The sequence below is a fragment of the Narcine bancroftii genome, chromosome 2 (genome assembly GCF_036971445.1).
Source record: "Narcine bancroftii isolate sNarBan1 chromosome 2, sNarBan1.hap1, whole genome shotgun sequence".
In the NCBI taxonomy this organism is placed as follows: domain Eukaryota; kingdom Metazoa; phylum Chordata; class Chondrichthyes; order Torpediniformes; family Narcinidae; genus Narcine; species Narcine bancroftii.
In genome coordinates, this window is record NC_091470.1 from 94982675 (window position 1) to 95054763 (window position 72089).

Genomic DNA, 72089 nt, shown 5'->3' on the forward strand with positions numbered 1-72089 from the left:
AAAGGTTGCTTCCCCACTTTTCCCGTCCTTGTTCAATGTCACACTTGGCAGTAATACCTTTGCTAAAAGTTGGGGAATTAAAAGTGTATTTAGATGATATTTTGGGACTGGCTTTTTTGTTGTTATTTCTCAATGTCTTTTATCTATTGTTGCAGAAAGAGTGAACCAATAATAACCAGTTCCTATTTGCCATGTAGGTTCGACAATGCTTCTGTCAGCAAATGGATAGATGAGTGTGTTTTCTTGTTGCATTCTTCCACTTCTGAAAGAAGTTGTTATCTGAAACATTAGAGCTGTTTCAAATTTGTTTTCTCTGCAAACTGGTCTTCAAGAACTTGTTAGAAGTGAATTTTGGACAGGGATAGAGATGGGCAGAGAAAGGTGGGCCCTTGAATTGTGGAAAGGTTGGTTGGGCAGAGTTGGAATGCTGATTAGGATACTTTGGCTCATTTCATAATGCTATATTCCTCTCTCTTGTCCAGGTTGTATAGATAAATCTTCCTCTCACCCTTGTTTGGCCATGGGACAAAATCAATTGTGATTTTATCTTTAATTCAGCAAAATTATCCTTTTTACAGTGTTGAAAAAAATAACTTCAAGCAGAAGTATCACCAACAAAAATGGATAAGCCTACAGTTCTCTGGGGTAAGGGATGTGTGATTAAACTTCATTGTGTCTTTGGTTGTATCTTTTGTAGAGAAAAAAATCTTCATGGTGTACATTACATGATGTGCCCACTAATGTCTCTGCTACTTAAGATCCACCATGGTGTGTCTCTCCACCTCCATAAGTTTTTGCTTTTGTTCTTTGTCCTCGTATGGGAGCTTCTTTCAATGCTGGAAATGATTTCATTAACTTCATCCTGTTTTTTAATGGGAATTATTTTCATGATGTGTAGCCATGGAGGTAATGTTAATACATAGCCACTTCAGTAAATATCTATGTGATGATGGCCAAATATCAATTCATGTTGTAGGGATAAATTTGGTTGTCTGATCATATTGGCCCTCAAGCCTTTGCCTTGAGCTTGTTCTTGGCCTTTTACCAATGATGTTTTACAAAGATTGGTCACAGTTTCCAATCTTCTACATGGAATAAAAGGGCTCCCAGTGAGTCAACAAGGTAAGGGACTGGGAAAGATGTCTTATCCGTGGAATATTGGCACATTTTTATTGTGGCGGTGTTGATATCTTTGAGCTTTTCAAAGATGCTATGGCTCTCTATTCCTCGATCTGCTTTATTTCCCATTTGAGTCCTCAATCTATCTTTCTTTTGAGTCTTTGCATGCTATATTAACTAAGGATGGATTGTTTGAAGAGTTGTTAAATAATTAAGTAACAAAACTCTTGAATTTGCCCACAGGTTGCGAATTGAATGCCCAGCAGAAGACCCAAATGTTTGACATTTCAGATGATGCTGAACATCATTTGGTCTTGAAGATGGTAATGAAGGGCTTTTTTTATTTCCATTGAAAGGTTGTAGATCGTTTTGTATTAGTGGCTTTCAAGACAATGTGGTTCTTCCAAAGATGTTGGTTCTTGTGGTGGGGGGTGTAAATGGGCAGCATTAATAATCTGTACAAGTTCCAATATAGTTCAATAGCATCCCTTGCAGTTCTGGATTGTTGAAAGCACACGTGCAGACAATGGCCAATTTCACATAACAAAACTCCCATATTAATGTGTTGCATGTCACCAAATCTATTTCCGAGACATTGAGACACTATGCAAGGGGGAAATATTGATCTGGATATCCTGCTCTGTGGAGAAATATTGTGATGGGGTCTTTTCAACCTGCCTTTGTGCAGTAGTGTTTAACATCTTGTATCTAATGCTGCCTTCTGACAGTTCAGTTCAAGCACTGTCTGCCATAACAATGGGGAAGGAGGAAGGGTATTTCTATAAAGCAGAGGGAGATGGTAATGTGTTCCAATACAATTGAACTTGCTTCTAGCCAGAGTATTTTCAGATAAACCTATTGTGAAGTCTGCTTTCTCACTGCTGAGTTTCTGCCTGTAGTTTAATTCACTGCTTCTTCACCTTGTAAACCTCAGATATGTTTAGGAGTTGGTGCAAAGGATGAATTGAACATTGTGGAAATAATTCCCAAAGATGAGAGTCAACCAGTCCCCATTGCTGCTCTGAAACTTTCTGTCCTGCCAATGGTTGGTTTGTCTTGTTACTAAGATTATATTTCGCACCTCATGACTACTGCACTTCCTGCAATCACTAATCCTGCTCTCTCCACTAGACCATGATTTGTGGCTTTGAGCTGACTCCACCAATTACCTTCAATCTAAAGAGTGGATCTGGTCCTGTCTATATAACAGGAGCAAATGTAGTCTGTAAGTACAAGAATTGTTTAACCTTCACCTAGTTCTTTTTGAAAATTGGTGACCACCACTACCTGGTCATGACCAACATTTTGAGTTTAAAATTAGTGGGTTTGAGGGAATGTCCTGCTCACAGAATGTCCTGGTGGGTGCATAAATCTGAGGTACAGATGAGTTCAATAGTATCTCTTTCTCTTCTCCCCTCCCCCCACACTCCTCGAGGTATCAAAAGCCCTAGGGTTTCGATTTGAGGTGAGAGAAAGAAGTTTTGAATCTGATGGGCATGTTTCGTTTGGGAATTGATATCTGGAATAACTTGCCAAAGGACTCTCTTTAAAAGAATATAGTCCTAATCTAGGCAAATGGGATTACTGAAGATGGGCAAAACATTGATGTGGCTGTGATGGGCCAAAGTGATTGTCTGTGTGCTGGTTGTGCCAGACTCCATGACTATATTCTACCTGGAGCATGGGTCATCTGTTGACAGCAGATCACCAGCTACATTTGGTATAAAGTGTGTTTTGTTTTTGTCTTTAATTTTCAGTGGATGACATGTGGGAGGAGGAGGAGGAGGATGATAATGAGGAGGAGGAGGAGGAGGAGGAGGAAGAAGAAGAAGAAGAGGGAACCCCACTCAAACAAACAAAGAGACCTGCATCCACCAAGAGCACAGGAATTTCAAAGGTAGCTGGAATCTGGTGTTCTGGTAGGATTTTGAGAAAAGCCTTTCTCATTCCTTCTTTGATCACAAATAAGATGATTTTCTAACAATTTCTTCCAGAAAAAGCGATTGGATACAGAAAAAGCAGTGTAAGTGATTTGGTTATTTAGTTGTTGTTTTTCTGAGCATTTAATTGGTGTTGATTTCATTGTTTTTTGTGTATATTCCAGAGATGTGATGGGTGATGGATTGCCAGGTAAAAAGGTAGGTTGCATCTCCATCTACTACCAAACATTAATCTACATATAACCATTTTTATGAAGTGGAAGTGCAGGCTGTAACACCAAGTTTCTGTATCACCAGCTGTTTGCTTGATTGTCTCCAAGGATCTTTGGAGCCAGAACTGATTGTTTTGGCTTGCAACACAATTGACCTGTCTGAAGTTTCTGTGCAACATTGTGAAAACCATTGACTGTTTTGTCAGTATTTGAAACCTTGTGTTCTCAGCCTAACTTGATGCAAGGTGCACTTCACCATTTGGAGAAAATGGTCTTTTAATTATTTCAAATTATCCAAGAGAAGCAACATTATACGTGAATCTGCATAGTGCTCTCGTTGTGGTCTCTTTGTTGGAGAGACTGGACACAGACTCGAAGATCACTTTGTTGAGCACCTTGGCTCTGTCACACAGTGGCCACCCATTTTAATTCCCCATCCCAATCCCTTGCTGACCTGTCTGTCCATGGCCTTTTCCACTGGCAGAATGAAACCACTACAAATTGGAGGAACAACACCTCTTCCACCTGGGCACCCTCCAACAGGATGGCATTGATATCAACTTCTCCAGTTTCATTTCAACCTCCCCTTCTTACCCCATCACCTTTTCCCCAGCTTTCTCCTCTTTCACAGAGCTAAAATCCTTTCTTTCCCCTATACAATTAACACCTTTGGGCCCCTCCCAGACTTTCTACAGTCTTTATGCAGATGCCTTCCTGTTTTTTGTTTGTACCTTGAAGAACTATGATTTGAAATGTGGCTAATATTTTTACCTCCCATGGATGCTGTGAGACTGGCTGAGTTGCTCCAGAATTTTGGTGCTTTTTACTGCAATCAGTATCTGTAGACTTTTGTTTCATGACAATTATTTCAATTTAATTCTGAAGTGGAATTATTTAGTTTAGTACAGGAAATAGGACTGAGAAGCAGGTGTATTAATAATAAGACTAAATAGCATATAGTTTTGAATTTTTAGTCTGACAAAAGGAAGGGCGCATCAATAGGAATTGCTCATCACTTGAATTTGGTGTCTCCCTGTGCCACAAGAGGGCAGTCTATAGCTAATCCATTGCTGAGGGTCAGAGGAAAGAAACTTGTCTTCCAAATGCTTGAGTTTTTTTTGTGTAGAGAATCTTGCTATAGCTTCCCAATGTACAAAAGGCCTAATCCCTGTAGTACAAAAGCAGTTGGTGCCTGATTTATATATTTTTTAAACATTTTTCTATTCCATATCTTAACAACTTCACAATCCATGCCAATCCCATTTGTTGTATATATGAAAAAAAATTATCACCTCTACATGGGGCTATCAGTGGAGTAGGTAGTGTTGAGGACAGGGAAGCTGTAGAAGGACTTTAGTGTTTTACTCCAAGTTGCAGGAGAACTTGGGCAGTTTAGGAGAAATGGGCAGGAAAGTGGCAAATGAAATACAAGATTAGAAAGTTTATGATCATGCACTTTGATAGAATAAATAAATAGGAAAATTACTGGTAGTTTTAAATGGGGAGAAAATTGAAAATAACCCAGATGTAAAGGGACCTGGGAGTCCTTGTACAGGATAGTCTGAAGGTAAATATAGGTTAAGTTGTCAGTGAAGAAGGCAAATGCAATGCTGGCGTGCATTTCAAGAATAATAGAATACAAGGGCAGGAATGTGATGTTGAGGCTTTATAAGGCACTGGTGAGACCTCATTTAGAGTTTTGGGCTCCTCCTTTTAAAAAGGATCTGCTGCTGTTGGAGAGGATTCAGAGGAGGTTCACAAGGATGATTCTTGAAATGAAAGGGTTATCATATGAATAGTGTTTGATAGCTCTTGGCCTGTATTCATTGTTATTTCGGAGAATGAGGGGAAGATCTAATTGAAACAGTTTGAATGTTGAAAGGTGTAGAGAGAGTAGATGTAGAAATGGTGTTTCTCATAGAGGGAGAGTCTTGGACAAGAGGGTACAACTTCATGATTTTCGTGCTTCTGCTTAAAATAAAGTAGCATAGGAATTTTGTCAACCAGTAGGTGGCAAATCTCTGGAATTTGTTGCCACAGGTGGTTGTGGAGGTGAGGTCATTGGGTGTATTTAAGGCAGAGATAGGTTATTTTTTAAAAAATAATTTTTTGAAGTTTTTAAGGCATATTCAAAATTCATTGTAGAATATAAACCATATTTCATGTTGACTTTAAAACCCAAGTCTATTCTACCCACCTATCTCCCCCTACCCCCTTCCCCCAAAGAACCCTAAAAAATGAAAGCAAGAAAATAAAGTAAAATTTTAGGACTACTATTCAAATAACTTTAAAATTTAAGGGATATCAATGAAGTCATTACCCTTCTCTCAAAGATAGGGTCCACTACTAACAACACTTCACAAAAAACATTATGAATAGAAAAAAATCTTAGGACTAGTTTCAAAACAAAAGGGATCTTTTCCTTTTTTTAACCAGATCTATAATGTGAATTTCAAAAATGTAGAAAAGTAACCTCTACTTAGAATTTACACACAAAAAGATCTTGTTATACTTTTTACCTTTCCTTCTATCCCCAACACCATATTCTTTTCAAAAGCCATTTTCACTTCTCAAACATAGGATCCAATATCACTCTTCCCAAGAAAAATGTATAAATGAAATGGAGAAACCCTCCCTTTAGCGTTTTAAATTCTGCCACCTCCTCTATTTTACAGGCACTGGGAAAACCCACTAACAAACACACATGTATGGATTTTCGAGGCCAGCCTCTTAAACTCCCAGGCAAAACAATTTCAGAAAATTTTATTTTTTCCCCAAAAGGATTAATATTAAACAAATATAAATACACAAGAAGTAGTATCATATTTCAGATTTAAAGAATCCGGTTGAAAGAAGTTCTTTCAATTTCCTTCCAAGTTGATAATTTGTTCACAAAATTCTTTGTTTCATTATCAGTAATAAAAACTTATTTTGTCCATTTGGCACCATGATTTTCAAATTGGCTGGTTGACACAGTGCAAATTTGTAACCTTTTCAGTGGATTAAATTCCCTTCTATGCAATATTAGTGCAACACTTGAATCAGAACAAAAAAAAATTCACCTTTAACTTCCAGTGGTTTTCCTTCTCTCTCCTTAACTGTTTTTGCTGCAGCTCGATGTTTTATTCACTATCATTAAATTTCAATTTCAATTAATATAGAGCGAGGTTTTTGATCCATTCCTGGATGTGGATAAGGAGATCTATATACTTTCTCAACTTCTATCTTTGCTCTGACATTTTGTACTCCCAGGAGATTTGGTAACCATTCTTGAAAGAAGTGGATGGGATTTATTCACCCCCTCCACTCCCTCTGAGTCCCACTATTTTAACATTATTACGTCCACTAAAATTTTCTAAAGAATCCATCTTTTCCAATATTTTTTCTGTTGCCCATTCATTTAATTCTTTCTCCATAGTTTCATCCATTTTTTTTTTCACTTCCATTACTCCTTCACTTAAAATCCCTATTTCTGTTTCGAGCCTGGTCACCCCTTTTAAAATATGATCCAGTTTCTTGTTAGTATTCTGATCTTTCAATAAAAGTATTTTCATTATATCTTCATTAGTATATTTTTCTTTAGTTTGTACTTAAACCAGTGAGCCATGATTTTTTTTTAAAAAGTTAAACATTTACCAGTTCATCCTCTTCTGTACTTTGATCAGTCTCCAAAGCACCATTTTGGGAGAGAGATCCTCCTCCTTGCTTCTTCCAGTTCTCCTTCACTGTGCACATTCCCAGTCTCTTTTTCCATATCGTCACTTGGCTCCAACTCCGAAGGCATTCCACTATTCCTCAGGCATGGATTGTCTGCATGGGAGGCAGAACAAGCTACAACCTCTGGCTTCTTGGTGTAAGTAGGCCCTTTTCTGTGTTTTTAAAAAAAAAACTTCTCATTGAGAGCTCAGTTGCCCATAATTGTTGATTTTTCTTTGACATTTTCACCTTAAATGTGTATTCTTCCTTATTTAAATTACTGTAAATTTTTTTTTTCCTTATTATAATTATCTGTGAGCTTTGGGAGGCTGCCTCCTTCTTCCTCTACATCATATGACATCCTCAGAGATAGGTTCTTGATTAGACTTGGCATCAAAGGTTATGGTGAGAGTGCCAGGCAGTGGGTTTGAACGGGAAAATGGATGAGCTCTTGATTTAAATAGTGAGGTGGACTCAATAGGCTGAATGGCCTATTTCTATTCCTGTGTCTTGTGGCCTTCAAAAAACAATCTCTACACCACATCCACTGTTCTTTCATTGTAACAGTTACTGCACGAAACTTGTTTGTTAAATTTACCTTGACTTTCCTAATCATGTTGTTTTCTTAAGTATCCTGTTATAATTAATAGATACTGGCATTTCCCAACTAATGTGTGAACTAACTTCTCAATACTGGGATTAGATGTGCAGCCCTTTGTGTAGGAACCATTATGCAATTCAGAATTTTGAAAATGAGCACCGACACTTCTATTTCCAAGCCTTTCCATTGGTCATCTCTAAGCCTTTACATGTAGGAACACTTGGGATGAAAACAAGCATAGTGAACTTAGATTTTTTTGTCTTCTAGGGAAAAGATTCTAGTAAAGATAAAGCAGCAGAAAACTAACTGGCTGTTGGAAGGACAAATAATTGAAAAGGTAAGGACACTCTAATTAATCTTAAAGATAAACTAGGATAGGTTTGATGGGATAGCTATTTAAACATGGTGCAAAATGCAGCAGGGTAATGCTAATTTTTTCCCTAAACTGTATTAGGGGTACAGAATGCTAAGTTTATCATCTGACTTGTATAACCTCCAGCTGAGGTTTAAATACTAAGTGGACTATAGTGTGAAACCACTTGCTAATGGGAGCTGGTAACTTTCCATGCCTTTCTGTTTACTGTATTTGAATGATCTTGTCATTGGAGTTCTCCAAATCAGTCCAATTCAACTACCACAATCAGCCCAGAGGGGTTGCCTTGCACTTCATTCAGCTCAGCATGACAGTACATCAGAGTAGATGAGTATAGATCCTTGATTTCCTTCCTATTATCAGTCAGCAAGTTGTGGAAGATTGGATGGTACTTTCTCCACAAACCTTGCACATCTCCTGATTGACTTGGAGAATGAAGATGGCGCAGCACTGAGTTCTTCACATGTTTCGGATTGGTCAAGGGAAAACTCTGATCTAAGATATTGTTCTGCATCATATAACGATTTGAAATCCGCTTTCTGGCTTTTTCATATTGAGCAGTGTTACAATTGTTTCAAATATTTGCACTTTCCCTCTGCAGGTGAGCCATGAATTTGAAAGGACATCACAACTTATTTTTGTAAAGATGATTAAAAAAACTTATTGAAATAAAATTTAGACTTTGCTAATTTTATGCCTAGTTGCTGTACAGTAAACAAGCATCCCCTATGGTTGTAGTGCAGCTGAAGTAAGTACTTAATCCCGCCTTTTAATTGGAACAAAGAATGTAGAATCTGTATAAGATAGGGCACAACCCTGATGGGTAACATTTCCACAACTGTATAATGGCCGTGCTTTTGAAGAACTCTGGCAAGTCTTGCCGTTGAATCTGGATTCTGACATTACACACATTGTGATATTTGCTGAGGCAGGTTTATCTTTTAATGATCAGGTAGGATATTGTTGGATGCCAGGAAGAAATTCCTGGGCCCCTGGCAGAGTAATATGTGCCCTTAAAGCCATGTTGGGTATGGAAGACTGAAGAGTGCTTAATGTGGTTTTATTTAAGGACTGAAAAGACAGTTTGGGAACTACAGGCCTACTCAGCCTAATATCAGTGGTAGGAGATTCTGAAAAGTGAGGACTGATTACAAATGTTTTATGACATGGGCTGTTGTCTACATGGACTTTTACAAAGCTGTTTACAAGGCCCTGCAATTATTCTGGGAAGTGGAGAGTGTTCCATAACTTGTAGATGGTGAAGAAGCTTTGGGAAGTTGCGAGGAGATACTTCAGGGTTGATCTGCTGCTGTTGTAACCACGTTGTGGATTTGTCTATAAAGTTCAGTTTCTTTTCTGTTCAACTCCATGACTCTGCATTGAGCATCTTGCTGTATGCTTGCAGGTTTTGAGCATCTGTTGGGAAGCTAGGGTTTGGAGAGACTGTGTGTAACGGATTGGTGTTAGCTTGCCTTGGTGCTGGTAGTCAGATGCTGTCCTGTGAGGGGCAGTGTTTCCTCATCTTGCTTAACAGCCACAAACCATGTAGAGGCTAAATCATTACAGGATTTTGTTAATGCTTTCTGAAGTTTAAGGATCAGATTTGATGCTTTGTTCAAGTTGTCTTCTCCCCTGATGGCCGTTTGGCTAATTAACTACTGACCACCCTGGTGTTCCATATTGTGGATAGTATTTTTGCCCTTGGTCCTGATGAGGGTTTTGACTCAAAACATTGACCATCCATTTGTCTTGCAAATTCTGCTGGACCATCTCGAGTTCCTGTGGCTGTTGCTGGAGTTTCCCATCATTGCATTTTCTTTGGTCTGCAAATGATCACATGATGCAGGTGCAGAGTTTGAAGTGATATCCAAAATGTATTAAACTTTCAATCAGTTCTCCAAAAGAAGCCTGACACATAATGCTGAGTATAACATGTCAGAGGAAACGAGGCTTTCATTGCCACTGCTTTGAAGATTGAAAGACTTGACTGAAGCGCAAGATCCTGAGAATATTGTGTGGGATATTTTCTCATGAGGAATCTAGAACTAGAAGCTGGTACAATTCTTAAGTAAACTATTTCAGAGCAGAAATTTTTCTTTGAATTGTGCTTCTTTGGATCAATTCCTCCAGAGGGTGTTAGAAACATTCTTTGAATATTTAAGGCAGGAGACTATGTTCCTGATAAGCAGGCAGTGTGTAAGGTTACGGGGTTGAGCAGGAATGTCGACAAGGTTATAATTCAATTCTGACCTTATACTCTTAGAAAATCTTGTTCACTGTAACCATCTCTTTGGCTGATGCTTCTTATTCAGTCATGATTCTCATCCTTCCATCCAAATTGCTCTAGTTTCTAGCCCAAGAATCTCCCAAGTTTTTTTCCACCATAGATGGTGTGGACCAAATGTGATGCCTTTACATATTGACTGTAACTGAAATTCTCTAACTGCCTAATGCAAGATTGGCTGAGGAAAGAAAGGTTGATCAAAGGTAGTTGATTCCAGCTAGGGGGTCTGTGTATAGACGCCTCCTGTGTGTGCCTACATCAATTTGAAGTTTGGAAGATGAATAGTTTTTTTTAAAGCAGATGAGATCCTGAATTTTTTCAACTAGGGTTGAAAATGAAATGGGAGACTGCAGATGCTAGAATCTGAAGCTACACATCCTCTGCTTGAGGAAATGAGTCAAGAAACAGCAACTTTCAGATGGGGGGGGTGTCAGTTTCAAGCTCAGACCTTGCCTATAAATGGCTTTGACCATTCTTTGTCCCTACCACTGCTTGACCTGCTGAGTACCTTCAACATGGTATGTCAAGCAATCAGCTACACTTTGTAAAACAGGTGGAACATCAATCTCAAAACCAGGTTGCACACGTTAGGAAGGATTAGTTTGCAGAGAGATAGGCTGGGGCATAGGTTTCAGATGAGGAATTTCAGCTGTAAGGTTAGACTAGAGTTGGAGTTGGTCTAGATGCAAATATTAAGCAATTGAAATGTTTACAAGATCATGGTTTGGATAGAGAAATAGAATCTAAGCCTTTCAGTGAATGGGTTGAGGAGCAGGCAACATGGACCCTAATCAATAAGGGGGAAAAACACAAGAGAATGTGAAATTTAAATTTTAAATGTAGACATGCAGCAGAATGACAGGCCCTTTCAGCCCATAAACCCATGCTGCCCAATTGCATCATGGGCCTGAAAAGTGAAACATACATTGCCTGGTCTGCGTATTTCCCCTCAGGTGTCTATCTTCTGAATCCACAGCAATGTTTTTCTTTCACAGTGGTCTGAGTCCATGCTTAGATCTACAGGTTTGAGTGACAAGAGAGCAACTATCTAGGGACACAGAATAAATATGGCAAAAAAAACCTGAAAGAACTACATTAATCTGCCACAGGAAGGAGCTGACCTGGAACATGTTCTCTAAAAAGGTGGAAGAAGCAAATTTAACAATTTTCAGAAGAAAATTCTATAACTATGGTTTATGGAGATATTTGTGGGTCTGGGGATGAGGGATATTAACTGGATAGCTCTTTCAAAGAGCTGACAGGTGAAATGGGCTGAAAGGCCTCTTTTTATTTCCTAATGATATCAAGGCTATTCAACTCATTGGGGACTATTGCATCACTCTCATTCCTGCACATTCCCTTGTAACCTATTCATTCTTGTACCCATCCAGTTCCTCTTAATTCTCTCACTAGCCTCTTGTACTTTAGATTAGCCAATTAACTGACCAAGCAGTACCTTGTGGAATGTTGGAGGAGACCCACATAGTCATGGGGAGAAGGTGCAAAGAGAACAGCTAGTGTTTGAGGTCACAATTAAACCTTGAGATTTGAGGCACTAACTGCATTAATTCCATGCAGAATGGGTGCTGTACTAATACTTTTTTTTGGTCTTGTGTAAAGGCACAAACAAGTGTAAAACAAAATACCTTGCATTTGTATACTTTATACTTCTGGAGTACAATTTCAAAAGTAATTCTCTAGTAAAGTATCACTATTGGGAGAACTTCAACACTATTGCCCACCTCAAATATCTAATACTTAAGGCAGTGTTTCTAAACACCTGAAGTTAATTGGGTGTGTACATTACAAGAGCACAGGTTCAACTAGTCTGCATCTCTTCATGATCTGTATGAATGGTCAACTGGATCAGAGGATTGGCAAGCACCAAATGTCAAACATCGACACCTGAAGGAGTGGGGGCCATTAATCAATCCTTCTGTTCCATGATCTCATTTGTCAGTAGTTTACATCATCTGGAACATGTGCAGTTCAAATATCTTCCATGCCAGGATTGGGGTACAAATAAGGAAAGACAAACTGATGATTTTTTTTGGGAAGTAACAGACAGAACCCTTCGAGTGGTCCTGAGAGACCTCTTACACTGAGCAAGACTGGTGTGTCAGCAACTCAATTCTCAGTTGGACAGCACCTGAAACATGCAGCATTCCCTTGTCTCCTTCAGTGCAATGAAGTGTGCAGAATAGGAATGCTGCCAGCTGGTACATTCCAGAGAGCGGGAGTAGATGAGGAATCTACACAAGCTCAATGTTGCCAACGCAAAGGCACAGGGACAAAGACTTGCCACCATCGGAGGACTGGGTCCTGTGTAACACTTGGAGAATACATCAATAAAAGAGGCCATGAGTGGAGTTGGTCCTTTAGAATGTATTGACTTGATGATACCTTTTGAATAAAACAAAATGCCTTGTTTTAAGTTTGTTTCCTGTTTATGAATAGTTTTGCTCTGATAAGTACAGTCCATCCATTACCTCAGTGCTGCCCTTCCCACAGAACTGCCTTTTTTAATAAATATACAAACTTTATTCAAACTACAATGTTACAAACACAAAACTCACATAGAGCTACAATTAAATTGAAAAAGTACCATAACATTGAAAGAAACTGAGAGGCAGAAATTACGACCATCTCTCTTTTATGCATCAAATTAAAAACTATTTTCGTCATCAACCACGCGCACGGTCCCCTCAGGGACCTATCATTCCCTGAACTCAGCCACCATGTGTTACTGCTCAAACACCACACCAGCCTGGTCATAACCCTCAAAGACCGTCAGGCAGTCAGCTCTCTCAACCCGTGAATGACCAGTTTTGCCAACCCGTAAGGAGATCCACTGAATGCCCAGCCCCCTTCCACACCAGGCGGCTGGAGATCAGGATGGTGGGGCTGAAGTGAAACCAGAATTTGAGGAACAGCCTTTTCAGGTAAGCGAAGAGGGGCCAAAACCTCCTGTTCCACTGTCTTCTCCTGGCTGCAGATGTGACTGGCAGCAGTGGTGTCGGTAAACCGACTCAGGGAACAGTTACACGGCACTGCTTGATGTAGCATTCTCCACCTTAGGCCCCTGATTATAAAGGGGAGGACTCCTGCATACAGGAACTTCCACTGGGTACCCCACTCCCCCCCCCCCCAACACTGGGCGGTAAAACAGACCATTGTGTCGTGTCTGGACGAGCGACGAGAGCAACAAAGTGAAAGTGTGCAGGAGCAGCCTGTACAGGAACGTTTGGCACATCCTGAAACGGCACAGTGTGATTCACTGCAAGGCGGCCCACATTGTGCCGGATCAACTTCAATACTGCCCCTCCCACAGTGTGACCCTCCCTCAGTACTGCCCCTCCCACAGTGTGACCCTCCCTCAGTACTGCTCCTCCCACAGTGACCCACAGTGTAACCTTTCCTGAGTACTGGCTCTCCCACAGTGACCCTCCCTCAGTACTGCCTCTCCCACAATGACCCTCCCACAGTACAGCCCCTCCCACAGTGACCCTCCTACAGTATTGCCCCTCCCAGAATATGAAACCCCCTCAATACTGCCACTCCCATAGTGTAACCATCCCTCAGTACTGCCCCTCTGACAAATGTGTACTATCTTTACTACAGCATTAGTGTCAGGCTTGAATTTTTTTTTGCTCTTGTCTGAGGAAAGTGAGTCAGACTTAATAAAGCTGACAAGATTTTTACATTGGAAGAACTTTAAGACATATTGCACATCTGAATGGTTCTGTAGAATCAAGTATTCTCCCTTTTATCTCTGAACAACTGAATAGAATGTGTTCCCAATAATGACTGTTGTGGAAGGAGAGAAGTCAAAGCTTCCCTTGTACGTTGAGTGCAGGGAATCCTGGGTGGGGTGGTGGGAGAAACTGAGCCGAGTTTATTTGGAAGCTGCTGCGATGATGAGAGAGGTGCCAGTGGGGAGGCAGAAACTTTTGACAGCAGGGAATCTGCTCCCAAATGGCAATTTCAAAAGGAATGTGCGCGGAACTGGATAAGTTGAAGTCCCCCTGCATTTTTTTTAAAGGGTTATCCATGAACAGGATCTATTGGATCTGGAAGGGTTTAAGAAGAACAGGCTCTTACAATTCAGAGAGGAGATATAATTGATGTTAGGACACAGAATGATTTTTATTGATGAACAATATTCTTCCCATCTGTGCTCCATCCTTCCTTCACATATAACCTCTACAACTATTCCAACTATATCTTCCTCCAGTTCCTGAAATCCAAGAATTTCATGAAAACTCTCCATGTGACAGGATGGGAAGCTCAAAGTTCCTTGGTTTTGTTGATTTGGATGGGATAGAGAAGGTGTAAGAGGTAGAGGTGTAGCATTCCTAATCAGGGGGAATATTATAACTGTACTCAGCAAGGACCTCATGGTGGGATCATCAACTGAGGCAGTGTGGGCAGAGATCAGATATAAGAAAGGTGCATAGGGATATAAGCCTCCTAACAGCCATCAGAAAGTGAAAAAACAGATATGTAGAGAGATTATGAAAAACTGCAGTCCAACGCATTGGTCGTAGTCAGAGACTTTAATTTCCTCAATGTAGTGACTGGGACATCCTTAGTGCCAGAGGTTTAGATGAGGCAAAATTTGTTAAAGTATATCCAAGAGAGTTTCTTGGAGCACCATTTGGATAATCCAACCAGGAAGTGGGCATACTAGAGATTGTATTGGCAAATGAGCTTGGCCAGGTGATAGTTACAGTGGGAAAGCATTTTGGAAATAGTGATCGCTATTCATTAAGTTATGAGGGGCAGCACGATTGGCGTACCGGTTTACGCAATGTTGTTACAGTGCAAGCAATCCCTCGTTGTCTATGAGGCGTTTGTATCTTCTCCCCATGTCCGGTGTTTCCTACTGGTGCTCCAGTCTCCTTTCACCCTCCCAAAATGTACCAGGTGTGCAGGTCAATTGGGTGTAATTGGGCAGCAGTGGCTCATAAGGCTGAAAGGGCCTGTTACCATGGTGAATGTCTAAAAATGTAAAAGATATTCATAATTATCCTTATTCATAAGCTTTTTTAAAAAGTCCTTCAAGGTGACAAGTTTGCACAAAGGCATAAATCCCACCTAATCAATCCCTCCGATTAAAATTAGTTGTGCCCTTGGAAGTACAGTAGCTAAATACTGAAAACACACATCCCTCTAAAAAGCAATGAGCTGAGGCATTATGGGTTCTTTTACACACAATGAAGAGTCATCATCTTCAAATCTGTTTCTCTCTCCACAGATGCCACCTGAAGAGTTTGCAGCATTTACAGACAGCAACCTTTCAATGTCAGTGTGATCACATGAACTGCAATGAGTTTAGGAGGGATGAGAGTGGAGCCAGGTTACCTGATTTCACAAAGGGTTAAGTCCCTTGCTTCTTAACTCTCTCCCTCCCCCAAACTTCACCTCCTGTGCATTCCTGCCCTAGGAACAAAAGGCTCTTGCAGGTAGGTGTCAATGCCCTGGGTTGTATGTGTGACTGGTACATTTGGCCAGGATTAGTATGTGAGGGCCTTGCAACACCTCACATAATTACGACCATTTGGTCCTGTTTGCCTTTGATATTCTTGGGCTGTGTGGATTAGCTCTGGTGCTGACTGGCAACATATTGTTATGCCTCTTTTATATACCCACCATCAGTATGTTTCCATGCTGTATCAACTCCAGAATTACCTTCCTCCCCTCTTGCACTGCGCAAGAATGTTCTTCATCCATGGGAGTATCACAGACTGCAAAGCTTCTTCCATCTCTTTGATATAGGGTTTACCTTTGCTCCTAGAACGCTTCCACCAGCGCTGTCTCCGCTCCATCCTCAACATTCATTGGAGCGCTTTCATCCCTAACGTCGAAGTACTCGAGATGGCAGAGGTCGACAGCATCGAGTCCACACTGCTGAAGATCCAGCTGCGCTGGGTGGGTCACGTCTCCAGAATGGAGGACCATCGCCTTCCCAAGATCGTGTTATATGGCGAGCTCTCCACTGGCCACCGTGACAGAGGTGCACCAAAGAAAAGGTACAAGGACTGCCTAAAGAAATCTCTTGGTGCCTGCCACATTGACCACCGCCAGTGGGATGATATCGCCTCAAACCGTGCATCTTGGCGCCTCACAATTCGGCGGGCAGCAACCTCCTTTGAAGAAGACCGCAGAGCCCACCTCACTGACAAAAGGCAAAGGAGGAAAAACCCAACACCCAACCCCAACCAACCTATTTTCCCCTGCAACCGCTGCAACCGTGTCTGCCTGCCCCGCATCGGACTTGTCAGCCACAAACGAGCCTGCAGCTGACGTGGACATTTACCCCCTCCATAAATCTTCGTCCACGAAGCCAAGCCAAAGAGAGAGAAAGAGATATACCCACCATCAGTATGTTTCCATGCTGTATCAACTCCAGAATTACCTTCCTCCCCTCCCCACTGCGCAAGAATGTTCTCCATCCATGGGAGTATCACAGACTGCAAAGCTTCTTCCATCTCTTTGATATAGGGTTTACCTTTGCTCCACTAGTTTCTGTACTCCCATTCAGCAAAGGAACTGGGAATGCCTGAGGCAAGCGGCTGTGGGCCATTTATCCCAAGATTCCACAGTGGTTTTCTCTCTCTCTTTGTCCAATATCATCACCAATTCCTCCTCAGTCATCCCAACTTCTTTAAGTACACTTCCCAGTGCTTCACAGTAAACAACATCCAAAACAGAGTGTGCGAGACGTGTGTTAATGTGAATAACAGCCTGAAAATCCACATACACTGAAGATATGGTCAAGTGAAATAAACAGAGAGAATGTTGGAAACACTCTGCAGGTAGGCAGCATGCGGTGGAGGGAGAAACAAAGTGAACATTTCATGACAAACACCCTTTTGATTAGTTAATTCTGATTAAGGGTACTGGCATTGTAAGGGTCTGTTCTTCAAGGGTTTTGAAAGACAGAGGACAGGGAGGTTTGGGGAGTCTGTTTCAGAGCTGAGTATCGTCACATCTGAAGGCACGGCTGCCAAAAGTCAGAGTACAGAGATCAAGATGGACTAGAAGAAGTAGCAGAGATGGGGAGATGCAAGACTGCAGAAAATGAAGACTAGGGTTTTACAATCAAGATACTGCCACACCAAGAATTAATGAGTGGTTGATAAATCGCACTTGGCAGTTGTTTCCTCATAACAGTATGAAATCCATTAAAAAATTGGTTGTGTGAGAGTGCTTGAGGTAGATGGATTCAGAAATGCTAAGTGCGGGAACTGGGACTGGGAGAGCTGCCTTCTAGAAGTCAAGATAAAATAAACACAAGCATCTATCAGTTGATGCTTCTCTTATTTACTTCATCAACTGTGATCCAACGTTTAACGCAAGCAAAATTACATTTATGATTGATTTTAAAGAAAATTATGTTTCTTGGCAAATAATTAATGGGTTTACAATTAACAAATATCTATATTGCTAATTAAACAACAAATAACAAAGCTTGATAATTAGCTTAGCCAAAATATCTTAAAGAAGTTGGATCTGAAAATCATCATCCACGGAACTGACAAGAGTCACATTTTAAACTGAGGACCATGATATTATGAGAGAGTGATCTGCCTGGAAAGGGCTTGATCTCCCAGGCTGAGAGCTGTGATTGCACCGATGGAGGGAAGGATCTTAACCCTGCCTATAGACCTCTTATCCCAGTAGAGGGACACTGGGTTCACAATGAAGAACACGCAGGATTTTTAAAGAATTAGCTGAGGAGATTGTGGAGGCTTTGGTAGTAATATAACCATATAACCATTTATGGAGTGGAACCGGGCCATGTCGGCCCTTCAAGTCCGCACCGGGTCACTAGATGAAGAACACGCAGGATTTTTAAAGAATTAGCTGAGGAGATTGTGGAGGCTTTGGTAGTAATATAACCATATAACCATTTATGGAGTGAAAACAGGCCATGTTGGCCCTTCAAGTCCGCACCAGGTCACTAGAACAACTCCACTAGCTCAAACCCCCCGCTCTCCACTAATAACCCTCCAACCCCCTCACCTCCATGTTCACATCCAACCTACTCTTAAATGACAGAAGGGACCCTGCTGCAACTATCTCATTCAGAAGATCATTCCATTCTGCCACCACTCGCTGAGTGAAAAGGCCACCTCTAATATTTCTCCTAAAGTGTTGATCCCTTACCCTTAACTCATGGCCTCTTGGAGACCAGAACTAAGTACAGTACTCCAAACCTGGCCTCAATGTCTTAAACAGCTGCAGCATCACCTCCCAGCTCCTATACTCTATACTATGATTTATGAAGGCCAGCATACCATATGCCTTTTTAACCACCCTGTCTACATGGGAATCCACCGTCAGTGAACTCTGTACCATAACCCCCAGGTCCCTTTGCTCCTCTGCATGCCTCAATGCCCTCCCCTTAACTGTATATGTCCTATTCTGGTTATTTTTACTGAAATGCAACACCTCACACTTGTCTACATTGAATTCCATCTGCCATCTTTCAGCCCACTCTTCCAAACAAACCAAATTCTTCTGTAATCCAAGAAAATCTACCTCACTATCCACCACTCCCCCTATTTTTGTATCATCCACATATTTGCTTACCCAGTTAACCACACCCTCCTCTAAATCATTAATATAAATGATAAACAACAAGGGGCCCAGCACCGATCCCTGAGGCACCCCGCTTGTCAAAGGCTTCCAACCTGACATACAGTTGTCCACCATGACTCTCTGCTATCTATCTCCCAGCCACCTCTGAACCCATGTCAGAATCTCTCTACTAATTCCTACTGACTAAGCCTTCCTGATTAACCTTCCATGCGGAACCTTATCAAAAGCCTTACTAAAATCCAAATAGATCACATCCACCGCTCTACCTTCATCCACCTTTTTTGTCATTTCATCAAAAAACTCAACAAGGTTCGTCAAACATGACTTTCCTTTTACAAACCCATGCTGGGTGCCCCTAATCTATCCCTGCCTATCTCAAAAAATACCCTCCATAACCTTCTCCACTACCGAAGTCAAACTTACTGGCCGATAATTACTTGGTCTACGCCTACTGCCTTTTTTGAATAACAGAACTACATTTGCAACCCTCCAATCCTGTGGTGCCACCCCTCCTCCAGTGATCTTTGAAAAATCACTGTCAGTGCCCCCGCTATTTGTTCCTAGACCTCCCTTAAAGTCCTGGGAAAAATCCCATCAGGACCAGGAGACTTATCCACCTTAATTGACCCTAGAAGCTCCAAAACTCTCGCTTTACTAATCCCTATCCTTTTCATAACTGAGCCCTTTGCCTCTCTTATCTTGTATAGCTCAATGTCCCTTTCCCTTGTGAATACGGACGAGAAAAAGTTGTTCAAAATTTCTCCCATCTCATATGGTTCCTGACATAGTTCACCAGTCCCATCATCTAGTGGACCTATTCTATCCTTAACCCTCCTTTTACTGTTCACATATCTGTAAAAACCCTTAGGATTCACCTTCGGCTTATTAGCTATGGACACCTCATACCTTCTTTTTGCCTTTCTAATTTCCCTCTTAAGGTTCTTCCTGCAATCTAAGTAATGACCATACATCTCCTCAACCCCTTGGTTTTTTTTATATTTGGTATAGGCCTCCCTCTTGTCCTGAACCAACTTCTTAATTTCACCAGAAAACACAGCTCCCTCGAACCTTTAGTCTTCCTCTTCGGCCTGACTGGAACATAAAGATCCTGTACTCTCAAAATCTCACCCCTAAATGCCCCCCAAATTTCCTTTACATCCTTTCTGACAAAAAGATCAGCCCACACAACTCTCTGCAAATCCCTTCTCATTTCTCCAAATCTGGCCTTCCCCCACTCGAAGACCTTCAACCTCGGACCCAACCTATCCCTTTCCAACATTAAGCTAAAGCTAAAGGACCCATGATCACTGGATCCAGTTCTCTCCAACTCCGTCACCTGCCCCATTGCATTCCCAAACAACGGATCTAACATTGCTCCCCCTCTAGTTGGTGTCTCAACATATTGCTGCAAAAAGCAATTCTGAACACAATGCATAAATACTACGCTATCCTGCCCTTTTACTGATTGTGTTTCCCAATCTATGTTTGGAAAATTGAAATCCCAACCAACACCACCCTATTTCTCCTGCACATCTCATCTATTTCCTTGCACATTTGCTCTTCTAGTTCCCTTTCCCCATTTGGAGGCCTATAATATACCCCATAATAGTAACCTTATTTTTCAGCTCTACCCACACTGCCTCCCTCGACGAGCCCTCCAGTCTATCTTGCCTCAGCACTGCTGTAATATCCTCCCTGACAAGTAATGCCACACCTCCCCCTTTTAATCCACCGACTCTGTCACATCTAAAGCAGCGAAATCCTGCAACAATCAACTGCCATTTACAACCTTCTTTCAATGACATCTCGCTAATGGCCACAACATCATAGTGCCACATGTCAATCCACACCTTTAGCTCATCCAGCTTCCTTACTACGCTCCTCGCATTCAAGTAAATACATCTCAGGGATCTCCTACATCCGACCTTCTGCAGATCCTCCTCTCTACCATTCTCCCAATTTTCACTACAACATCTTTTTACTAATTCCTGCTTTTCCTCCCTCAAATTATTTAAACTTGTCTCTTTCCTTAGCCTACAAGCCCTCACCCTGCTGTCCTGCCTAACTTGAAACTCTGTCCCCAACCATACTAGTTTAACCCACCCCCACCCCACCCCCCCCCCCCCCCCGAGAGCCCTAGCAAATGCCCCCGCCAGGAGACTGGTCCCTCTAGGATTAAGATGTAATCCATCATTACGGTATAGGTCCCATCTTCCCCAAAAAAGGTCCCAGTGGTCCAAGAACTTGAAACCCTGTCTCTTACTCCACCCCTTTAGCCATGTATTTAACCTCCACCTAATTCTATTTCTGCCCTCACTGTCACATGGCACAGGAAACAATTCAGAGGTTACACCCTTAGTGGTCCTCCTTTTAAGCTCCCTACCCAACTCCCTATACTCATTCTGCAGGTCCACTTCCTCCTTTCTTCCAACATCATCATTAGTACCAACATGTACCACAACCTCAGGCTCCTTTCCCTCTCCTTTTAGGATGTTCTGAACGCACATAGTCACATCCCAGACCCTGGCACCAGGGAGGCAAAACATCATCCGGTTTTTCTTATCTCGTCCACAAAAACCTCTCTCTGTCCTCCTAACCATTCAATCCTCTATGACTATCGCCCTTTTCTTTTTATCCCTACCTTTCTGGGTCACAGAGGTTGACACCACACCTCTGCCCACCATAGTCCTCAGTCCTCAAGGTGGAGTACCAATTTCTGAAGATTTCAGACTCGGGTGCTTGCACATGAACCTGACCCCTCCCTTTCCTCCTCCTAACGGTAACCCACTGCCACTCCTCCCGTGGCCCCTGTGCGACCAGCTGCCTGTAGCTCTTGTCTGCGATAGCCTCATTCTCCCTAACCAGAGTGAGGTCATCGAGCTGCAGCTCAAGTTCCCTGACTCGGTCTAACACTGCAGCTCAGCACACTTTGTGCACATGTGGATGTCCGGGAGATGTGAAGACTCCATGACTTCCCACATGTGACATTGAGAGCAGAAAACTGCCTTCACACTCATCCTTCCTCCTTCTCCTCACACCTTAAAAAGTAAAAAATAAACATATATATTAAATTAACTGTGAATGTCTTACCTTTAGTGCAGCACGCTCATCCTCAGCCTCTGCTCGCCTAAGCCTCTTGACCCAAAGCCTCTCGGACCAACTCCTTCACTGTGCCACTCACTCACTGGGCTGCTCCCGTATACTTACCCTCCTTTTATTGGCCCCTTGACAAATTAACCCCCTCACTCTCTCCAAGCTCCTCCTCCTCCTCCAGCTCATCGCCTGAACTCCAGTCGCCGCCTCCTCCGACTCACAGCCTGAACCAAGTAGGCCCAAGCCCCGGTAAGCCCTGGAATTTAACGGCTTACCTGCCCGTCACTCTCACTGGATTCCGGAGTGTTTCTGGAGGACTGGAAAATTGCAAATGTCACTTCACTCTTTAAGAAGGGAGAAAGAAATTATAGGCCAGTTAATCTGACTTTGGTGGTTGGCAAGACATTAGAATCTTGGTTTTGGGACTCTTGGAGCCACACTGTAAAATAGGCAGAAGTCAGTGTGGCTTCCTTAAAGGGAAATCGTCTTGACAAACCTGTTGGAATTCTTTGAGGAGATAACAGCAAGGACAGAGTCAATGGATGCAGTTGACTTGGATTTTCAGAAATCCTTTGACACGGTGCCACACAAGGCTGCTAAGCAAGGCAAGAGCTGTAATAAAACAGAGAAAAAAATATTGTCATGGATAGAAGGTTCGTAAAGATAAAAGGGGCCTTTTTCTGGTGGTGACCAGTGGTGCTTCATGGGGCTCAGTGATGGGAACAATTCTTTTTATATTGTAAGTCAATGATATAGAGGACAGAATTTAGAGCTTTGTGGCCCACTTTGTGGATGACACAAAGATAGGAGGAGGGGCTGATAGTATTGAGGAAGCACTGAGTCTACCAAAGGAGTTAGATAGGTTAGGAGAGGAATGTACGATCATGCACTTTGGTGGAACGAATAAAGGCATACATAGACTTTTTTCTAAATGGACAATGAGTTCAGGAATCAGATATGCAGAGGGACTTGGGAGTCTTTGTGCAAGATTCCCTCAAGGTTAACTTGTAGGTAGAGTCAGTGGTAAATAAGGCAAATGAAATGCAAGCATTCATTTCAAGAGGGATATGAAATATAAAAGCAGAATGTAATGCTGAGCTTTTATAAGGCTGTGGTGAATCTCTGCTAAGCTGTCAGTCTTCCCTTCGGCTGGCCTTGCCTTAATAACATTGGCAGTACATTATCTCTACTGTTAAAGACACTCCCCTTAAGTATAACAGTGTATGCACCCATTGTCTTTCATTATTGTACCATTAATTTCTGCTAATAAAAGCCATTATTATTGTTTGACTATATCGTCTTTGTCTACTTCATCAACTGGCACTTCAAAGGCATTGGTCAGAAACACACTTGGAGTATCGTGAGCAGTTTTTGGTTCCTTATCTAAAGTGGATGTATTGGCATTGGAGAGGGTCCAGAGAAGATTCAGTAAATGATCCCTGAAATAGAAGGATTGTCATGTGAAAATCAGCCATGGTGGTTGGGTTGGACTCAATGGGTCTTACAGTAGCTAAGAATGGAACAGCTGCTACCCCTCCACCATCAGACTCCTCAATGACAAACTCAATCAAAGACTCACTTAAGGACTCTTTCTTGTGCAATTTATTGACTTTTTTGTTCTGTTTATATTCGTTATCTGTTTACATGTTTACACTGTATACAGTTCATTTTTGCACTACCAATTAGTGGTAATTGTTGCGCGCCCGCAAGGAAAAAGAATCTCAGGATTGTATGTGATGTCATGTGTGTACTCTAACAATAAATCTGAAATCTGAACATGAGGATCACTGTCAGGGTTGTGAAGGAATTGCCCCAATGTAATGAGGCATCTTTGTGAAGGAGCCCTTACTTGAGGCAAAAATGTCAAAGGTTGCCTGAAGAAGATACAGGTATTCACTGTAAAGGAAAAGGATATTCTTCTGCAGCTTCAGTTGGTGGAGTCACTCAGGAACTAACCATGCAAATATTCAAGAACACGCTGGGGAAATGCTCATTTTCTATAAAGCTCCAACGAAAGAGCAGAAAGGAGCATCAGCATTCAATGTATGCATGGGATCTGATCCAGGCAGGGAGATCAAACAACAATAGAAACATCATCCATCTGCCCTCATACTCCTGAGAGGGATGAGGTGAGCTTTGCTGATACCCCAATCCAATCACAAGGGATCCTCCTGTAAGATGTCAACTGCAGACCCTAGTCAAGTTTATTCTCATCTGATTGCACTAGAACAACCTGACAAAACAGCATTCTCAGGTCCTCAGTGCAAAACATGCCAAGACACAGCCAGATATAACACACACAAAGAGAAATAATACTTATGCTGGACAAGTATTCATGGATATAAATATCGTGAATATTAATTTTATGAATATGAGAAACTCAGCAGTTCCTTTGGTCGTTCAGCGTTCTCACTGCCCGTGGGAAGAAGCTGTTCCTCAGCCTGGTGGTGCTGGCTCTGATCCTCCTGGATCTCTTCCCCAATGGGAGCAGCTGAAAGATGCTGTGTATGGAGTGGAAAGAGTCCTCAATGATTTTGCACGCCCTCTTCAAACAATGATCCCATTAGATCTTGTCGATGAAGAGGGAGGAAGACTGTAGTGATCCCCTCTGCCACACTTAAGGTCCTGTGGATTGACCTCCAATCCATTTCTCTGCAGTAACTGTACCACACTGTGATGCAGCCAGTTAGTTCACTCTGAAAAGAGAGGTTAACATGATGGTGGCCGGTAGCCTTGCCTGCTTCAGTCTTCTCAGGAAGTGGAGTCATTGTTCCACCTTCCTGACAAGTGAGGAGATGTGTGTCCATGATAGGTCACTAGTTAAGTGGACGTCAAGGAATTTGGTGCTCTCCACTGCAGAGTTATTTATGTGTTATGGAGCATGGTCATTCCTGGTCCTCCTGAAGTCCATGATCATCTCCTTCATCTTGTCCATGTTGAGACTCAGGTTGTTACACTCCCACCGTACCATGAAATTTTCCACTAAATGGCACACAAGGCAGATGCTCCAACTTGTGTGGCAAGGCTGGGCTGACAGTGTGGAATGGGAAGTTCCAAAGAAGGCCACTTTCATCCCTCTCTGCTGTGGTCATACAACACACATGTCCAGGAGAAAGAGGTCAGCATGGAGGAGGTATGTAATTATCAAGGCTAGTCCTGAGGTTGGCAGGGAGGCAATGTGGCATTCTGCATAACAAAATCCAGGTCTTGGAATTTAAAAGCTTAAATTTTACTTTTAAATTTTAAATTTAAATTTTTAAATTTTTGACCCATGAGTCAGTGCCACCTGATTGACCTACACCCCTGGTACACTTTGAAGGGAGGGAGGAAACAGGATCCCTTGTCGAAAACCACTCGGGCACAGGGAGAATGTAAAAACTCCTTACAGGAGTTGTGCTGTGCTGTGGGTGGGATTCAAACCCCAGTCCCGATCGCTGGCGCTATAACAGCATGGCGCTAACCGTGCCGCCCACAGGTTGTCAGGTGATTTAAGTGAAATTGATAGGATGAATAGAGAGGAACTATTTCCACTAGTGAGAAAGTCAGGTGTGAAAAATCAGAGCCAGGCCTTGCAGAAATAAATTTGAGAAAAACCTCTGCACACAGAATTGAGGAAAAAATTTGAAGTCCCTTTCCATAAACTTTAACTATCAATTTATGGCAGAGTCACAGATGAAGAGTGATGCCTACACTGCCAGACATGGATACACTGTCATTGAGATGGATCAATTTAGCTAAAGAATCCAGAAGTCATTTTCCAGAATTATTTTGGAATAATTTGTAGCTTTTGCTTTGTGCTTGAATCCAGAGTTCAATTAAGAGTTATATTTTCCCTCTCATCTGTCCTGTGATATAAATTCAACTTTAGGGTCCAAAGAATTAGCAACATATATTCCAAATCCTGGATTGAGGGAAAGTCTTATCTGGACTCAAATGCAAATCCAGTCAGTGCTAATCAGGTGATAGACTGAAGATCATCCACCAATAATGGCCACTAATGGGTTAACAGTTCTTGTTTTAAGTTTGTTATTTGAATATACAGAATGGAGGAGCTTTTGTCTTGGGTTTCTTTGCCTCAGGCAAGTCCCTTGCCTCATTCTCTACCATCCCCACATACGCACCATCACACACCCTTCCCCCGAACCTAGCCTAGTCCAATAGCCCAGCAATTACACCAGTCTCAGCCCCACACTAAACCTGTTAACCATTGTTGCCTCTTCATCACTCACAATGGGAGATAATTGTTTCCAATTGCCCTTTGTGGTACCTTCCATACATAACCTTGTAGCTAACCAGAGGCTGCATTAAGACATTTAGTCTTCAAGGGCCAAGGGCTAGAGTTTTGTTTATTACATATCCTACAGATTCCAGTCTATGAAATGTGGGTTTAATGGCTGTATTTTCCCCAGAAGGTTTCCACTTTAAAAATATCATTTATTCTGACCAATATTTGCATTCTCAAGGTATTGAAACGTGAGCTTCTGTGAGATAAAGGCAATAATATAAAACCGTACAATGAGAAAGTAACTACTTATAACCACCTGGGACTCCAGAATTAATAATATTTATTAATGATGCATGAAATCTGCAATCTGAAATGCTCTTCGGCAGATGAAAAAAGGGAAGTGAATGTGATGCTCCAAATGTAGCATTAAATTGAATGATTTTGCTTTCATATTTTCTGACTCAATTATCCTAACACATTCCTGTATTGAGCAGCAATGCACTGTGGGAGGGACAGTAGTGAGGGATCGCTGTGCTGTGGGAGGGACAGTAGTGAGGGATCGCTGCGCTGTGGGAGGGACAGTAGTGAGGGATCGCTGCACTGTGGGAGGGACAGTAGTGAAGGATCGCTGCGCTGTGGGAGGGACAGTACTGAGGGATCGCTGCGCTGTGGGAGGGACAGTAGTGAGGGATCGCTGTGCTGTGGGAGGGACAGTAGTGAGGGATCGCTGCGCTGTGGGAGGGACAGTACTGAGGGAGCGCTGTGCTTTGGGAGGGACAGTAGTGAGGGATCGCTTTGCTGTGGGAGGGACAGTAGTGAGGGATCGCTGTACTGTGGGAGGGACAGTAGTGCGTGGGAGGGCCAGTAGTGAGGGATCGCTGTCCTGTGGGAGGGACAGTAGTGAGGGATCGCTGTACTGTGGGAGGGACAGTAGTGCGTGGGAGGGCCAGTAGTGAGGGATCGCTGTGCTGTGGGAGGGACAGTAGTGAGGGATCGCTGTCCTGTGGGAGGGACAGTAGTGGGGGATCGCTGTGCTGTGGGAGGGACAGTAGTGAGGGATTGTTGTGCTGTTGGAGGGACAGTAGTGAGAGATCGATGTCCTGTGGGAGGGACAGTAGTGAGGGATGGCTGTGCTGTGGGAGGGGCAGTAGTGAGGGATCATTGTGCTGTGGGAGGGGTAGTAGTGAGGGATCGCTGTGCTGTGGGAGGGCCAGTAGTGAGGGATCACTGTCCTGTGGGAGGGACAGTAGTGAGGGATCGCTGTCCTGTGGGAGGGACAGTAGTGGGGGATCGCTGTGCTGTGGGAGGGACAGTAGAGAGGGATCGTTGTGCTGTGGGAGGGGCAGTAGTGAGGGATCATTGTGCTGTGGGAGGGGCAGTAGTGAGGGATCGCTGTCCTGTGGGAGGGACAGTAGTGAGGGATCGCTGTGCTGTGGGAGGGACAGTAGAGAGGGATCGTTGTGCTGTTGGAGGGACAGTGTTGAGGGAGCACTGTATTATGGGATGTGCAGTACTGAGGGAGGGGCATGGTGTTGGGGATGCACTACTGAGAGAATAGCCGCTTTCAGGTACATTCTCTGCCAAGAATGTGCTTGCAAAAGCAGATTCAGACCTGTGGAATGGTTGTTCAGCTGGCAGCGCTGAAAGCGCAGCACTGGCCACCTGAAAGGGACAGCTGCATGGGAGACACCTAGGAGCACACTCGGGCTCCTGTCCCGGCAGGCTGTCAGCGCTGGGGCGGCCGGAGCAGGCTGTCAGCGCTCTGGCGGTTGGTGCGGGCTGTCAGCGCTGGGGCAGCCGGTGCGGCTGTCCCCACACTGATCCCACTCCTCTGCCCCATGTCGGTCCCCATACTGATCCAACTGCTCTGCCCATGCTGGCCCCACCAGCATCCTGCGCCTGCCACCCCAGCACTGACAGCCCACGCCGACTGCCCCTGCCTGACGTCCCGCGCCGGAGGGGGCAGGAGCAGCGGGGAGGGGGGCTGTCAGGTACTCGCCAGCTGATTGTCATCCCCTTAGCAGTCGCTTTCAGGCAGCTGCATTCAGGAGCCGGGTGGGGGGAGGACCTCAGTGCTCTGGTGATTATCCCTCTGGAGGAGGGTTACCAAGTGCGCCTTCCATGCACTTCCTGCGCTTTCAGGTGGCCTCCCGACAGCCACAAAGAGGTCAAATATGCAGCTTTACATCGGGGTCTTTTGGCCACCTGAAAGTGCCTAATGTTGGTCTTTGTGGGAGGGGCAGTACAGAGGGATGATCACACTATGGGAGAGACTGTAATGAGAGAGCATCTCCTGTGTGAGGGGCAGTGCTGAGGGATGATCACACTATGGGAGAGACTGTAATGAGAGAGCGTCCCCTGTGTGAGGGGCAGTGCTGAGAGAGCGCAGCACTGTCTCACATGTCCTGAGTACAGTTAATTTCATCAATTGCTGATCTGGACAAGATGGGACATCAAGCAGTCACTGGCTGTCACCCTAAAGTTCCTGCCATCATCCTGTCAACTCAGCACAGACGAACTCTCTAACTCTTTAACGAGTATCAATTGTCTCAAAATATACATTGCCTCTAGCAAGATAAGAGAGGGTTGGTGAGACAGACACATCCTATGCAGAGTTTCAATTGGGTCCAGACCTAACATGATAGGGCATTACATGTCAGGCCTTCGCCTAGAGGCCGGTTACAAGAGTGGATCTAAAACTTAAAACTTAGCTTTCAGACAGCAGCCCTAAAAGGCTGCTCCAGCATCCCATTCATATACAGATGCACCTCGTAGTGCCCTCCAGAGCCGAGGGAGGTGGGGCAACTGCTGCCACAATGCCACCTGTCGTAAATATGCGGCAGAGCAATGGATATCTTCCCTACGCATAATCCCCCATGCGGCTGGAACCGTTCTGTGATTCCCAGAACAATTCCAGCTTCATGGAGGATTATGGGTAGGAAAACAGCCTTTGCTCTGCCGCATTTTGAGCCACAGAAAGAGGCCCCAAAGGTTGAAGCGGCCCAGTGTGGCTGTCTCAGCCCACACTGGCTGCCTCCTGACGTCTCCCATATCCCCAAGTGGTCCCACTGCCCAGCCGACCCCCGCTGACGGCTCCCGCTACCCCGGTAGCTCTCACCCACCGCCCCTGCCTTGGAGGGAGAAGGGTGAGTGGGAAGATGGGTCACAGGCTGACAGCATCATCAGCCCGCCCCTAACCAACCGCTTGCAGCGGCTGTACATTCAGGTCAGGAGGTGGGGCGCAGCACTTCGCCGATTATCCTTCTCCAAGAAGGATTGGAATCGGTGCCTTGGAGCCAGCCGCGGCACTTTCAGGAAGGTACATCTTTAGCCATAAGGGCGAAGAATCTCTGCCTTTACAGACTGGTGTTTTCCCTGCTTGAAAGTGCCTACTGACTGGCTATTTCTACCCACGCTGTATGACCTGCTGAGTTGCTCCAGCAAATCTTTATTTTCTCAAGATGCCAGCAACTGCGGTTTTTGCATTAATTAAAGTTACATCCTCGTACCACTGTACCTCAGTACTATAACTTATTCCTTGCACACTTGAACGGGTGGTGGACTCAGACCTTTTACTTCCCTAATCAATATGTGTAGAGACCAGTCTAAGGTGTCACTCACTGCCTGCCCTGAACCTTTTTCTATTACTGAGCAGAAACGATGGATTCCTGATGATATTATCTTCAGTATGGAAATAGCTCCTCAACCCATCGAGTTATTAATGACCATCAAGCATCAGTTTACGCTAATCCTAACGAACCCTATTTTATTTGAGTGCTTGTTTTTTGTTAAGGAAAGGGGAGGGTGCATAACATGAAGCTACATAATGTGAATGAAGTTGTTGTTTTGACGTTCAATAAATATATTTTGAAACAAAAGAAGAAAGTAAGTTTGACATCAGTGGTGGGTAAACTAATGGAAAGTATTCTTAGGGATAATATGTATAAATATCTAGGGGGCAGGGATTGATCAGGGACACCCAACATGGGTTTGTGAGGGGAAGGTCATGTTTGACAAATCTTGTTGAATTTTTTGAGGAAGTGACAAGAAAGGTTGTTGAAGGTAGAGCAGTAGATATGGTCTATTTCAGTAAGGCTTTCGATAAGGTTCCACATGGAAAGTTGGTGAGGAAGGTTCAGGCACTAGGGATTAATGTTGAGATAGTCAGATGGGTTCAACGGTGGCTAGAAGATAGGCGCCAGAGAGTCATGGTGGATAACTGTCTGTCAGGATGGAGGCCGGTGACGAGTGGTGTGCCTCAGGAATCAGTGTTGGGTCCTTTGTTGTTCATCATTTACATTAATAATTTGGATGATGGAGTGGTAAATTGGGTGGGTAAATATGTGGATGATACAAAAATAGGGGGAGTTGTGGATAGTGAGGAGGGTTTTCGTGGACGCAGAAGGATCTGGACTGCTTAGAAGAGTGGGCTGAAAGGTGGCAGATGGAGTTTAATGTAGATAAGTGTGAGGTGCTTCATTTTGGTAAGAATAATCATAACAGGACATATGTAGTGAAGGGGAGGGTATTGAGGAATGCAGAGGAACAGAGAGCTTTTGGGTTTATGGTTCATTGCTCTTTGAAAGTGGATTATCATGTAGATAAGGTGGTGAAGAAGGCTTTTGCTATGCTGGCCTTTATAAATCATAGCATAGAATATAGGAGCTGGGAGGTGATGTTGAGACCGTTCAAGGCATTGGTGAGGCAAGTTTGGAATATTGTGTGCAGTTCTGGTCCCCAAATTATAGGAAGGATATCAATAAGGTGGAGAGGGTGCAGAGAAGATTTACTAAAATGTTGCCTGGATTCCAGTATCTAGAATATGGAGAAAGATTGAGTAGACTGGGTCTTTCTTCATTGGAGCAAAGAAGGTTGAGGGGGGATTTGATAGAGGTAGATAAATTATGAGGGGAATAGATAGAGTAGATGTGAATAGGCTCTTCCCCTTGAGGGTAGGTGAGATTGGAGTGAGGGATCATAAGTTAAAGCTTTGGATTTCAAAACTTTAGATGTAACATAAGATTAAGCTTCTTCACTCAGAGAGGGGTGGCTGAATGGAATGACCTTCCGGAAGAGGTGGTTGCAGCAGGGTCAATATGGTCATTTAAGAAGAGGTTGGATGAGTACATGGATGTGAAGGGGTTGGAGGGTTATGGGCATAGAGCAGGTAGGTGGAACTAGTGGTGTTTCACTTAAATCGGTGCGGACTAGAAGAGCCAATATGGCCTGTTTACGTACTGTAATTTTTGTATGGTTATATGGTTATCCATTGACAACGGCGTGAACCAAGGCTGCATCCTCGCACCAACCCTCTTTACTATCTTCTTCAGCATGATACTGAAACAAGCCAATAAAGACCTCAACAATGAAGACGGTGTTTACATCCAGTACCGCACAAATGGCAGTCTCTTCAATCTGAGGCGCCTGCAAGCTCACACCAAGACACAAGAGCAACTTGTCCGTGAACTACTCTTTGCAGACGATGCCACTTTAGTTGCCCATTCAGAGCCAGCTCTCCAGCGCATGACGTCCTGTTTTGCGGAAACTGCCAAAATGTTTGGCCTGGAAGTCAGCCTGAAGAAAACTGAGGTCCTCCATCAGCCAGCTCCCCACCATGACCACCAGCCCCCCCCAAATCTCCATCAGGCACACTGAACTCAAAACAGTCAACCAGTTTACCTACCTCGGCTGCACCATTTCATCTGATGCAAGGATCGATAAAGAGATAGACAACAGACACACCAAGGCAAATAGCGCCTTTGGAAGACTACACAAAAGAGTCTGGAAAAACAACCACCTGAAGAAACACACTACCCACGCTCCTGTTCGAATCCACGAATCACGGGTCCTCTACCGGCATCACCTATGGCTCCTAGAACACTTCCATCAGCGCTGTCTCCGCTCCATCCTCAACATTCATGGGAATGACTTCATCACCAACATCGAAGTACTCGAGCTGGCAGAGTCCGCAAGCATCGAGTCCATGCTGCTGAAGACCCAATTGCACTGGCTGGGTCACGTCTCCAGAATGGAGGACCATCACCTTCCCAAGATCGTGTTCTCTGGCGAGGTCTCCACTGGCCACCGAGACAGAGGTGCACCAAAGAAGAGGTACAAGGACTGCTTAAAGAAATCTCTTGGTGCCTGCCACATTGACCACCGCCAGTGGGCTGATCTCGCCTCCAACCGTGCATCTTGGCGCCTCACAGTTCGGCGGGCAGCAACCTCCTTTGAAGAAGACCGCAGAGCCCACCTCACTGACAAAAGACAAAGGAGGAAAAACCCAACACCCAACCCCAACCAACCAATTTTCCCTTGCAATCGCTGCAACCGTGCCTGCCTGTCCCGCATTGGACTTGTCAGTCACCAACGAGCCTGCAGCAGACATGGACATACCCCTCCATAAATCTTCATCCGCGAAGCCAAGCCAAAGAAAAAGAAAAAAAAGATATGGTTATAAAGTCTGCAGACGCTGGGGTTGAGTGTAATATATAAATGTGATGGAGAAACTCAGCAGGTAATGCTGTATTTGCTGTGTGACCTGCTGAGTTTCCCTAACCCCATTTTATTCCCTACATTCCTGTCATCTCCCCCAGATTCTACACCTTACCCACACACTCAGGGAAATTTACTGCAGCCAATTAACTCACCGATCCATATGCTTTCGCAAAGTGGGAGGAAACCAGTGTTTCTGTGAGAAACCCACGTGGTCACAAGGAGAATGACATCTTGGGAACAATGGGAATAAAATGGGGTCAGTTAACACTCGACAAACAATCTCTTTTTCCACTCATTCCTTTGACTCCCTCCCAATCCCCATTCCTTCCTTTCCTTCTCCTATTAGAGAGGTACTCTTATTAGTCTGTGCCCTCTTGCCCTATCACTTTTCAACTACTCTCCCATCTACATCCACCAATTACCTGGTACCCCATGCTCCTCACCCTTCCCTCCCCCCCCCCCTTTTGCCCCAAACTTTTCATTCAAATATCTGCCTGATTTTTAGCAGCCCTGAGGAAGGGCTCAGGCCCAAAACGGAGACTGCCTTTTACTTCATTTGGATGCTGCCCATGACCTGCTGCATTTCTCTGCCACTTTTGTACACTGCACTGGACCTCAGCATCTGCAGATTTTCTTGATTCCCTCTACTGGACGAAGAGCACTGGAGGTCAGGATCTCTGGTACTATGAGGGAGCAGTTCTACTAATAGCGCCACTGTGCCACCCTAAAGAGTAAGTATCTCTAAGAAATTCTAACAAGAATCCTGTCAAATCAAGCCACAGAGGGATATATTCGAACAGTTGAAAAAAGACTGGATCATGGAGCAAGATTATAATAAGTACCTTCAAGCAAAAAAAGTAGTTAATGATTCAGGAAAAAAATTCAAGAGTTCAAAAATATTTGGACGCACATCTGCTGATGGGAAAGTGAATACAATCAAAGGGCAGAACAGGGGAAATTAAGAAAACTGAAAGTTTCTAGGGCTGGAATAGATTGTAGAAGAAAGGTGAGAGTGGTGAACTGGAGCTATGTGCACAGTGTGAATAGATACAGCAACTTGAAATCTAGGATGATCAATTCATCAATACACAACTGTTGGTGGGAGGCATACATGGGCATAATCAGTGAACAAAACAGTCAAGAAACATGCAGAATTTAGGAGGTCAGCCAAGCACAATTGAAATAGGCATCTTGAGGCATTGGATGAGGGTTTCAGAAGTGGATGAGCTGAGGGGTGGAGTCCTGCAATGTTGTGGAGAAGGAACTGAAACTGCTCAAGCTGTCAAGCCTCCTTTTCCTCACTTCTGCAATAAATGGATAACAAATAAACAATCTGTCAGTGCGCTATTGATTCCTTTCTGAAGATTATTCTCTAGGGTGAAACAGAAGTGTTAGTCCCAGGGAAGAGATACCACAGGCTGCTGACCTACATTACTCGTCCAGCTAACTCCCCACACTGGGAGACAGCCTTATCCATTCCTTTACCATCGAGTGCAGGCCTAAATGCAACTCACCTTAACTTCTCTCAAACCAGCTTTGATCTTTACTTAATGCCCTCTTCAAAATCTCCCTTTCCCCTTGTTGTCCCATGACAAAAGTTACTGCTGCTCTACAAGTTAATCACCGTTTCGGAGGTAGCTTGCTCTCGACAATCACTAAGTTTCTACAACCTTTCACAGGTTCATAGGGTCTTCTACGATTAAAAAGAAGCCTTAAGCCATCTAATCCATCCTATTATTCATCACGCACACAAACATTCTTTCAATCCTATGTACCCTGGCTGCTCCCATTTCCTTTTCCCTCAACCTTTTCTCCAGCACAATGTGTAACTACACAAGTGAATTCCACAGATTTGCTCTGTCAAGACACTCTGTTTAGCCTAAGTATGCAATCGTATATTTCATATTTGTCAGCTACTGTTATGTCACTTAACTTGCGATTCCTAGTCACTGAAACTACCTGCTGGAAATAGAAAGCATGATCAACACGATCTGTTTTACAGGGACTCCTTCTGAAAGTGGCTTATGAATGACTATCTGGTAATAACAGCAAATTAACAGGCTGCTTATCAGAAGCAGAGGATACAACAAATTCTCTCCTTGCTTCAATGATACAGATGTTTCTCTCCAGGCTACGTTTGACAAAGAAGGCATTCTGCTGGACACTGGCAGCATGCCAAGAGCATGGGGAGGAACCTGCTGCCGCACCATGGGTCACAAACAATTGTGCTCCCACACCTGCTGGATCATGGCCCATTGGCTCTCAGTCAATCTTCAGTCAGAAAAATCTGGGTTTGTCCCAGTCCAGAGGCCTATGCACTAAAACGAAAGTGCAGAGGGTATGCTGACTATTGGTGTCAGAGATGCAGTGTAAAAGAGCGCTGCACTATGGGAGGGGCAGTACTGAGGGAGGGTCACACTGTGGGAGGGGCAGAAGATGTGTGAGAGTACCATCTGGGCACTCTGCAACGGATGACATTAACATTGACTTCAGTTTCTGCTAGCCTGCTCTCCATTCTCCCTTCCTTTCCCTTTGTCTTCTTTCTCTTAGCTCACCACCCCCTTCCCTCTCCATTCATAGAGCCATAATCCTCCCATTTGATATAACCATATATAACCATTTAACAATTAGAGCACAGAAACAAGCCAGTTCAGCCCTTCTAGTCCATGCCAAACACCTTCTCCCTCCAGTCCCATTGACCCTCACCCAGCCCACAACCTTCCACACCTCTCTCATCCAAATACCTATCTAACTTTTCCTTAAATATTAAAATCGAGTCCACGTCTACCACTTTGGCCAGAAGCTCATTCCACACTCCCACCACCCTCTGTATGAAAAAATTCCCCTCATGTTTCTCCTATACTTTTCTCCTTTCAATCTCAATCCATCTTGTTTGAATCTTCCTCCACTTTCAATGGAAAAAGCCTATCCACATTTATTCTATCTGTCTCTCTCATAATTTTAAAAACCTCTATCAAATCACCCCTCAATCTTCTGAACTCCAGAGAATAAAGTCCTAGACTGTTTAACCTTTCCCTGTAACTCAAACTCTGAAACCCAGGCAACATTCTTGTAAATCTTCTCTGCACTCTCTCTCTATTTTGTTGATAACCTTCCTAAAATTTGGTGACCAAAACTGCACACAATGTTCCAAATTTGACCTTAACCAATGGCCTATGCAACTTGAACATCCCAACTCCTGTACTCGCTACTCTGATTTATGAAGGCCAACATATCAAAAGCTTTCTTCACCATCCTATCTACATGCTGTGCCCTTCCTCCTTTAACCCCCTATTACCTCCTGCCTGTGGGACTGTGGTCCTTCCCCTGCATCTCGCCATCCTTTTATTTTGTTCGGGCACCTGCTGATATTTTCCCATACCTTGATGATGTCATGTATCTTTATCTTTGCTGTATAAAGTACACTGTTTGACCTGCTGAGTTTCTCCAGCATGGTGTTTTTTACTTTAACCACAGTGTTTGTAGACTTTTGTGTTTTACTTCCTTACCTGAGTAGGCCTGTTGTTGGTCTGACCAAACTGGCTATCCATGGGTTGAGGCAGCATGCGTTGAGGGTTCTGGGCGAGTCAACTGCCTGCCCCTCTTTTGGGCCTTATGTCTGGTTCCATGTATCGTTAAGAGTGAGGACACAGTATCTGAGGGGAATGTGGCTGAGTTCTGGTACAGTGGGCCCTCTCGGACTCATGTGCATTGTAGATTTCAACAGAGAGATTTTACTTCAAAAATGTAAATTGTATATAGCAGAGGGACAGTGTTGACTTACTGCTTCTCGCAAATTTCCAACGATGTAAATAGTGTGTTTAGGTGTGTTCCTGTTTTGTCATTGTTTGTTTTTTGAATAAACTTTTGTTAAAAAGAAGGGGCAGTACTGAGGGAGCATTGCACTGTGGGAGGGACAGTACTGAGGGAGCATTGCACTGTGGGAGGGACAGTACTGGGGGAGTACGGCTCAGGGCTCCCCCAGCAATGAAGCACTGCACATCTTCCATGGGTACGTTTGCACCCCGGTGTCTTTGGAAAAGGAGCACATGCTGTCCACGGGAGCCATGGAGGGGTTTTGGGAGTGCTGGGCACCGTGAGATGTGTACATCATCCTTGACAGGGATGGCAATATTTTAATATAACTAGATAATTGTCTTGTGGTTTGTGTCTAGTAATTGTTTGATGACTCCAGTGTACTTGAGCAATGATGTACATGTGAAATAAAGTATATTTTCACAAAAAAAAGGGACATTTACTGAGGGACTTACTGCTTCTCGCAAATTTCCAACGATGTAAATGTCTGTTTACGTGTGTTCCTGTTTTGTCATTGTTTTTTGAATAAACTTTTGTTAAAAAGAAGAGGCAGTACTGAGGGAGCATTGCACTGTGGGAGGGACAGTACTGAGGGAGTGCTGCACTGTGGGATGGACAGTACTGAGGGAGTGCTGTATTATTGGAGGGACATAAGAGGTCAGAATATCTGTGGAATGCAAAACAAAGATGATGTTTCAGGTCCAAGACTGACTGACTGACTCTCTCTCTCTCTCTCTCTCTCTCTCTCTCTCTCTCTCTCTCTCTCTCTCTCTCTCTCTCTCTCTCTCTCTTCTCTCTCTGCAGGTGCTGCCTGACCAGCTGAGTATTTCCAGAAATATCTATTTTATTTCAGATTTCCAGCATATTTTGATTATCATTCATGAAAGAATAAACCACTTTCCAGAAAGGATGTGCAGTAGAGAGAGAGAGTGCAGGAAAGGTTCACCAGACTGTAGTTACAAACAGAAATTGGAACAGCTGGGTTCATTCTCACCAGAATGTAGGAGGCAGACAGGCAACCTTTTTCAGCCTACAAAATTATGAGGATGCGGCGACTCACCACAAGGCAGGCGAACCGGCCCCGCTTGTAAGCCACACGGCAGGGCAGCCGGCCAAAAAGACGCCGGGGGAGGGGGGAGGGGTTTCCTTTCCTTCCAGCTCGGGGCTCAGAAACCCACGCTTGGGGACCACGTGACACCCAGGTGACGTCAGTGCCCTCCAGTGCAGTTCTCAGCCAAGTCCAGGCTGGGAGTATAAGTGCAGCCCAGCAGCCTGCAATAAACTAGTCTGCTCACTGAGCTCAACCCGTCTGGTTGTGTGTGTTATTGCAGGAGCAGAGTAGCCGCTGCTACAATTGATGACCCCGACTGGTTCAAACGTCTTTGATCCCACCATGAGTGAGCCTGGGATCAGCGCTATAGCCATAAAACTGCCTGAATTCTGGGTTCAGGAGCCGGAGACCTGGTTTGGCCACGTTTCACCTCTGCCAGATTTCATCCAACACGACCAAATTCTACCATGTGGTTGCTGCCCTGGACCAGGCCACCGACAGACATGTGCTGCACCATGTTCAGCACCCACCCGCCGAGGACAAGTACGAGACCATCAAGCGAGTGCTTACCAGGTCCCTTACCAGCCACTCAAGTGCTGCACCTCGACGCCCTGGGGGACAGGTCCCCGATGGAACTGATGGACGCTCATGGGTGAGCACATCAACTGCCCACTTTTCGAGCGCATCTTCCTTGATCATATGCCCGGGGACATCCGGCCGCTGCTGGTTCAGGAGAGCTTCACCGACCTGAGGAAGGTCGCCCAGAAGGCCCAAGAGCTATGGCTTGCACGATTCTCAGAAGGCTCAGTGGTTCAGCAGGTCACGAGGCATGGGCACGGGCACAACTACGCCAAGCCTGCTCCTAGCGCTGCGGTAGAGCACCCGGCCCATACAGAGGTCCCCAAGAGCATAACCAAGGCCACAGCATCCACTTCAGGCCTCTACTTTTACCACCAGTGCTGGGGAGCCAAGGCCCGGAAGTGTCGTCAGCCCTGCTCGTTCCAGGGAGATGACCAGGCTGGCCGCTGTTAATGGCTGCGGCGGCTGGCCAAGGACAAACCTTCTCTACCTGTGGGACTCACTCAGCGCCCTGCGGTTCCTCATTGACACTTTAGCCCAGATCAGCGTCATCCCGGCCACAGCCATTGAATCCAGGAACTGACCTCATGGACCTCCCCTCCGTGCGGCCAACGCAATGGCAATCTGGACGTATGGAGACAAGGCAGTCCACTTCCAGTTCGGCCAACGGAATTTCACGTGGAGGTTCACCATCTCATCCCTCCCGACTGCCATCCTGGATGCAGACTTCCTCCTCGCACATGGGCTTCTGGTGGACATTCGAGGAAGGCACCTGGTGGATGCCTGTACCTTCCAGGCCATTCGCCTTGACAATGCCCGCTCGGAGCAACCGTAGATGGCCACAATCAGCACGCCCAGAGACGAGTTACAGCAAATCCTGGATGATTTCCCAACACTCCTCAAGCGACAGTTCTCCGCTGCCTTGCTGCGCCACGGAGTGTTCCACCACATCCCCACCCAGGGCCTGTCAGTTCACGCCAAAGCACGCCGGCTCCCACCTGAAAAGCTCCAGGTAGCGAAGGAGGAGTTTTCACACCTGTTGGAGCTGGGGATCATTTGGCAGTCCGACAGCCCGTGGGCCTCTCCACCTGATCCCAAAAGCCTCTGGTGGCTTTCATCCCTGCGGAGACTATCGACGGTTCAACGAGGCAACCGTTCCTGACCGTTACCCCATCCCCCACATCCAGGACTTTATGGCCAACCTGCATAGCGCGAGGGTCTTCTCCAAGGTTGACCTGGTGCATAGATATCACCAAATCCCGATGCACCCTGAGGACATACCCAAGACAGCCATCATCACCCCCTTTGGTTTGTTCGAATTCCTGCGCATGCCGTTCGGGCTTAAGAATGCCGCTCAGACCTTCCAGCGCCTCAGGGACTCTGTGGGCAGGGACTTGGATTTTGTCTTTATTTATTTGGACAACATCCTCATTGCCAGCAAGGACCGGGCGCAACATAAGGCCCACCTGCGTGCCCTTTTCTCCCGGCTGGCCATCAACCCGGCCAAGTGCCAGTTCGGGAAAGAGTCCATGCAGTTCGTGAGCCATACCATCATGGCTGAAGGAGCCATGCCTGCCGCTGCGAAGGTCACCGCTGCGAAGGTCGCCGCTATCAGGGAGTTCCCACGCCTGGACATAAGGCCCACCTGCGTGCCCTTTTCTCCCGGCTGGCCATCAACCCGGCCAAGTGCCAGTTCGGGAAAGAGTCCATGCAGTTCGTGAGCCATACCATCATGGCTGAAGGAGCCATGCCTGCCGCTGCGAAGGTCACCGCTGCGAAGGTCGCCGCTATCAGGGAGTTCCCACGCCTGGACAGCCTCAAGGGGCTGCAGGAGTTCACAGGTATGGTCAACGTTTACAACTGCTTCATCCTGGGAGCTGCGCGCATCATGCAGCTGCTGTTCACCCTCATCACAGCCAAGCACAAGATGCTCGCTTGGAACCCAGAAGCCTGCACCACATTTGAGGCCACCAAGGATGCCCTGGCGAAGGCCGCTATGCTTGCCCACCCGCACACCAACCTGCATATGGCACTCTCTGTCGATGCCTCTGCCACAGCCGTCGGCGCCGACCTGGAGCAGCAGGTGAATGAACATTGGAAACCACTGGCATTCTTTTTTTTTTTAAATTTTTAAAAAATTTTTATTTTTCACACCATAAATCACATTAGCCATGATATACACTATTTCTTTTTCACACATATACAGTGACTTTTTCTCCCCCCCCCCCTCCTCCCAAGCCACCCCCCCCACCCCCCCCCTCTCATCCATTTTAGGTATACAATCTAGGTTGCATTAAGCCAGTCAGACAATGTTGTCATTCAACAAAAATACACCAGAAATTCTACTGAGTCCATTCTTTTCTTTCCTTCTCCTTCCATCAACTTAGGTAATGTTTGTCCCCGGTAGGTTTTCACTATTGTATTTAATGTAAGGCTCCTATACTTGTTCGAATATTTCAATATTATTTCTTAACCTATATGTTATTTTTTCTAATGGAATACATTTATTCATTTAAATTTAGTAGTTTCTTCCTTTTAATTTGGTTATGTATTCCATTAATATTTAAAGTCATATAGTTCAGCGTAGACCTTTTATATTTTGTTTATCTTCTCTTTCCGTTTTTCCATCATTACCTTTCCTCCTTTTCCATTTCTGTTTTCTTATTTTCAACTCTTTATAAGACAACATTCCTACAACATCCAACATTTTCCTTATTCTCCTATTTCTATATTATTTATCCCCAATCTCCCCTTCACCTTCTGAGTTGTCCTTTATCCCTTGTCGGACAACCACATCTCCCCTCTCCATTTGGATTTGCGAATCCACTCGCAAGCGTCAACTGATTTTGCAGTGACCGCTATTTCCCCCCACCCCGCCCCCCCCAGAAAAGATTTCACTTTTCATATGTCACAAAGGTCACTCTTTTAATTCCCTCCTTATTCTCTCTATTCCATTACCTTCCCTTATTAATTCTTGTCTATACTATCTATATTTTCCTCTAAGTACAGATACATTCACGTATGCACATTGTCTCTATTCACTCTTATACCTCTTTACCCGCATACATATCAATCGTGATCATTTTTACTCTCATTACCCGTCTTCATCCCTCAGTCTATTTTTGTCTTTACCCACATACATATCAATCGTGATCATTTTTACTCTCATTACCCGTCTTCCTCCCTCAGTCTATTTTTGTAATTGTTCTGCAAATTTTCGTGCTTCTTCTGGATCCGAGAATAGTCTGTTTTGTTGTCCTGGAATAAATATTTTCAATACCACTGGATGCTTTAGTATAAATTTATACCCTTTCTTCCATAAAATCGCCTTTGCTGTATTGAACTCTTTTCTCTTCTTTAGGAGTTCAAAACTTATATCTGGATAAATGAAGATTTTTTGCCCTTTATACTCCAGTGGTTTGTTGCCCTCTCTTACTTTTTACATTGTCTTCTCCAGTACCTTTTCTCTTGTAGTATATCTTAGGAATTTTACTACAATAGATCTTGGTTTTTGTTGTGGTTGTGGTTTAGAGGCTAATACTCTATGTGCCCTTTCTATTTCCATTTCTTGCTGTAGTTCTGGACATCCTAGGGTCTTAGGGATCCACTCTTTTATAAACTCCCTCATATTCTTGCCTTCTTCATCTTCCTTAAGGCCCACTATCTTTATGTTATTTCTTCTGTTATGGTTTTCCATTGTATCTATTTTTTGAGCTAGTAGTTCTTGTGTCTCTTTAGTTTTTTTATTAGATTCCTCCAATTTCTTTTTTAAGTCTTCTACCTCCATTTCTGCTGCTACTGCCCGCTCTTCCATCTTGTCCATTTTCTTTCCCATTTCTGTTAAGGTCATCTCCATTTTATTTATTTTCTCTTCTGTGTTGTTTATTCTTTTTCTTAAATCCTTAAATTCCTGTGTTTGCCATTCTTTAAATGACTCCATGTATCCTTTAATAAGAGAAAGTATATCCTTTACCTTGCCTTTCTTTCCTTCTTCTATTTCACTGTACTCTTCCTCTTCCTCTTCTTCTTCCTCTGGGTTGGCCATCTGTTGTTTCTTTGGTGCCCTTTCCTCCTCTTCTTTCTTGTTTCTATTGTCTTCTGTGGTCTCTTCTTGCTGCAGGTGTTCTGCAGCTGTGGTTGCCGGCTGTGGAGATCGACTCCCCAGCTGGTCCCCCCTCCCGTCAGTGTGTTTTTTTTTCATTCGCATCGCGCATGCGCGACTTTTACTCGGCTCAGCAAGCCATTTTTGTAGTCCATTATTTACCGACCTGAGGGAGCGGGTTTCTCTCTCCGCAGCGGGCCTCTTCGGACAGGTAAGGCCTTCACCTTTTTCCTCCTTTGTCTTCTCTTCCTCTCTTCTTACCGTTGCTTTCGATTTTTCTTTTTTTGTCGCCATCTTCTTTCCACCTTTATACTCACTTTTCTGTAACTTTTATTTCTGTGCCTTTGTGTTTTCCTTTGTTTTTCCCGACTTTTCTGGAGAGGGCTGGAGTTCACCGTCTGGCCACTACTCCATCACGTGACTCCTCCCGGACCAGATTCACTTTGAAGTGACTTCCAGCACTTCAACCACTGGCATTCTTCAGCCGCCTGCCTCACCCGCCGGAACGCAAGTATAGTGCCTTCGACCGCGAGTTACTGGTCATGTACCTGGCAGTGTGGCATTTCCGCTATTTTTTGGAGCGGAGGACTTTTACCATTTTCACAGACCACAAACCCCACACCTAGGCCCTTGCGATGGCAAAGGATCCCTGGTCAGCCCGCCCGCAGCGTCACCTCTCCTTCATGTCGGAGTTTACCAATGACATTCGGCACAAGGCGGGGAAGGACAATGTGGTTGCCAATGAACTCTCGCGACTGGCCATCTGCACGCTGACACCCGGCCTCAACTTCGACCAGCTCACCCAGGACCAGGAAGCTGATAAGGAGACGACAATCTTCAAAACTGCCATCACTGGCCTTCGGTTCCGAGACCCCCCCGACTCAAAGCGGCGAAGGCACCATCCTGTGTGATATCTTCTTGGGCACCCCGCAGCCAGTGGTTCCCCAGCAGTGGCACAGGCTGGTCTTCTGTCACATCCATGACCTTTCACATCTGTCCATCAGGTCCATGGTCCGGATGATGGCAGAATGGTTCGTATGAACTAGGTGCTCCAGTTCCTCCCACCCTTCAAAATGTATCAGGGGTTGTAGGTTAATTGGAGTCTTTGGGACCACGGGCTTGTGGGCTGGAAGGGCCTATTGCAGTACTGCATTTCAAAATTTAAAATGTTTTACATTAAAAATTTTTTAAAAGTACGCAACTCTAGACTTCTCTTACTGAATGAGAAGGGCCAAGTCACTGAATAGACTGCAGGGGAGCACTTTGGGTCTCGAGTCCATAACTCCATCAATTTTAAAATGGTGGTAGACAAAGATGGAACTGGTCTGTGAGTTAAAGTCCTCAACTGAGGCAAGGCTAATTTTGGACCCATTAGGCAGGAGCTTGTAGGTTAACTGGGAGAGGATGTTTGAAAGTAAGGAGATGGATAGAAAGTGAGACATTTTTAAAGGTGAGTTAGCAAGAGTACAGGTGCTGCGTGCTCTTGTTAGGGTGTAGGACAAGGCTGGTAAGTTTAAGGAATTCTGCTTGATGAGGGATATTGAGCATTTAAACCATGAGTCTTTCCTGTCATTTTGCTGTACTCCTGCCTCTGCTCTCCATTACAGTTGCTCTCTTTGAGTACAGTATCAGCTTGCAACTTTTATCTGCCTCTGTTCTGAACCTCAAGTCCCTGTTAATCTAGTTTAAACCTTCCCAAGAAATTATTGTGACAGTCAATGTGCACTGAACTTCCATAAAAGCCAACGTCATTAGGACAAGATCACCTGCTTTTGCTGCTGAAGTTGGTTAAGGGATAAACAAGTTGCCCAAGATCGTGAGGAGAACCTTTGCAGATAGGGCCTCAATTTTATCATTGCAAAGGTTTGTTCCTTTTATTATGCGATATACTTCAGCATTTATCTGCAGTAAGGCAAGCAAAGAATCATCATAACCCCAACCAATAGAAGCAAAAGAGAGTCCCTTCAGAGATATTGAGTGTCCGTGGATTTGCCTCCAGCGCTCCTGCAGCCTCCCCTGCTTCATGGACTCCTGAACTCAGAAACTGAGTTTCAGATCATCTGCAAGCAACTATTTTGAATATTACAGGGACTTTTCAATAAATATTTGGGGTGGGAATGCAATCTTGATCCCACGAGTTCCTTTTTCCAAAGTAGAGGGTGCTACCCACAGCTCCACAGTTTTTGCTCAAAGCCAATTGGTGAAGTCTAACAGCAGCTGGTCTCATTGCAGACACACACCACTACACCGCACACTTTCTATCCACTCCTCTGTCCCTCCTCATCAACCAGATGGCTCCTTAAACAATTCCTCAAGAGGAGTGACTTGTGACACCACAACCAGAAGTGTAAGAAAGAGAGACCATGGTTGCAGACCTAAAGGAAGACTCAACTCTTCACACTGTCTGCTTAGGGCCCAGAGATTATGTGGGTACAGTCCAAGCTTCTGAGTCAGTCCATGTCAGGTCCATCTATACTCTTCTGGGGGACAAAGGGCTGTCACTGTGTAACATTGGGGAACAGGACAGGGGCGTATATTCTACTGTATTTGCAAGCATACCTTTCAGGTGGGCTGAGGGTTAGTACTCAATAATTCTAGGCTACAGCTTGGTCACTCCTATAATTGGAGTGACATACCAGGAACACAGACCAGTCACCACATAACGCTGTTGGTGGGGACAGGTTTATCACTGTACAACACTGGGCATGGTCTGTCATTGTATATTGAATGCTGTGTAGGTCAGCAGAGTTGTTTGTTTCTAACCCTCAACACAGGAGTCTCACTACGTGCAATCTGACAGAGCTCTTTTAAAGAACTAAAGTTGAACAATGGGTTGTGAGACTCTTTGATTCACTATCCCATGGTCTCTCTCACATATTTTACCTTTGTCAGAGACTGGCGTCTGTTCCTGAACATGGTGGTTATAGTCATACATCCAACAAACAAGCTCCTCCACCAATGAGCAACTCCATTTAGGCCCCACACATTCCCATCAATTTCCCCAAGATTCTACCACTCAGTCACATATTAGAACTGATTTACCCATGGTGTGTATTTGGGATGTGGGAGAAAACTGGAGCACTTGGGGGGAGATTGTGAGGAAACTTTCAGGTTCCTCGACAGAGAAATGGGAAATGGTCGTCCTTTTCTGGTGTAAGGATATGTCCATAAAAAAATACTGGCAACTGGTACACTCCAGAGTACAGGAATACATGGACACAGTGAGTTTGGGGAAGCCACTGTAGAGTCTGTGGAGAAAAACCACAATTTTGAGCTCTCCCCACATTGGACACAAAAAGCTAGCCTCCTTGTAAATGTTATTCCTCATGGAATGTTTAGAAAAAAATAGTACAATGTAAGAAAATGTAGCAAAATGTCAGGTGGAGTGAATGAAGTCAAAGGGATGTCCCAAATTATATCACTGCAAAATTTGGAAAACAAACATCAACAGTGCCCAGAGAAAGAAGCATTGTCCACATTCTGGATCCATTGGGGTCAGTTTAATGTAACTAAGAGGCTACTTAGGAGAAGAAATGATTCAACTTCATTGTCTTGACTGGAGCCACAAATAGACCTGGGCTAGGTGAGGCAAGTTTTCTTTCTGAAAGGAACAGGCAAGTTGCATCTGAAGAACTAATGCAGTAGGATTTGAACTTGCAATATGAGTAGCCTGAGAGAGTGGGGAATGTCCCACCATGGAGAAGAGTTTAGGCATCTCGCAGAGATGCTTTTAAAGAGAAGGTGGGTAAAAGGAGAAAGGAACAGAAGGAGGTGTGATAAAGAAGAGGAAGAAATGCTCTTGTGCACTCGAACTAGTGTGGACTGAATGACCATCTCACTGGTAATCATCATACCAACAAACTCACTGCTGGCTGAGCACTAAACTTATCTGGGTCAAATGACAGGACTGAGCTGGCACAGTCTTCAGAAGGAAGCTATGCCCTTAACAAAAGCATTCTTTTGGTTCACAAATATCCGCACACGTGCACCAAACACCCTGCAAGATAACGGGAGATAATGCACTTTGTGGGGGTGGGGGTGGGGGAGTGCTTGAGCTGTAGGCTTAGCAGTTATCTGTAGGGACAGCTGCATCTTTGGGGAGGGAGGGGGGAGGGTTGGAGCACACAGACATAACTCCCCTGGCAAATGGACATTGCTTCTACTGTCCTGTTATCTGAGCCAGATAGATACCGAGGATTCACCTCATTAAAGACAGCTTGTGCACAATACCACCATGCTTTCAGGGTTCCTAAACTTTGTGCCAATTAGTCAAAGAACGGCCCCGGTTCTCTAAGATCAGGGAGTAAGATGTGATGCTGCTAGAGGAGGGATGTCAAGATGTGGTCTGAAAGGCATGGTAGAGGAGGGGTCAAGGGAGAACATTCTAGAGCCTGAAGGCAAAGAGAAGGGGGGAGGATGATCAGAGCATGGAAAATCATTTGCCATGATCATATTGCAGGGAAGTAACCTTGGCTGTGTTTAGTCCACGTGGATTACTCTGGAGGAGGCCAATAATTGGAATCCTGCCACGTCACAGACATTCCAATAGCAAGCCAGACAAGTTATCTCTCTGGCTCCTCTAACAGGTTTTTATTACAACAAAAGTATGGAGATTTTGGACTGATGAGACAGAATCTCATCAGACCAAAATGATTAAATGGCCCCACTCAAATGTTTAAGATTCTTTTATTGTCATGTAATGGGGAAACGTAACATTGTTATAGCGCCAGTGACTGGGACCAGGGTTTGAAATCCCTGCTGTCTGTACAGAGTTCTCCCCGTGTCTGAGTAAGTGCTCCCGTTTCCTCCCACCATTCAAAATGTACTGGAAGTGTAGGTCAACTGGTGTGATTGGTGGCATGTGCTCATGGGCAGAAAGGGCATTTTACCGTGCTGTACGTCTAAATAGTAAAAATTTGAAGTTTAAATTATTTTTAAAAAATAGAAAATGTAATATTATACCAAATTTATTTTAGGCTGCTGTATGGCAAACAAAGGGTCCCATTAGTATTGCATGGCACCTCTTACAGTAAGAGGAAGAGAAGCAAGAGAGTCACTCAATGTCCTAGCATTGTCCAGTGCTCCTGCAGCTGCTAAACAGACCCCTATTCTATACATTGGCAACCCGAGCTTCAGATCTAGACCTCCAACATGGGAGGTCTTCTCACCCTCAGCACCCTCTCGAATCCCAGTTCTTCAAGGAAGGAGATAAGCAACCAAAACCCACACCATACAGTTAATGCCTCATGGCAACAACACCAACTGGAGGTGAGAAACTCACACTGAAGAACCATTCTAGTTTTAATAGTTATGTGCAGCTCATCTTGAAAAGTTTATGTTCTATAGGCCAAAAGTCTAAAAAAGGCATGAGAAAACATGTTGAGAATATCTTCACATATTGACACCATCAGCATGGCAGTAGCTGCTTGACTGAACGATGGTGATTAAAGGATAAATATTCAGCAAGGAAAACTCTGTTCTACTTCCAATGAGTTCAAGGGACCTGTTAGATAAATTGGAGGCAGTCGACAGGTTTAAGATCACATCAGAAAGAAAGCATCCATGACGGATCCTCTTAGAGTTTATGTTCCATTTTTGTGAGTGAACCCATGACTCTTGGAGAAGATGAGGGAGTCGTCATTGAGCTACTCACAGCACAGCAGAGATGCAGGCCCAGATGTAACTGTTTCTCACTCAGAAGGTTATGGAGGTTTGGGGACAAAAGTCCCAAAGAAGCTCCAGGACATACAAAAATAATTTTGGCTGTTGTCTTAAACTGACACTCTATCTCTCCTCTTTTGTAGATTAAAAAATTTAGAATTTAGACATACAGCACAGTAACAGGCCATTTCGGCAAATGAGCCCGTGCCACTAAGTTACAGCCAATTAATCTACAACTCCTGCTACGTTACAAATAGTGGGAGAAAACCAGTGCTCCTAGAGGAAACCCACGCAGACACAGGGAGAATGTAAAAAACTCCTTACAGGCAACATGGGATTTGAACCACGATCCAGATCACTGGCAGTTACCCGCCCCCGTATATATTTTGTAATACTTCAAAGAAAAGGATTTCAACTGAATATTCTGATCAATATTCATCCTTTAATCCAGAACTCTAAAACAAAAATCTGATCAATATTGTCAGAATCAGAATTTATTGTCATGAACATATCACAAAATTTGTTGTTTTTGAGGTAGCGTCACATGGCAAATATTTATATCAACCACATTTCAAAATAAATAAAAATAGTGCAAGAAAATGAAAAAGACAAAGTGAGGTAGTGTCTGTGGTTCATTGTTCATTCAAGAATCTGATGGCTGAAGAGAAGAAGTTTTCCTTGTGTCAATGGGTGTTCATCTTCAGGCTCTTGTGCCTCTTTCCTAATGGTAGCAGAGTGAAGAGGGTATGGCCTGGATGGTAGAGATCCTTGAGGATAGAGGCTGGTCTCTTAAGACACCGCCTCTTGTAGATGTCCTCGATGGAGTGAAGTCTGGCGTCCGTGATATCGCAGGCTGATTTAACAACCCTCTGGAGCTTTTTCTTGTCCTGAGCGTTGGCACCTCCAGACCAGACAGTGACGCAACCAGACAGAATGCTCTCCATGGTCCACCTCTAGAAGTTTTCGAGAGTCTTCAGTGACCTACCACATCTCCTCAAATTCCTCACAAAGTATAGCCACTGGCGAACCTCTTACATGATGGCATCGACATGGAGGGCTCCAGGATAGATCCTCAGAAATTCAGGTTATGAGATCTTGCTGTGAATAAATAGTTTTCCGGATCACAAAAGTGAATACACTTCAAAGAATTACTTAGTTAGCTGTACAAACTTCTGGGACATCTGAATATGTGCAGGACATTGCAGAAATTGAAATCTCTCCTTACTGTGGAGGGTAACTTTTGGCATGAGTGAGGTGCTTGTTTCTTCCCAAGTGTGGACATTTGGAATCTTCCAATGAATTCAATCACTGACTTAAAAAACTTAGCCTATTGAAGTATCTGGTTACGACAGCTTCCCCTCTGACCCCAAAGTGACCTGTCGCTGACATTGGAGCTCAGCACCTTATACTGGGTTATCAGTGACTAACACTGAGACACCTGTGCATCACATGGAGAATCCATTGAGCGGTTTGCTCTATTTGATCTCAATAAGATTCCTACCAGGGGGAATTGTGAGATTTGGAAGGTACTTGAGGCAGACTTAGGTGGAAATATGCTGACCATCAGCTCAGAGTAATATCATGACGGGAGGGGAGAAAGAGGCTCAGAACTGCTGCAATAGATTGAATACTAAACCTCCTCACTCCTGCACTGCAACTTAAGGACCTTCATTAACATCAAAGGTGGCAAGTAAGAGATCATGGGCTCACCTCATGCCAAAGGTAAGCACAGATCCAAAATGACACAGAGGGAGTACAGTCCTTTCAAAGCTTCACTTCTCCTATCCAAGGTTAAACTTAACTTTCGCAAGCAGACATGAGAACCTCCCATGCCATTCATGTGAAAAGACTGGGAACACTCTATTGTGCCGAAAACCAAAATCTGCAGATACTGCAAATTTGAAACAAAAACAGAAAACGACTGGATATACTCAGCAGGCCAGGTTGCACCAGTGGAAAGAGAGAGATAAACAAGAGTTCATGTTTCAGGTTGAAGACTTTTCTAATTCACTCAAGAACATGAATCTGGTTCTTTCCTATACAGCTCCCTGTCTTGTTGAGTATTTCCAGCAGTTTCCATTTCTATTTTCAGTATCTTGGGGCCAATATTTACCAACATCACTAATGCAAATGATCTCACCATTTTTTGTGGTGGGGATTATTATTCAGGAATTGTGTGTGTATTTGCAGCATTAACACAGCAGCTATAGCTAAGTGGCTGCAAAGAGGGTTGGGATGTCATGTGATTGTGAAAGGCATTGTAAAACCGAATAGCTGAGACATCTGAGCTCCTCAAGTGTCCTGGGGAATGGGGGTAGGGATGGAAAATTAGTCTGGGTGTTTAGGATACTTCCTATTTAAATTTGGCAGGAACTGTACACACCATGTGACCACACTTTGGAGGAACTGTACCCTGTGTAACTCCACCATAACTGGCCAGAATCTGCGTCACTTTACCCCTCACTCTAGGGAAGAAGGTATCACTGACAGGGCCTACATTGATTGACCTTGTTTTTGAGAATGTAATGGTGAGCTCGGTGTAAGGTTGCAAGAACACCAGAAAACTGGGAGCAGGGCTGGGCCACTCAACTTCTCAATCCTCCCCTACCACTAACCTCAACTCCTCTTCTGTGCTTGTTTCCCTTTGTCATCAATTCCTTGATCTTCCAAATTTTTTTATCTATCCCCACCTTAAGTATATCTAATGATCCAGTCTCTACCATCTCTGGAGAATTCCAGATTCACCACCACAGAGAGAAGAAATTTCTGCACTTTAAATGACTTACCCCTTATCTTGTGACTATGTCTCCTTCTTCATGACTCTCCCAGTAAAGAAAAGAAAACCTACCATGTCAGTGCCCTTAGGATCTTGTATGTTACAGGTACAACCTCTATTCAGAATGTGACAATCCAGTGGATTTTTGGAGATCTTTGAAATGAAGTCTCAATCTGTTCAGCTGGGTTCTGAAGAACCAATCATATCACTGGAAGTCGCAGTGAAAATCATTCTGATATCTTTTCCATTCACTCCAGCACTTCCAACAAAATAGATGATTGTCCGTTCACACATACTTTGCAAGAAAGTCAGCCCCGATTTTTCTTTGTGGCACTAACTCCACTAGAAATAATCCATTTCCTTTCAGTGTGCTTTGGTGCATGTCAAAATGAGCTCCTTCTCTCTTGTCTCTGGAGTTTATCAGTAGTAGGCTGGGAGCGGGAGAGTTGACAAAGCTTGTAGACAAAACTTAAAAGGAAATAGTTTGGCCTTCACGCTGGATGATCACTCTAAAGCTGTGAGGTATCAGATTCAAACATTCTAACATCAGCTCCTGGAGGTCAGAGGTCATGCCAAAAGTGGACAATACCATCCTTTTCCTGCTTGGGGTTGTACAATCTTTGAAAGCGGTCTTATCTTATTTACAATTGCCCAAACATCTCCACAGGTGAGAGACCATTAAAGACCCCAGCACAATCTCAGGTGAAATGGTCACTGCAATCAAAACAATGTTGGAAATTAAACCTCGGGTTTAGATAAAGAGCACTAGATTATGTCAAAATGTTGTTTTGAGAGCAGAGGATTAAGACAACAGAATGTAAAAGGAGAACATGGGAAGAAGGCCAACTCAGGGCATTTCAGAGAAGGCTAGTTTGTCAATGGTCAAAAACATTACATGCGCACGCGTGTGTGTGTGTGTGTGTGTGTGCATATATTTTCTAAGTGTGTGTGTGTGTGTGTATCTGTGAATGAGAAAGAGAGGGGGGTGGGAATGTGTGTGTATAAAGGAAGGAATGGGTGTCTGTGCATATGATTTTTGAATGTGGTGTGTGCTTGTGTGCATGCGTCTGCATATGAGGGTGGGATAGTGTTTCTATGTGTCTGTATTTGTGTATGAGGGTGGGAGACTGTATCCATGTGTGTGAGCATATGTTTGAGTGTGTTTATGGTGTGGGTGTGTTTATGTGTGGGTGTGTATATGAGAGAGTGTGTGTGTCTATGTGAGGATGGGAGAGTGTGCATCTGCGTGTGTTTGATTATATGTTTGAATGTGGGTGTGTTTATGTGTGTGTGGAAGAATATGTGTGTGTGGGTTTTTGGTGGTTTTCAATTATTTCTCTTTTTCTCATAGTAGGACAAGCCTGATGGGTGATTGGAATTTCACTCTCTTCCCAGCCTTGGTGTCTCACTCCATGGTCTGAAGTGAGTAAATTATGAGACGATGAATTAACAGTACCCACCTCCTTACCATATTCTATTCTCATTTTACATCCTTTTTGAAGGTCTCCTTTTTGAGAAAATTTGGAAAAATAGATCAAAGAAAGCTTTTCTACAATGTATTGATTGATTATAGAAATAACTGTAGCAGCTCACTGGGGACTTAATCGAACCGGCTCAGGAGGTTCCAAGTGACATCATGTTGTCACGATGTAATGACATCATTTGGAATGTGTGGGGTTTTAAAAACCTGCATGAGACTGAGTGTTTGATGGCTTTTACTGAACTTCGATTTGATTATGTCTGATAATTTTCTCGTTCTTCATTTTGCACTGTGACACAGTTACTACATTGGTGACCCCGACAGGCCCAAATGGATATTAAAGCCAACATGATCAACACAAACTGCCTGTCTTTTGGACCACTCAACCTGAAATTTGGTTCGGGCAGGCTGAGGTGCAGTTCTACATTTGCAAGAAGTGGGTGCCACTAAGTACTCTCGTGTGGTAAGTACCCTTGAGCAGGACACGGCCGGTCGACTAGTGGATTTCCTTCGGGACCCACCAGCTCTTGGAAAGTATGAAGCCATAAAAGCCCTCCTTCTCCAGATTTATGATCTCTCACGACGCGAGTGAGCTGCACATTTCCTCCATATTGTTGGCCTGGGGGACTGCAGCCCTTCAGAGTTAATTAATGACATGTTGGCACTGGCAGACGGCCATAGGACTTGCTTGCTCTTCGAGCAGTTGTTCTTAGAGCATATGCCAGAAGACATCCACCTCATGTTGGCTGATGAGGACTTTGATAACCCCCAAACAGCGGCTGCCTGTGCAGACATTCTGGGGAGCATGAAACAGCAAAGCGCAAGGCTCACAGAAATTAATGCTGTGTCACACTCAAAGACAAAGGCTTCATGAGTACCGGCGACAAGGGTGCACGTACCCCCAGACAAGTTGACTCCATGACAACCACCTGGTGTTTTTACCATCAACACTGGGGTTCTGGAGCTCGCTGCTGCCGACCCCCTTGCACTCTTCCAGGAAACATCATGGCCAGTCGTCGCTAATGGCTATGGCAGCTGGCCACTGTAACAGCCTACTCTATGTCTAGGACAAACTCTCCAAGCACAAATTTCTAGATGACACTGGTTAGTGTCCTTTCTCCTTCAGGCTTTCACATGCATTTCAGGGGCATGGGTTCAGCGCTCATTGCGGTGAATAACAGTTTGATTTGTTTATATAGCGCACGGACTATACCCTTGAAATTCAGTGACAATAAGTTCACATGGAAGTTCCTTCTTGCTTCTGTGTCCTGGCCATTGCTGGGTGCTGACTTCCTCAGAACTCACTCACTGATGCTGGACTTATAAGGACGCTAATTGGTGAACACCACAACATTCCAGATTTTCCACCTTGGAAAAGCAAAACTACCCTGCACCTAGATGCCATGGAGTACTCGAACAGCAAATTCACCAAACTTCTTGCAGAGTTTCCGAACATTGTCACACCCAAACATGGTTTTCCACATCACATCCTCACCTCCTCCACACACCCGAGCCCGACGCCTGCAGCCCGACAAGTTGCGGCTTGCAAAACAAGAATTCCACAAAATGGAGGAACTTGGAGTCATATGCAGGTCTGATAGCCCGTGGGTTTCCCCACTTTACACATGTGCCCAAAATCATGGGAGACTGGAGACCTTACAGGGACTACAGGTTTCTCAACAGCGCTACCACTGCAGACCACTACCATGTGCCCCATATACAGGACTTTAGTTAATCTTTATGGGGCCAGGATATTTTCTAATGTTGACTTGGTGAGTGGGTACCACCAAATACCTGTAACCCGGAGGATGGGCCCAAGTCCACCATAACACCGTTCGGCTTCTTCGAATTTTTGAGAATGTCTTTTGGGCTCAAAAATGCTGCACAAACATTCCAGCGACTAATGGACACAGCGGGGCATGGCATGGACTTTCTTTTTGTGTATTTGGATGACATACTTGGCACCAGCCACTCGCACAAAGAGCACCTGAAGCTTCTGCATTTACTCTGCCGCTGCCTACAGAAGGTCGTGCTAACTGTGAACCCTGCCAAGTACAAATTCAGACAGTCCTCTATTGAGTTCTTGGGACATCAGATCAGCACCCGGGGTGTCATTCTATTACCTAGCAAGGTGGAAGCCATCCTCAAATTCCCAAGGTCTAATTAAAAGGACACCAGGAATTTGAGGAGATAGTCAATTCTATCACCACTTTCTACCCTCTGAAATTCATATTATGAAACCCCTCTTTGACCTCATGTTCAGCGATGCCAAAGAACTTGAGTGGACAAAGTGAAGACAGTAGCATTCCAGCAGTCCAAAGGTAAGGCAACGTTGCTGGTCCATCCAAAAATGGGTGCACCAACCACCTTAACGAAAGACGCATCCAACGCGGCAGTAGGCAGGGTCTTGGATCAGTACACCAATGGACAACGGAAGCCTCTAGTGTTTTTTAATAGGCACCTCGGCCCTCCGGAAATGAAATACAGCACATTCAATAAGGAACTGCTGGCACTGTACCTAGCAGTCAGACACTTCTGTTATTTTTTGGAAGGGAGGGACTTCACAGTTTTTACTGACCACAAATCGCTAATGTTTGCCTTCATGAAGACGTCAGCCCACCAGCAACACCACCTATTTTACATATCCAAGTTTTCAACCAGAATTAAACACATCTCCGGTAAGAGTAATGTGGTGGCTGATACCCTGACCCGCTTCTCTTTTCAAGCAGTACATGCCCTCTCTCTGGATATGGGCTACATGGTGCTCGCCAAAGCTCAGGGCCAGGATGATGAACTCCCAGCTTATAGAATTGTTGTCCCAAGCTGCAAGGTACCACTCTCCTGTGAGACATTTCCAGAGGTCAGCCTTACCCTATCGTCCCTGCTGCGTGGAGGCGTTGCATTTTCGATGCCATTTACAGATTGTCTCATCCCTCCATTCGAGCGACGGTCCACCTGATAGCCAACAAGTTTGTACGCCATGGACTCAAAAAGTAGGTCACGTACTGGGCAAAGACATGCACGGAGGGCCAATTTGCAAAAATGCAAAGGCACATAAAGGCACCTCTTCAGTCTTTCCAGCCACCAGAGTACAGATTTCACCACGTGCATGTCGACATTGTCAGCCCACTTCCGGTGTCACAAGGGTAAAGACGTCATGACATCACAATCCAATGATGTCATTTGGACCGTGCAGTGTTTTTAAAAGCTGCAGGTGACTGAGTAAATGACTTTTCCTGAACTCTCTCGTTCTTCATTTCATACTGTGCCACAGTTGCTATATAACCAACAATAAATAGTTGAATAATTGAAAGAAAGGGAAGACTGGATAGAGAGATAGACTGGATTGATAAAATGGATGGGAAAGTAGAGCCAGAAAACAGAGGATGTTCCAACAGTGATATATTTCCATGTAAGCAACCCAGTCAGCGTCACTTCATACTCGCAGCCTCCACACACCTATCGAATTCCCTTTGACCTCTTAGAGTCAACAAGTCTCAGAACATGACCACTCTCTGCAGAAAAAGTAAAAAACTGCTTCTCTCTACTCACTCCATCCTGCACCCACAATAATCCTACAACTCTACTGTTTTCTCCCAATCTTCCACTCTACAAGGAGAGTAAACATGCCACCCCTACTGCAACTTTATATCAGGAATCCCTGGACCCATCCTGGTAAATATCTTCTGCACAATTCTGGGTTCTTTGCATCCTTCTGGATTATATTTTCATGCAGTTTTCTGACTCTAATTGCATTGTTTGAAACACACATATTTAGGGTCATTGCTAAATTTTACCTGGCACTGCTATATCAAAGTCAATAACAAAGATCAAAAAAATGGTCCTAATAAGCATCTTTCAGCATTTCATTTCAACGATAAACACTTACGTCAGCTCCATCTGATGACCCAAAGATGGTCCTTTATGCATACTAGCACTAGTTCCTTTAATCCCATAGAAATCAGAATCAAAATTTATTGTCATGAACATGTCACAAAATCCGTTGATTTGCAGGAACATCACAGGGTAAACATCTATATCAACCACATTTCAAAATAAATAAAAATAGTGCAAGAAAATGAAAAAGACAAAGTCTGTGGTTCATTGTTCATTCAAGAATCTGATGGCTGAAGGGAAGTTGACCTTGTGTCGCTGGGTGCTCATCTTCAGGTTTCTGTACCTTTTTCCTGATGGTAGCAGAGTGAAGAAGCCATGGCCTAGGTGGTGGGGGTCTTTGTGATTAGAGTCTGCTTTCTAAAGTCACCACCTCTTGTAGGTGTCCTCGATGGAGTGAATTCTGGTGCCCTCTGGAGTTTTTTTCTTGTCCATACCAGACAGAGATGCAACCAGACATAATGCTCTCCATTTTTGCAAGAGTCTTTGATGATATACAAAATCTCCTCAAACTCCTTATAAAGTATAGCCGCTGGTGAGCCTTTTTCATGATTGCACCAACATGGAGGCTCCCAGACAGATCTTCGGAGATGTTCAACACAGACATTTAAAGTTCTTGACCCTCTCCGCTGCTGACCTCTCAATGAGGACAGGTGTGTGTTCTCCTGAGTTCCTCCTGAAGTCGATGTTTTCACTGACAACTGTCCAGTATGAGATTTGCAGAGCTCTGCCCTGGAGTTCTTCTCCTGGGTTTAGTTAGATCTGTGTCCTGGGTCTCCTGGGTTTAGTTGGAGTTGTGCTCTGGGTCTCCCACATTTAGTTGGATCTATGCTTTAGACAATCCAGTTATTCCTGAAGCCAGTCAGCCCTCTCACTACCACATGTTGCACAGTATCATGCAGTTCTGTGGCGGTTCAAGGGTTAACGGCATCACACCAAAAAACCCACACAAGGCGAATCCCCCTCACCTCCCCCCAACCCTCACATCTCCCATGTGTCACTTGCAGAGACTGATGTCCGCTAATTTGTCCAGCCTGCCGCTGGCCCCCCTCAGAATAGACCTCCCATTAGCCCATAGACAGCAGCTCTCAAGCTTTGACTGACAAGCGTGCCGATACCTGCGTGGAAATGTCGTTTATCCAACCAGAGCATACAAACAGATTGGGCCAAGAGATTCACTTTATGTAAATACATTCTCTCTGGCTGTCTGTCACCATACAGACTGTTGATGTGCAGTATGAAGAGTTGGTGTGTGGGGGAAGGGGTTCCCATTCCTGATGTAGAGCTGATGAGATTTTATGGAATGGTGGGAGGAGAAGAAGGAGGGGCCGTCGGGTGTCGCACTGGGAATTTACTGGACAGCCCAGTGAGTGAGATTTCTGCCATTCTCTCTGTAGAGAAGCTTCCCTCACACCTCCTCATCCTATCACATGCAACTGCTCAATCCCACTGAGCCTGCCTCAGGACTAGAAGGAAATTCAATGGCAAATGGAATTCCATAAATCCAAGAAGGGTTCAGGTCCGAAATGACAGTTATATATCTTTACCTCCTATGGATGCTGAAGACCTGCTGAGTTTCTCCAGCATTTCTGCGTTTTTACTACAATCACAGCTTCTACAGACTTTCAGATTTCATTGCATAAATCCAACCCTGCCCCCAGATGGGACCAGGATTATTAAAGGGGTGCACACCTCTAGCCCTGCAATGACCTTTGAACACATTGACCAACATATTTAATCACCCAAAAACTCTGCATCTAACATTCAGATTTACATTTCCCAAAGCCTGGACCACCGCTGTATGCAAGTTCTCTCCGTTACCCTATGGGTATCCTCTGGCTGCTCCGGTTTCTTTCTATGTTCCAAAAGAGGAGGGGGTTAGTAGTTTAGATGATCACATCATTGCAATTGAGCAGTGCGGGTTTGTGTGCCAGAAGGGCCTGTTACTGTGCTCCCATGTTAAGACATACCTTCCTTCCGGGCTACAAGCCCATGCTGCCCAATTACACCCAACTGACTTACAACCCTCATACGTTTTTGAAATGTGAGAGGAAACTGGAGCTCTTGGAGGAAACCCACGCAGACATGGGGAGAGCGTACAACCTCTTACAGACAGCACCTATTTGATCACTGGATGCTGGCGCTTTAACAATGTTGCGCTAACTGCTACACTAACCGTGTTGCCCTTATTTTTTCTAAATTTAAAATAATTAAAGCAGAGCTAACATTCCTAGTGTAATTTAACTAGAGTATTTATCAAATGAAATATTCTGAAAGCATTTGAAGAAATGTTGACAGATTAGATACGCTAGAGATGTGTCATATAGTCATATAGATGTACATCCCTTTGGCCAAACTCATCCATGATCATCAACCTAGTCCCATTTAACATTGAAAAGACGTAATGTCATGCTTTGATTACTTCTTATGGTAGCTTGTTCTATGTGAAGAAGGTGCCCCTCAGGTCCTTTTTAAATCTTTGCCCTCCCATCTTAAATCTATGTTTTAGATTCCCCTACACTTGGAAGAAGCCTATCACTATTTATCTTATCTATGCCCTTCAAGATCTTGTAAACCTCTATAAAGTGCCCCCTACATTCCAGGGAGAAAAGGCCCAGCCTATGCAGCTTCCTTATAATTTATGTCATCTAGTCCCAGAAATGTTCTCATGAATCTTTTCTGTACCTTTTCTGGCTTAATGTTATCTTTCCTGTACCTTGATGACCATAACTGCACAAAGCAGTTCGGTGAAGGATTTTGGAATGTCTTGTCCTGTTGTAACATGACATCCCTGCTCCTGACCAATGAAGAACAGTATGCCAAATATCTTCTTCAGCACTCTGCCTACCTGTGTAATCACTTTCATGGAACTATGTAAGTATCCCCCATTAGGGACTCAATCAGAAAGTCATGAGGCATGGGATCCATGGAACCTTGTTTGTGTGGATTCAGAATGGCTTGCCTGTAGAAAGCAGAGATTAATAATGGACAGAAATTATTCTGCCTGGAGATCCACAGGGATCAGTTCTGGGACCCCTGCTGCTCATTTTTATAAATGATCTGGACAAGAAAGTGGAAGAATGAGTCAATAAGTTGGCGGATGATTCTGTGGTTAAGAAGGAATACGATGTATTGGCCTTCATTAATTGTGGAATTGAATTTAGGAGCTGAGAAGGAATGTTGCAGCTATATAGGACCCTGGTTAGACACCACTTGGAGCACTGTGCACACTTCTGGTCACCTCACGACCAGAAAGGACTTGGAAGCCTTGGAAGGGTGCAGAGGACATTTACAAGGATGTTGCCTGGTTTAGGGAGCAGGCCTTATAAAGCAGGTTGAGTGAACCTGGCATTTTCTCTTTGGACAGCAGAGGATGAGAAATGACCTGATAGAGCTGTTTAAGATAATGAGAGGCATTGATTGTTTAAATAGTCAGAGGCTTTTTCCTAGGACTGAAATGGTTGCCACAAGAGGTCACGGGTTTAAGGTGCTGGGGAGTTGGTACAGAGGAGATGTCAGGGGTAAGTTTTTTATTCAGAGAGTGGTGGGTGTGTGGAATGGGCTGCCAGCAACAGTGCTGGAGGTGGATACATTAGGTCCTTTAAGAGACTTTTGGATAGGTTCATGGAGCTTAGAAAGATAGAGGCCTATGGAAAAGCCTTGTAATTTCTAAGGTAGGAACATGTTCGGAACAACTTAGTGGGCCAAAGGGCCTGTATTGTGCTGTCAGTTTTCTATTTCATATGATACGAAGGTTAGAGAAGTTCTGGATAGTATTAAAAGTTGTCGTAGGCTATAAAAGGATATAGACAGGATGCAGAGTTGCGCAGAAAAGTGGCAGATGGAGTTCAATCCAGGTAAGTATGGGGTGATTCATTTTGGAAGGTCAAACCTGAAGGTTGACTACTTAACGCTTGGATACTTAATGGTGTGGAGGAACATAGGGACATTAGGGTCCAAATCCTTACATCTCACCAGGTTGCCACACAGTTGATAGGATAATTAAGAAGGCCTATGAGATGCTTCATTAATGGGGGATTGAGTTCAAGAGCTGAGAAGAATGGAATCCATGGAATCTAGAAATCTCTGGTGAGACCACTTAGAATATTGTGCTCAGTTCTGGTCACCTCATTAATAGGAAGGAGGTGGAAACTATGGAGAAGGTGAAGAGCAGATTTACCAGGATGTTGCCTGGATTGAAAAAAATGTATTATGAGGCAAGGTTAGCAGAGCTAGGACTTTGCTCTTTGGAGTGAAGAAGGATGAGGAGTGACTTAATAGAGGTCTACAAGATTCTGAAAGGTTTAGATAAGGTAGTCAGCCAGTACCTATTTTCCATTGTGGAAGTAGCAAACACCAGAGGACGTCTGTACAAAGTGAAGGGAGGGAAGTTTAGGGGAGACATCAGGGGTAAGACCTTTACACAGAGTTGTAGGTGTCTGGAATGCTTTGCAAGGGATAGTGGTGGTGGCTGAAATGTTCAGAATATTTAAGAGACTTTTAGTCAGGCACATGGATGAAAGAAAAATAGAGGATTAAGAGGTAGGAAGGGTTTTGTTTTTTTCTGGTAGGAATATATTGATCGGCCCAACATCGAGGATCTAAGGACCAGTACTGTGCTGTAATGTTCTATGTACTTTGTATCACCAAGTCTCTTTGTTCTATAATGCTCTCCAGGGCCCTATCATTGACTGAGTAACCTCTGCCTTGGTTTACCCTATCAAAGTGCCAAACCTCTCACGCATCCAAGACAAATTCCATCTGCCATTCCTTGATCCACTTTCTCAGTCCATCTATAACCTGCTGAAATCTTAGATAATCTTCTTCACTGTTCATTATATTACCATAAGACATAGGAGCAGAATTATGCCATTTGGCCCATTCAATTCACTCAACCATTCAGTTCGCTCAACCATTCAAATTGTGGCTGATGTATTTTTCCACTCAATTCAATGTTCCTGCCCTCTCCCAATAATCTTTGACGCTCTAACTAATCACAAGCCAATCAACATCTGCTTTAAACATACCCGATGACTTGGACTCCATAGCCTTCTGCGGCAACAACTTCCACAGATTCACTGCCCTCTGGCTGGAGAAATTTTGGTGTCATCTGCAAAGTTCAAGTTAACAAAGACAGGTAGTGAGAAAGATGATGGAGTGATTTGAGATCAAGCATAAGCATATAAAAATTTAGGTGTTGCTTCACTGGGAACTAGCATAGGTCAGAGAATAGGAGGGTGATGGGCGAAGGGAATCATGCAAACTACCCAAGTCATGCCCTCTTCACACCATCAGGAAAAAGATACAGAAGCCTGAAGATGACCACCCAGTGATACAAGGACAGCTTCTTCCCCTCTGCCATCAGATTTCTGAATGGACAATGAACCACTGACATTATCTCACTTTCTCCTATTTTCACGTTATCTATCTATTTATTTATGTGTTTGTTTGTGAAATCTAATTTATAGAAATATTCACCCTGTGATGCTGCTGCAAACCAACGAATTTCGTGACACGTTCATGACGATACATTTTGACTCTGATAAATTCTGATTCTGGAACCCAGACTGCAAAGATTTCAATGACAATCAAAAGGCTGCAGATGCTGGAAGTCTAAGACTAAAAGAGAAATTGCTGCGACCAGTCAGCAGATCAGGCAGCGTCTGTGGAGAATGAACCAATGTTTCAGGTCCAAGATCTTTTGTTAGAAACAAGTTTCCAGCGTTGTTTGATTTAAAAAAAACTTTTGATGTCCTCACTTAATGGGTGGAATAAGGCAGCAATGGAATAGTTCAGCAAGGCATGAGTGACGATGTAAGTGGTTAACTGATTTGAGGCAGTGGGCAAGATGCGGAAACAAGTTGGAGACACACAGACAGGCAAAAAGTTGAAAGGTCGATCAGGATCAAACATAACAATAAGGTCTTGAAAAGTCAAGCTACGACTCAACACGAACATACTGACTGCTCCATGACATCCAGCGACTCTTCATTGACTACGGCTCAATCTTCAACACCACCATGGTTGACAAGCTCCAAACTTGGGCCTCTGCACCCACCTCTGCAACTGGATGCTTGGTTTCCTCATCAGAAGACCACAGTCAGTATGAATTGGAAATGTCTCCTGCTCAATGCTGATCAACATAGATGCACCTTAAGGATGCGTGCTTAGTCCACTACTCTATTCGCACTACACCCTTGACTGTGTGGCCAGGCACAATTCATATCCCATCTACAAATTTGCCAGTGACACCACAGTTGTCTGCAGAATCACAGACGACAAAGTGTCCAGGACGGAGATAAATCAGCTCGTTGAGTGGAATGACAATAACAACCTTGTTTCAAATATAATAATTCATATACAAAAATAAATGTGGTTCTTGCATTCAATGTTAGCAAAACCAAGGAGCTGATTGTAAATTTCAGGAAAAAAAATCAGGAGAACACAAACTAGTCCTAATTGAGGGGTCAGAATTTGAGAGGGACGAGGAGTTCAAATTTCTGGGTGTCAACATCGCTGAGGATCTATCCTGTGGCCTCCATGTCAATGCAATCACAAAGAAGACTTGCCAGCAACGATACTTTGTGAGGAGTTTGAAGATATTTGGATATGTCACCAAAGATTCTCAAAAATTTCTACAGGTGTACAGTGGAGAGATTTCAATCCGGTTGCATCACTATCTGGTATGGAGGTGCCAATGCACAGGACAGGAAAAAAACTACAGAGAGTTGTGACTCAGCCAGCAATATCACAGACACCAGTCTTCACTCCATAGAGGAAATCTACAAGTGTTCTAAGAGAGCATCTTCTATCCTCAAAGGCCCCCATCACCCAGGTCATGCCCTTTCACTCAGGATCCTGAAGATGAGCACTCAGTGGCACAAGGACAGCTTCTATCCCACTGCCATCAGATTTCTGAATGGACGATGAATTACAGACACTACCTCACTTTCTCCTATTTTCTTGCACTATTTATCATCTATTTATTTATTTATTTATTTATCTATTTATCTATTTATTTATTTATTTATTTGTGAAATGTAATTTATAGCAATAATGTTACCCCAAAAAATATTTGTGACACGTTCATGTCAATAAATTCTGATTCTGCTTCATGTACATTCCCCTCTGTTGCATTATTGATTATCCTGCAAAATTCAATCCTACATTTATTCCACACTGTTCAAAGTTCCTTTTACTATCATATAATAATACATAAAAATGTAATACATACCTTAACCTGCGTCCACCATGTGGTAAAGAGTCACCATGAGCATTGCCCAGCATCCCTAATAATAAGAAAAAGAAAAGCCAGAGAGTCCCTTATCTTGAACTAACTCCAGCATTCCCATCTCCAGAGCATCCTCCAAACATTTTACATCTTTACTCATCAAGAACCCATCAATTTCCATTTTAAAAATACCAACACCTCCCACTATTGGCAAGGGTGTTTTCAGTTTTGGATTTCAGTCCCTTAACTTCTCTGCATTCTCCTCTGCCTCTCCATAACCCCAACTTTATCACTCCACATCTGCTTGTTGGGCTTGATTTATCCTGGTTATGTCATGCAGACACTTTTCACGTTAAGGGTATGAGCTAAATGAGAGGAACATTGATAACCAATTACACAAAGAAGCAGCCAATCCAACTTTACTGGGCTTTAGGGGTTCACAAGCTAGCCACAAGTAAGAAGAACAACCAGACCCTTCCTAATTCTTTCTTCCATGTAAACATGGGATACCACGTAATGTAGGCATAATATGTGTGGATAGTGTAAATAGATGGCTAAAATGCAATTGTGTCTAATTTCCAACTTGGTAAAGCATGCATGGAGATGAAATAATTCATGACGATATTTTGCATGGGGAACAGCCCTGGACAGGTGTGGTGTGAGTCTGAAATCTGTAAGATCAGATGGTGCTAGAATTATTCACATCAAACTGCCGCCTGTTAAGCAAGGATTATGCTTCTGACGTCATTCTGTCATAAGGCCTTCGACATTCTGCCTCCATGTTCAGGCAATGGATACAGGAGCCATGGTAACAGGAGCCTTTTCCAGCCTGCCCAATGGAGTGGTCTGTGTGAGGTCTGAATTCGTCCTGATCAGTGACTGGAAATTCCTGAGGAGTGAGTACAACTTCCACAAACTCTCTCACAGCCACGGCCTCCTTGTCATGTGCATTGCTGACGTCAAAGTCCTATATTGGGGAGCAGGGTAAGGGTGAGATCAAGCTACAGTCCTGGAGACACTCCTTTCTTTCTTCCCACGCATTAACTGCCCCTTTCAATCGTGCTCACTTTCATCTGTCCGAACCCTCTAACCCAACCCCTATCGCAGACTCTGTACCTTCAACTCAAACATTACCGCAATACCCCGAAGCAGGAACTTTGTCTTATTTCCTCTCTTTTTGATCTAGTGATTTAATACACATTGAAAAGGTTACAGAAAGAGAGAAAGAAAGAAAGCAATTGGAGAGAGAGAGAGAGAGAGAAAATCATCAGAATCCAGTGAATTTTCTATATTAGATACTTGCTATTCCCTTTGTGGGACAATCCCTCTAGTGATCAAAGTTAGACTGCATCAAGGATTTATTTCTTTGGCTCACATTTCCATTTTGTGTCCGACTGTCGACATATCTGCCTATTTTAGGCCACAGCAGTTATTTGACAGGAATCCCATTGAGGAAACTGTTTGATCCAGAGGAGTGAGCCTGAATTACTGCATTCCCTGAAATTTTAGTTACATTTTCTTGCACCCACCATCCCCCTCCACCCTCCTCTATTTTCACCCTCTAAAAATGAACAAAGGGGTCCATCACCTCTCCACCTGGTCATTTTGCCTGTACTGTGCTGTAATGTTCTATGTATGTTAATCTGTCTCAGTGTTCACTGTATGAAATGTGGCTTGATATTCTGTGGGATCACACTTTGCATAATTTTCCCAATGCAGGTGTGGATCAGGAGTGTTCCAGTTCTCCATGGGGTAGCATTCTTGGATCTGGTTGCCATTTCATGCACAGAGAGCTACACTGATGGTCCCACTGGAATACTGAGGGAGTACCACAGTAGAGATAACATCTGTTGTGTGTGGAGGAAGTTGAGATAACATCCTGCAGATGAAATATTAAATCAAGTCCTACCATCTCTCCTATATCCCATCACATGGTTTCAAAAAGGGGAGCAGAATTCTTACTATAACCCTGGCCAAAACTCATCTTCAATCAGATTACCACAACTATGAGATTTTGCTGTGAACAAATTGGCTGCAACACCTCCTACAACACAACAATGACTACACCCCAAAGGTTCCTCAGGAATTACTGACAACTTTGGGATCACTTGAGGATGTAACATGCACAATAGTGATTCTTTTCTTTCACTGGGGTGCTGGAATCATTCCCTCTCTGTGACAATTCCCTGCCGGGCAAAAAAGACCCAATGGCCATTGCTCATTCAGGGGACAGTTCCACAATATGGAGGTCCACTGGCAGCTGTGCATTCCTGTCTATAGTTCAAAGTCAGTTGGAGACAGTTTCAGATTATCTGAGATCCAGTTGCTCTTTTCTCTCTTTTCTGTCTCCTGGGCAGAATCTTTGAAGATTCAGTGAGGGGGGTGGGGGAGTGAAGAATGCAATTTAACGGTGCCTTTCTTGGTACATTGGGTCTAAGCTACAGAGCAATGCTTAGTAAGGGTTTTATTAGGTACTCTAGACTGTGGTAAGGAGTGATGGAGGGATTCTCCAGCTTCTTTAATCCCTCGTCATTCCTTAGGCAATGCTTCTAAAACAGGCACAAATCAGTCTTAAACTGCATGGGTGTAGAATAAAATTGAACATACAGTACAGGAATGGACTCTTTGGCCCATCTTGTCCCTCATGAGTTTATGCTTCACAAGTCTCTTCCCCATCCATCTCACCCTATCACCACACCCTCATGACCTACCCCGAAATAAATGTATACCTTTCACTTGAGGTGTCAAGAACCGGAGGAGGGAAAATGAAGACAATTTGGAAAGGCTCAAAAGTGATATGTCAAAAAATCTTTTACCCAGAGAGTGGTTAGGGTCTGGAGTTTACTGCGAGGTACATTCAATGTAGTATTTAAAAAGGAGGTGGGTAGAAAGTGGCAGAGTTGGGACTGTGTAGGGCAAGTTGGATTGTTCTCACATTGATGGGTCTAATGGGTCTTTCTGGCAGAAACCATTCTATGATTTCATGGTCTACTTATCCTGCAGCAGTAGAGCTATGTTTATGCTCTGGGTTTCCCCAGTGTGAGCAGCCATAAATTGCAGTGATGTCGTATTACAGCTTACAGAGCCTCTTGGTGCAACTTCAATTGCAAGAGTGTTTGTAGCCTCTAACCACCCTCCCCCCACCCCCACCCCTATGTGTCTCTGACCCCTCGCAGCACTCACTTACTGCACCCATCACTCTATTTGAGTTGTATGTCCTTTTAAGAGCTTTGAGCTGACATGAAAGTTTCCATGTTAATGCCAGCATCTGTGAGTTTGCATTGGATTCTAAAAACAAGAAATAAGAGTTGGCCTTCTGGCCTATTGAATCTGCTCTGCCATTCAATACGATCATGGCTGATCTGACCATGGATTCAGCTCCATCTACCCAATTTCCCACATAATTCTTAATTCCCCTAATATGCAAAAATCTATCTAACCGTCTTAAATATATTCAATGAGGAAGCCTTTATTGTTTCCTTGGGCAGAGAATTCCACAGATTCACTATTCTCTGGGAAAAGCAGTTCTTGATTATTGCCATCCTAATTTTACTCCCATGAATCATGAGGCTATGTCCCTGCAGTGAATTGGGATTCACTGGTAGTGTGTTGTGTTGGTGGCTAGCTCAGCTTCCCGACTCTGCACCCATCTGCTCACATATAACCCTGGTTTCCCGCCTAAACCCAGAACTCTTCTGAAGGCTACTGTGAGACCTACCACATAGTTATAAGCTAATAAAAGCATTTGTTCTCCCTCCAGTTGTGCGAGCTTTATTTTGCGCTACAATTTTATTAGCTTATTCCTTAAAAAATGGGAGCGCTACTCAAGCCTGGCATGCTTCTGAAAGACCCTCTGTCCACCGACAAGGCTAAGGAGTTCACGTACTGGCTTATCTGCTTCCAGGCCTTCCTGAATGCAACCAGAGATGTCCTCCACACCGATGAACTCTCCACTCGTTTTGAGGGTAGGAAAGAAAGAGTATACAGTCATCAGGGACTGCACTACATATGATGCTTCCATTGAAGTGTTGAAGGCTCAGTACCTGAAGTCGCAAAACGAGGTCCTAGCGAGGCACCAATGCTCTACGTTGCCAACAGCCAGGAGAGTCCATCAATGACTACCTGCTAGATCAGTGGATGTTTGCCAAGAAGTGGAGGTACAAAGCAGCTACGAGTACGTTCGTGAAGAAGAACAAATCCAGGATACTCTAGTCACGGGGGTCAGCTTGAGGTACATGAGGCAGCGACTACTCGTCGGGTAAGAAGGACCTGGCTAGCCACATTGAACTGGCCAAATCATTGGAACAGGCCAAGCTCGAGACAAGGTCCGGCTGCTCCCGCTACCCCAGCCCTAATGGCTGCTGCCTCCCATGCTAGGGAGGGCTCTGTGCTACGGAGGGCTTTTTCTGCGGCAAGAGCTAGCATCCCCGATCTTGTTTCCTCGCTAAAGAATCAGTGTGTTCCAGCTGTGACAATAAAGGGCATTGGGTGAGGGTTTGCTGCGCGAGGGGAAGCCCGGGGAAGTCTGCAGCCTGCACTGCTCCAAGATCTGATTCCAGACCCAAGCCATCTGCCCCGAGTTCACCCGAACCCACTTGCTGCTCTACATGCCAACAGAGGGTGGCAGTCGTTGTGAGGAAATGGTGCAAAAAGGCTCGGCGACCATCTTGCCATGAACCAAATTCAAACTCGGCACCATCATCGTCAGAAGAGGAAGGAGGGCGGCCATCTTGCCATGCCACGAGGTCGATACCATCTTACCCACGCAGGGCAACTCAGGACGGTGGGGGCCACTCGAGTGAGGAGTATGGGTGCTGGCCTTGATGGTCCTAGATCAGGACAAACCTCACCAGCTCAGCAACTCCATAGTGATGGTGAAGGTAAACGTACATTCCACTAAATGCCTAATCAACACAGGCTCCACTGAAAGCTTCATAGATTCACGGACTGTGCAAGAGTACAACCTAAAGATATATCCCTTCAATTATCGCATATTCCTTGCGCTCATTCGCATTGTACGAATAGTCAATAACAATGTATAGTACATTTGTCGTTTGAGGGAGGGAATTCTGTAAAATTCGCCTGTATGTTCTTGATGAATTGTGTGCTCTGGTGTTGTTGGGTCGAGACTTCTTGTGTCACCTTAAAAGTGTGACCTTGGAGTATTCTGGTCCCCTCCCCCCGTAACGGTTCAGAACGGAGAGCTCCTAAAATCAGAACCCACATGCAGCCTCTCCACACTGAATATTGACTCCCCCCACCTCTCTTCCCGAATCTGTCCTGCAAACCTACTGCTATCAAGAGCAAAAGGTACAGCACAGCAGTCCGAGATTTCATAAAGTCTGAGACACAATGTCTGCTCGACGAAGGTATCATCAAACCTAGCACCAGCCCATGGAGAGTGCAAGTGGTGGTGGTGAAAGGGGAAAACAAGTCCAGGCTGGTAATTGACTATAACCAAACTATTAATCAGTACACACTCCTGGACGCATAACCCCTCCCTCAAATTTCGGACATGATGAATGATATTGCACAGTATCAGGTCTATTCGACCATCAACCTGTAAGCTGTTTATCACCAGCTACCAATCCGTTACTGTATTTGAGGCTAACAGTCGTCTCTATCAATTCTGGAGGGTCCTTTTAGTATCACTAATAGGGTTTCTATTTTCCAGAGGCAGATGGACATATGGTAGATGAGTATGGCTACCTTCCCCTACCTCAATAATGCCACCATCTGTGGCCATACCTTGGAAGACCATGACGCCAACTTCCAGAGTTTTCTCCATGCGGCGAAAGCCCTGAACCTCACTTATAACTCTAACAAGTATGTGTTCAGGACTAAACGTCTGGCTACCCTTTGCTACGTGGTGGAGAATGGCATCATCGGCCTCGATCCTGATAGGATGCCCCCCTGTTAGAGCTCCCCGTTCCCAGGACCACGAAGGTTTGAGGAGCTGCCTGGGGGTTTTCTCATATTATGCCCAGTGGATCCCTCAATATGCTGATAAGGTTTGCCCTCTCTTAAAAGCCACTAATTTTCCCCTCTTGGCTGAAGCCCAAATGGCTTTTAACTAACACTGGAATCACATTGCGAAAGCTGTCATGCACACGGTGGACAAGAATATACTTTTCCAAGTGGAAAGCGACACTTCAGACGTAGCCCTGGCCGCTACCCTCAACCAGGCAGGCAGGCCGGTTGCATTTTTTTCTCGGATTTACAAGACCACAAGCTCCTGAACCCCTCTGTGGAAAAAGACGCTCAAGCCATTGTAGAAGCTGTGAGGCACTGGAGACACTACCTGGCTGGTAGGAAATTTACGCTCCTCACTCGGTCGGATTCATGTTTAATAATGTCAAAAGGGGCAAAATCAAAAAGGACAAAATTGCTTGGTGGAGGATCGAGCTCTCCACCTACAATTATGACATTGCCTATCGGCCAGGAGCCCTTAATAAACATCCAGATGCCTTATCCAGAGGAAGCTGTGCCTCTGCACACACCGACCAACCAGGGGTTACCTGCATGGCTCATTTTATCAAGGCGTGCAATCTGCTCTACTCCACAGAAGACTTCAGGGAAATGACCAGGTCTTGCCAGATCTGTGCAGAGTGCAAGCCACACTTCTACCTCCCTGCAAAGGCATATCTGATCAAGTCATCTAGGACTTTCGAACGGCTCAGTGTCGATTTTAAGGGATCTCTCCTCTCCACAAACAGGAACACTTTCTTCCTCTCTATCACTGATGAGTATTCCCACCCCGTTCGCCATTCCATCTCCACTTTGTCAGTCATAAAGGCCCTAGACTCCATTTTCACCCTCTTCGGGTATCCCAGCTAATATTCATAGCGACCAGGGCTCATCCTTTATGAGTGATGAGCTATGTCAGTACCTGCTGGCGAGGGGCATCAGATCCACCAGGACTACTAGCTACAACCCCCGGGGGAACGGGCTGGTTGAAAAGGAGAACGCCACTGTCTGGAAGGCTGTCAAACTGACTCTGAAGTCAAAAGGCCTTCCAGACTCAGGCTGGCAGGAAGTCCTTCCTATGGCACTCCATTTCATCCAGCTGCTACGATGGGCAATGTATCGTGACCAATGCTATTCCTCATGAGCTCCTATTCAATTTCAGAAGAAGGTCGGCATCACGAACTATGCTCCCAACCTGGCTCACCACTCCTGGAAACACGCGAGGAGAAGCAAGAGCAACCCCTTGGTGGAAAGGGTGAAACTGCTTCACGCCAATCCCACGTATGCCTATATGGATTACCCGGATGCCAGAGAGGACACTGTCTCCATCAGGGACCTGGCACTGGCCAGAATAGAGGGTCCGTTGCCTCAAGTGCCCTGCGAGCCATAGAGCTCATTCTCACCATCCCCAGCAGGGCCTCAGAGGATCAGGTTCAGGAGGAAAGTGCACCCTCCTCCACCATTGAGCCGGAGACCAAGCCTGCCCCTCCTCCCTCACAAGGGGACCAGGAGACCCAAGGAGTCAAAAGACCCCCCCTTTCCCAGGTGCTAAGGCACTCCACCAGGATCTCCAGACCCCCGTACCGCTTAAATCTGTAAATTTGTAAATAACTATATTTTTTGACTTTTTTTCTGAATCCATGTTCACTGTCTTCATTCACAGACCCTAAATTCTGCAGGAAGGAATGAATGCAGTGAACTGGTAATGTGTTGTACTGATGGCTGGCTCCGCCCCCATCTGCTCACATATAAGCCCGGTTTCGCGCCAGAACCCTTCTGAAGACTAATGTGAGACTCTACCCCATAGTTATAAGCTAATAAAAGTGTTTGTCCTTCTTCCAGTTGTGAGAGCTTTTATTCGTGCTACAGTCCCCCAGTTCTAATTTCACCTACCAATGAAAACAACTTTCCTGTCTTTGTCTTATCTTATGCCTCTGTCAGGTCCCCTCTCATTCTTCTGAATTCTACCAAGTATTACATTACCGACTTCACTGCTATTTTGCATCTTATGCTGTGGCGAGAGACAAGATGAACAAAAGATGCTGGGCATGGCTAGGGAATGGAATGCCCTGATGGAGTTGAATGAATGAACCAGAACAGGGATGTATGTAGCTATTAGTTTCTTTGTGACTTTATGAAAAAAGATTAAATGTGAATGGTGAATTGGGTAGATGAAGAACAGAATTGAATTGATTAGTAGAAACAACATCAACAAAGTCATCAATATCTATGGCATTAGGTACTGGGTTATCATCAAATGCAAAAGTCAGCAATATCACCAATAACAATAAGACCTGTAACGTCTGCAAAGAAGCAATTGTATCAGAAATAACATCAGAATCATTCACACCAACATATGCAATAAGCATGAACAGCACCTGCTAAACAACACCAACCTGTCCTGTAATCCCACTAGCACTTTAAGACTTTGAAGAGTGGTAAATTAGAAAAGGTTTGCGGGGTGTGATGGTCGAGGTAGGGATTGGGACTGTCACCACAGGAAGCAGATTTGATTTATATGACGTCTCACCATTATGCAGCCAAGTTGGAAGCCCCCACCATGCAACTTGTCTTCGTGGAGGGCACCACGAAGAGAAAAATGTTGAAAAATGCTCAGCACTTGGTTTCTTTGGCTTTATGGTGAACGCACAGGATTCGAGTAGCAGTGAGAAGTGGCTTGGCAGATGCATGATGGGTAAATCTCAGCAAGGAGCAAGGTGCTGCTGAAGTGTGTGGTTGGGCTTGTGGGAAAATCTAGAACTGGGAATCCTTGTTTGAAACAAAGCGTCACTAATTCAGACAGAGATGATGTGAATTGTTTTTCTCTCAGACCATTATGAGACTGTGGAACGTGCTTTGTTAAAGAGTGATAGAATTGGAGTCT

The 72089-nt window shown here is 44.3% G+C and overlaps 2 long non-coding RNA genes across 3 annotated transcripts; one reads left to right on the forward strand and one right to left on the reverse strand.

Annotated features, from left to right (window-relative positions):
• Nucleotides 1-6949: 6949 nt before the first annotated feature.
• Nucleotides 6950-15684, forward strand: LOC138753913 (uncharacterized). 2 transcript variants are annotated; one of them, XR_011351508.1, is made up of 3 exons: nucleotides 6950-7124; nucleotides 7836-7905; nucleotides 15483-15684. It is a non-coding gene; the product is annotated as an uncharacterized lncRNA (long non-coding RNA). The 2 variants fall into 2 exon arrangements; XR_011351509.1 differs by lacking the exon at nucleotides 15483-15684 and adding an exon at nucleotides 8543-8591.
• On the reverse strand, nucleotides 13776-55425 carry LOC138753912 (uncharacterized). Its single transcript, XR_011351507.1, has 4 exons — nucleotides 54985-55425; nucleotides 22422-22537; nucleotides 22201-22269; nucleotides 13776-15226 (listed from the first exon to the last, which is right to left on the reverse strand). It is a non-coding gene; the product is annotated as an uncharacterized lncRNA (long non-coding RNA).
• Between the last annotated feature and the right edge of the window lie 16664 nt (nucleotides 55426-72089).